The sequence below is a fragment of the Rhipicephalus microplus genome, unplaced genomic scaffold (assembly GCF_043290135.1).
Source record: "Rhipicephalus microplus isolate Deutch F79 unplaced genomic scaffold, USDA_Rmic scaffold_28, whole genome shotgun sequence".
In the NCBI taxonomy this organism is placed as follows: Eukaryota; Metazoa; Arthropoda; class Arachnida; order Ixodida; family Ixodidae; genus Rhipicephalus; species Rhipicephalus microplus.
In genome coordinates this window covers 6,717,414-6,789,502 of record NW_027464601.1, presented here as the reverse complement: position 1 = coordinate 6,789,502, position 72,089 = coordinate 6,717,414, and positions in this window count along the sequence as shown.

Below are 72,089 nucleotides of genomic sequence, written 5' to 3'. Positions count from 1 at the left end.
GAGCACTTCTTTTTGTCATACCGAAAGTTTAAAAGTCAAAGGAAATATCTACTAGAAGAACGCCTACGAAAGTTGAACTTAAACTTGACACTTCCGGTGATTCTTTCATTTGGCGCAGTCGCATTTGGATTCAGCCGCAGGAGCGTTTTTACCGCTGTTAGAAATTTCTTACGAGAATCTAAAAGAACGGAATGCTAAAAATAAATGGCTTCAGTTGCTTAATCTATATTTTTTGTTTTTTGGGTGTTTATTATGTTTTTCTTTTCAAGAATTTCTGTTTGCTCAGTAATGAACATATTTCTAATATTACCTATATTACCTAATTAATCCAACCCTCCCTTTCAAGAAGTGAATTATTTTAAAAAGCCAGGCGCCGTCCCATTCATGGCCTATCCACCTAGGTGGGTTGCGCCAAGGTGTTGAGGAACCAACCAACCGACCAACCAGTTAATAGGTGATCAAGGACAAGTTTTCTAATGGGTTGGAGCATTGGATGACCCACTCGTTACGCAATTCGCATTGCGTGCTGCCTGGTTCTTCCTCTAATGTTGTAAAACGCTTTATTACTCATAATACCAGGATTAAATTCCCGACCCGGCATCAAGCCTGCCAAAGGCCAAATTAAAAACGAGCTCCAAGCATTGTATTGCATAACCAGCGATTGCTTCAAGTATGCGTAGCATGCGTTCGGCTTTTTAGCTATAAAGGACATTAATGAAGAACTCGGCTTAAAACCAGACTGGCACCCAACCTCGAAGAAGTGATCATCTTTAGCAACCTTTTCAATAAATTTACCTCTTTTTGTGGACTTATTGAGACTATATGTTTGAAAGCATTCTAATCTTCGTGCAGCGGTTGTGCGATTGTTGTCGCTGAGTGAGTGTATCACTACGGGATTGTTATAGTTCCAAATGCACATCATAACAAATACTATGAATGAAAAGAAACGCAATGACGAGGCTCAGTGGTAGAACGCTGGGCTAGCCAGCAGTGGACCCGGTTCTAATTTGTTTGTGTACTTGGTGTTTTCTGTATTCAGTGATTTTTTTTACTTGTGATACTAGTTATGTACACTAGTAGAGCAGCAGTGTTCCGCTTTTATCAATTTGTGGCAGCATGGTCAGGTTTACTGACCGTTACACGCTGGATAACGAAACCGAAAAAAATCCAAGCATATCCGCAAATTGATTGCTTGCCACGGGGCAAAGTACCACGTAAGGATAACGTGACTCATCCGCGATTTGACTATGCTTGATGAATGTTTCCGCACTTTCAGCTCCTTGTGTGCTTGACGACGTTTTTGTAGTGCTGCAGATTCCAGAGCTCAGTGGCACACTGTGCGCACTGGCGGCGCCACGAGAAAGGTGAGACAAGAATGGACATGTCGAGGCGCCCTCACCGATCTGCTTGCTGCCGGCTCGTGGCTTGTCTTCTCTGCTACAAACACTGGGGCTCTTCGATTTTCGGATTCCTGGGTTGGTTCTGGTACAGTGGCTAGAATAGGAAAATGTCATGAGCGGCAAGCGGCGCCTACGGAGCGCACTGAAGCCTCCAAGGAGGAGCCACGTGGGGGCACGCGCAATAGTTTATACCTTCTTTGCACGTTTCCGACAGTTTCGTCGGGTGCGTTCGTCCTCGTTTTCTTCATTGCGGTGGCACTCTGACACCAATGCTTCTGTATGCACTCTCATGGCGCGAAAGCAAAGTCATTGCTTCGTCCCGGCGTTCACTACAGGCCACAAGTCAGCTGAAAAGAAGCATGCGTTGTTCGGCGTTCCAAAGGACGAAGCTCTGTTAGCGCAGAGGCGGAGAGTGATCCCGCGCACTGACAAGCTGCTTCAAGAAAACTCGGCTGTGTGCGAGCTGCCCTTCGGCGAGAGGTACATCTCCCGGCACTTCGAGCACGCTGTGATTGGCGCAATTGTCCGCATTAAAAGGGGTAGGCCCATAGGCGTGCTTGCCGTTAGGGGGAGGGGGGGCAAGGTTTATTGCAGGGTGCCTCCTACGTATTAAATCAGTTTAAGAGGCAGATTTTATGCCAAACTTTAGATGAATAGAAGAGTGCCCCGCTGCCTACTAAATGTATTGAACATAATAAGCACCACCCTCTCGGGTGGCCAGCCCTCTTTGCCCCCCTCGTGCGGGCGCCTATGAGTAGCCCTTCCGGAGAAGCCCTTCGCATTTGTAGACGCCTTTGAAATCACTTTTTCAAAGTGGTTTAGCTTCAACGAGCCTCACAAAAACAGCTTGGAAGAGCTTGTTTTCTGCTTGAAAAAAATATGTCACACTGGGCTGCACACAACATGCTCCGAGCCTCACCAATCAAGCAAACAAGTTTTTTTTTAGCTCACCCATTTGCGTTTTTGCAGCAAAGTACTCCACAAGGAGCGAGCATCTTCTCGTGAAAAGAGGAAGTACCTGAAACTCAGGTGGATCATCTGGGCTTGCAGCCCAATGTTCTGTTGGGCGCTTGTGAACTATAAATGTTTTTTTTCTTGGGGTTAAAAAAAGGACGTGCGACAAATTATTAAGAATGAATTGTTGCAAACAGAGAGTGAGTCACTACTTGGAAATGCGTTGTGTGATCTGTGTGCTGAAAATAAAAGGCTTTTATTCAGATATCGCTCGTGATTCTCGTCTCTGAGTATGATGATTTGAATGATGGGGCTTTATTTACAGATTAGTACTTGAGGAAATGATGGCTCGCCGTGGAAAGTGCTGCAAGCAATGGCTCACAGCTGAGTTCATTGTTGCACTCTGCTACCACTTAATACACATCGATAAAATGTTTCAGTGTCGTCACGCGCTCACTTCGGCATCCTGTCGACCTGAGAATATTTCCGTTCCAATGCGCACCCGCGTAGGCATCCTTTTTTCCAGAAGCTAATTAACCTATTTTCTCGGCCACCATTTGAGGCCGTGCACGAGCAAAAATATATATATATATATTTTAAATGTTTCACATTGCCCGCGCGCGTGGTTGTTTGCCGTCTCTGCGTAGTGCATCGCTGCCTTGGGTGACGTGCAAATGTGTGCCATCGCCATCTGGCGGTTTCCTCCCAAGGCGTTACGCACTAGCCGGCGCGTTTATCACACTTCCCTATTCTAGCCACTGTAGTTCTGGAGACCCGCGGGCCGCCCGCGGGCTCCTCGAAAGCTACCATGGTATTCTGTTCTGATAGGAAATGACGTTAGCTGGCTGCGCGCGCGCTCGGCGATAGCCGTAGGCTGCAAAATCGAACGCAGGAGTAGCGGCCGTCGTCTCCTCATATGTGCGTCGTGTGCTCGTGAAGCTGGTTTCTTTTCGTCACGCTCTCAACAAAAATTTTAGCCGTAGAGCGGCTCGCCCCGCCCACTGCAATTTTTTAAAAGACGATAGTCTTTCTTGGAGACCTTCGACGCAAAAACTTTGGTCTGTCTGTCTGTCTGTCTGTCTGTCTGTCTGTCTGTCTGTCTGTCTGTCTGTCTGTACATTTGTCTGCTTGTCCACTCTTAACGGCACCGGGTACTTTAAACGGCTGACTCTATCCGCGGCATCCACCAATGTAGCTCAAGATTTAACGTTGATACTTGTGCAATTGTCAATTAAAAAAGCAACTATTGCGCATGTCTGGGGCACTATAACAACACGTATATAATCTGCATGTGCGTATTTTATTAGAAAAGGCATACATAAGGAATTCTGACGACTGTAGCGCTTATCACGCTGCGCTGAACATGAAACGCTTGCACGGAAAGACGAGTATCTCCAGTGCTTTGCTAAGACAAGACGGTGGTGGCACCTACCGGTCTCCTTGCGTTCTACACCTTATTACCTCTGAGACGGGCGCACACACCTGTGTCAGAGCCACGCGTTTCGTTTTCCAAGAAAACTGCCAGATGACGTTTACGTCTCACGTGTTACGTGACTTGATGCGCTCGTTCGCTTCCACTGAACGCTCGAGGCGCTCTAACGCAGCGTCTCCAGAATACCATTCACCGATTTTCTGGCGCAGAACATCAAATGAATGTTTTGTTCCCTCTCTACACACTTAAGACTATCGTCTTTCGATGACACATTCAGATCAACATGCAGATACGGGGACAATTTTTTGCTCCTCTTCAGAACACGCGTTTACAACGACAATTATGAGGAGTGCAGGGGCGACGAGTTTGTCATGACTTTACTGATAGCAAAGTGTGAGAGGCATGATCGGCACAGGGTGCCTTTGTACGTCGAGCGTGTCGTGCCAGTGACTTCATGTTTCGGAAGCTCTTCCACCTCTCGAAAAGAACATGTAGAGATCTTGTGGAAGAATACGAGCGATCTTGCTTCTATCTGGAGGAATTTATGGGATGCCCGAAAATAACGACGGAGAATAACGACCCTTCTTGTGGCTTTTTCCTACCTAGGGTTGCAGCACACTATGTATCAGATAGCCGAAGTGTTTGATTGCAGCGAATCTACTGTGCACGCAGCTATCAGCAGAGTGCTCAAATATCTGGACTCCATCAGTGCTCGGGAGATCAGCTTGCCAGACCACTATACGAGAGAAAGAGCGGAACAAGAGTGATCTGTTCAAGTACATTCGCCGCAGTACGGGGCTCCTGGACGTTGTTGGTGCCATCGATGGATGTCACGTGCGCATTTCTCGACCCACTGAGTCGGAACAAAGCTATTACAACCGCAAGAAGTTCCACTGGATAATTTTTCAGCGGGTCAGTGATGCGGGCATAATGTTCACCGATGTCTTCATCGGAATGCCCGGGAGAGCTCACGACTCCTGAGTACTTCACGATAGCTTATTCTACAAAGAAGCAAGGGCAAAGTGTGAAGGCAAGACTTTAATTGCTATATTTCATGCGCATCACTATATATGAATGCGAAAAAAATTCGTGCAAAAATTAATGAGTTGCTCGCTGATGGAAAAGCAGAAAGGTGCGCGTTACATTGCTGACACATCAATACCGGATGTATCGGTGCGTGACAGCAACCTGCATAGAGCGGTTGCTGTCATAGAGAAAGGCTTTGAGGTGGTAGAAATAAACAGAGAGGTGCATAGGTGGGGTTGATTGATATGTGGGCTTTAACGTCTCAGAACCACCATCATATTATGAGAGACGGCGTAGTGTAGGGCTCCGGAAGTTTCGACCACCTGGGGTTCTGTAACGTGCACCCAAATCTGAGCACACAGGCATACAACATTTTCGCCTTCATCGGAAATGCAGCCGCCGCAGCCGGGATTCGATCCCGCGACTTGCGGGTCAGCAGCCGAGTACCTTAGCCACTAGACCACCGCGGCGGAGCTGCATAGGTGGGGTGGTTTCCAACGAGACAGAATTCACTTCGATGAAAGGCTAGGCCACGAGGTGGGTGGGTGACTTGCACGACGCGCAGCAGCTTTTTGGGGGCACGCGGGCTCTTCGGGTAAAGCAGAGTTAGTAACGAGGAAAACAACCAGGGGGGCTCTTCGACGGGTGGTGTAGACAGACACGATTCCAAAGTGGCACCAATATCTAAGACACGTAGAATCCGCGGCAGAAATCAGCGGAGCCTCGAGGGCTGAGCCAATTCCGACGTAGGGTATATTAACATGCAGGGTGGTAGGAACAGGCCCAAGCGAGAAGAGGTAGAAGAACCGCCAAGGGAGGAGAGGCCAATGGTGTACGGTTTTCTAGAAACACATCTTGGGGACATGGAACAGACCGGCAAAGGGTCAAGCAGGAGTGCAAGGAACGTTTATGGCAAAAAAGGAAAGTAGCAGGGCAAATGACACTCCTTGGTTTGGCAAAGCAAAGGCCAGAGAGGAAAATCAGGCAACGGTGGAGTGGATAGCAAAGGACATTGAGGAATTAGGGGGAGAGTGCGAGGTAATTATACTAGGTGATACGAATGCGCACATAGAAAATATAGATGGGTATACTGATCCAACAGACAGAATAATCATGGCTATGTGTGAAAGGCATGATTACATTATTTGCAACAGTACTGAGAAGTGTTAAGGGCTATTAAAATAGGAGGTGGGAAGGCTGCAGTCAACGATAGACTACGCACTGATGTCACATAGGATGTATGATAGGCTCAGGAAAATGGGCGCAGATGAATGTGGCTCCAAAAGTCTGGGTAGTGATCGCAAACGTATCAAGCCGAGTTTTGAAAGATCAGTGAAAGTGGCTAGGAGACAAGATGAGCAACTACTGGGAAATTTTTATTCAGAAAGGCAAATGGAAATAGCTACTAAACAAATTAGAAAGTAATCACTGAGGAGAACAAAACAATGTGGACAAACACGGATCTAGTTAGACTGTTTGAGCTATAGTTTGCTAAGGCACGTCACAAGGCACCCCGGAAAAGGAGACACAAACCCAAGAGTTGGTGGGATAAAGTTGTTAAGAGAGCCATAGCAAAACGCAAGGAAGTCTCTAGGGAACACAGACATGCTAAGCATCGTGGGGAACCGACAGATGTTGAAAGAAAATGAGGCATGTTTCTAAGCTGTACACTGGAAGCATCCCTGATCAATGGAAAGATTAGAAGAAAGGGAGCTCAGTGGCTGGCAGAAGTACATAAAAAAGATAGAAAGGCCGCTGCGAAATTTTAGAAACATATAAACTTCCTCAGAGACGAGACGAGCCTAGAGCAGAGGTTTATAACTGCAGCTCAAGGTGCTAGGCTATAAGGGGACGAAGGTATTAAATATAAAACAACAAGGCTTACAGAAATTTCCAGCAAAGAAGTGGTTTATGCACCACAATAGACAAGGATAAATCAAGTGGCGCAATGGCTCCATTTTCACAACGAGAGTGAGAAAGGGCTGAGAAGGGGGTTCCTAGTAGTACATCTACAGGCACAGATGGCATTCCAAATATGCTGATCAAGAAATTGGGCCCGAAGTCTAAGCAGACTTTGAGAGAGGTGTGAGGAAAATAATAATCGATGATGGAGTCCCCGATGGATGGAAACTTAGCAGGATGAGCATGATCTATATAGGAAAGGGGGACAAAGCTGACATAAACAACTACCATCTTATAACAGTGACATCAGTGGTCTACAGGCTGGTGATGCAGATTATAAAGGAAAGACTGAAGGCATGGATAGAGGATGAGGGGGTGCTGGGGGAACTGCTGAACGAGTTTCGGGAACACAGGAGGTTGGAAGACAATCTGTTCTAACTGACGCACTGCATAGAAATCACAGAAAAGAAACAGAGGCCTCTGTGGCTACCATTCTTGGATATCAAGGAAGCGTCCGATAGCAAGGTTCAAGAGCACTTGCGGGGAATACTGGACACACTGTGTGTGGAAGATGCAGTAACTAACCTTTTAAAAATATCTATAAAGGCATCAAGGTATTTATAAAGTGGAAAAACAGGTATCCAAGCCCACAGAGATAAAACGTGGGCTTAGGCAGGGCTCTCTTCTGTCACCCTTGTTATTTATGATGTAGCTACAAGAATTAGAGGCCAAATTAGCAGGAAGTGGACTTGGCTTCAACCTCTCTTTCCTGAAACAAGAAAAACTTGTTGAGCAGGCACTACCAGCATTGAAGCATGCAGATGATAGAGTGCTAATGGCCGACAACAAGGAACATTTGCAGAGATTGATGGATATCTGCGGTAATGAGGGAGATAGGTTAGATTTCAGATTCAGTAATGAAAAACCAGCCATTATGATTTTTAATGATAATGAAGGTAGTCAGCTTAGAATACATGAGGTCACACTTGAGATAACAGATCAATCATAATATCTGAGCGTATGGATAAGCAATGGGACTGGGTACCTAAAGGAAGACGAAATGCACCTGACGACTAAAGGTAACAGGAATGCAGCAGTTATAAAAAATAGGGCACTGTGGAAATACAGTACGTATGATGTGAGAGGAATGTGGAAAGGGGCCATAGTTCCTGGTCTGGCGCTCGGCAATGCGGTATTGTGCAGGAGATCAGAAGCTCAAGCAAGACAAGAAATTAGGCAACGTGGAATATGTAGGGTTTGCCTAAGAGCTTACAGGAATACACCAAATAAAGGAATACAAAGTGATATAAGATGGACATCATTTGAGGGCAGGAAAGCTAGCGCCAAGGTTACATTTGAGAAGTGATTTAGAGAAAAGGAGGAAGAGCGTTAGGCTAAGAATGTGTTCAGTTACTTGTAAATGAAAATTGTTGATACAAAATGGAGGAAGTGAACCAGAAAATCAATAGGTAAATATTTGAAAAACAGCAGAGGGCCAATGCTAAAGAGAAATATCGGTTAAGAAGAAGGTGAAGGGAGCTGACACCAATATGTGGAGAATGGGCATGATTAATAAGTCCGCACTTGAGATCTACCAATCTTTTAAGCAGTGAATTGCCAAGAAAAGGATCTATGACAATATTCCGGGTAGCTCTCTACTGTTTGAACCGAGGACGGGAGTGTTGCGAACCAAGACATATCGGGCCAAATACGAACAGTTAGACATGGCATGCAGTGCTTGTGGAGAGGAGGAGGAAACTGCCAAACACCTAATAATGCTCCTCGAAGGGCTTCAACCCATAGTTCAGGATGATGGCACAGATTTCTTCGAAGCACTGTGATTTCGGTACAGGAAGGGCAAAATTGGCTTTAAGCGGGTAGAAATAACTAGAAAGAGGTTAATTGATTGGTGGCTAAAGTCAAAGCATGAGTGAAAATGAGACCCTTCACTGCGAAGTGCCAGTCCTCAACTTTCTTATTGAAAAAACTCTAGTTTTTGGTCACTAAGTATTATGGCTTAGTGGCGTTAGCCAACGCCCGATCTAAAGGGTACAGTCATATCAATCCATCCGTCCATCCATCCATCCATCCACGTCACCCAAGCCGACGATGCGCTGCGCAGACGTGGGAATCAACCCCGCGCGCGGGCAATGTGAAAGCTTTAAAATATATTTCATTGCTTGTGCATGGCTTCAAATGGCAACCAAAATATGTTAGGTAGCTTCAGGAATTACAGGATGTCTACGCAGGTGCGCGACTGAACTGATATATCGAAAGGGTGCCGAATGTGAGCACGGGACGGTACTAAGTCATTTTGTTGGTGTGAAGCGGTAGAAGAGTAAAACTAAGAACTAAGTCGTGAGCCATTGCTCGCACCACCTTTCACAGGGAACTATAATTTTTTCAAGCACTTATCTGTAAATAAAGCCCCATCATTCGGAACGTCAAACTCGGAGACGATCGTGATTCACGAGCGGTATCGGGATGAAAACGTTTTATTTTCTGCACACTAATCATACAACGCATTTCCGAGAAGTGACTCACTATCTGTTTATAGCAATAAATTTTTAATAGTTGGTCGCACGTATTATTTTATAAAAAAAGTTTTATAGTTCACAAGCGCCCACAGAACATTGTTTCTCTTGGACTGAGAGCCTAGGTGACGTGCCTGAGCTTCAGTTGCTCCCTCTATTAACGGGAAGATGCTCGCTCCTTGTAGAGTGCCTTTGTTTAAAGACGCAAATTGGTGAGCAGAAAAAAGAACTTTTTCAGTTGATCGGTGAGGCTCGAACGATTTTGTGCGCAGTCAGGCGACATCTTTTTTTATATTTTTTTCCAGTCGGGAAGAAAGCTCTTTCAAGCTGTCACTGTGAACCTTGTTGTAGCTAAACCACTTTAAATAGTAATTTCAATAGCGTCTACAAATGCGAAGAGCTTCTCCGAAAGGCCTACTCATAGACGTCCGCATGAGGGGGGCAAAGGTGGGAGCGCTCTCTTAGTCATTTGGGAGGGGGGTGCTAATTCTGCTCTATAGAGTAACTAGGTGGCAGGGCACTCTTTTAGCTATATGAAAGGTGGGTACAAAATCTGCCTCATACACTGAATAAATAGATGGGAGATGCCCTGCAATGAACCTTCGCCGCCTCCCCCTCCCCTGAACGGCAAGCACGCTTATGAGCCTCTCCTTTCCAAGCTTACGATATCACCATTCAAAGTGAACTCGAAGTGCCGGGAGATGTACCTCACGTCGAAGTGCAGCTCACACACAGCCGAGTTTTCTTGAAGCAGCTTGTCAGCGCGCGGAATTGCTCTCCGCCACTGAGCAGAGCTTCGTCGTTTGGAACGCTGAACAACCTTACTTGTAGCTTGTCTTGCACCCCGGGATGAAACAATGACTTTGTTTTCGCGCCATGAGAGTGCATACAAAGGCATGTGTGAGAGTGCCACCGAAATAAAAAAGAACGAGGACGACCAAACTTGACGAAACTGTCGCAAACGTGCAAACAACTTATGAACGATTGCGTGCACCTTTACACAGCTCCTCCTCAGAGGCTTCAGTGCGCTCCGTAGGCGCCGCTTGCCACTCATCACACTTCCCTATTCTAGCCACTGTAGCAGGGTCGAGGAGGCTGCGATAAGGGCGCGTCTGTGCCTTGAACTTCGCCTTTTCAAGGCCAGCAGTGAGCTCCGAGCTCTTTTGCACATTCTCCTGCACAGTGGCCACCTGCCTTTTACTTTCTTTGTGGATCGGTTCGCCACTTAGCGAATTTTGCTTAGCGTCTGTCTCGGAACCAAACTTGTCTTACGTGTAGCAAACGCTGGCACTTTCAAGCCGTATGTAATTCGGCCTCCCTTCAAGATACAGTTACTTCGCCTACTTCGAGTAGCGACCAAATAAATACGGTCATCTTTTCAAATGTGGCTCGTTGCCACACAACCAAAATCTGAACCTTCCTTTCCTGCTCCGTCGTCCAATGAATTCCATCAGGTGTTCACCCGTGAACTGGGTTGTGTGCATTAAGTGGTGTGTCCACTTGATGGTTGTTCAGTTCGTACTGAGCTTAGACACGTTCCTCTTCTGATCCGTGAGCAAGCTTCTGGAGAACAGTCCCGTGCCTCTGATGCGCCTGCTTCTGCAGTGCTGTTTGCAGTTGAGCACAACCTGGCTCTGCCTCCTTCGAATGGGAGTGCCTCCGTTGCTAGAATGAATATTCCCATTGTGTCTGGTGCTTCTGACCATACTTATGTTGAGCCAGTTACTTCTGTTCGGCCTCTTTTTACGCAAGCTCCGGCTGTGCTTCCTACAACCGGTGATGATGTTCCAGAGACTGTGGCTGTTCTAGGTGCGCCGGAGATGCAGCCACCGAGCGTGCCAGCCGAGCCTCTGTGGCAGTTCCTGTTCCGCGTGCTGCTAAAATGCTTCCGTCAGTCGAGGTTGCGCCGACCATGCTCATTCCTCCTGCCCACACGATTCCTGCATCGGTGGCGCCAATTCATCCACCACCACAGCCTCATCACTACCTGCATGTCCCCGTCTATACTGTGCCGAAGATGCACTGTACCGAACGTTCCAGTGCCCATTTCTTTGTTCCACCGAACTGTTGTCTGCGGATGCACATGAGAAGCCTTTCTAGGAAATGGCACCGGTACAGGCGTCAACGCCGTAATCTAAAGCATGCCAGTGACTGCGTGGACATCCTCTTTCTGGGAAGGGAATGATTTGATGTGATGTAGTGAATTGGGCAATGTGCCTTGTTGTGTATTGGTATGCATGCTGTACAATATTCACCATTATCCGCGGTGTTACGTGTGAATCAGTTAGTGTTCTTTACTTCCTACTTCCTTCTCATTGTAGTGTGCTGTGTATACCATTCTATTGTATTTTTTACGCGTGCATTTTTTCAATGGGAGGATGTTGTGTCGTGCTGTATCATTCAGTTTTTGGTTTCTGTTTCAAATGTTATGTGGCGCCTCGTGTGACAGTGTTTTGTACCTATTGTATATATCTGTAAATAAATGAGTTGGTTACGGGGCCCGGTGACCCCATCGCAGTGGTCTACTGGCTAAGGTACTCAGCTGTTGACCCGCAGGTCACGGGATCGAATCCCGGTAGCAGCGGCTGCACTTCCGACGGAGGCGGAAATGTTGTAGGCCTGTGTGCTCAGATTTGGGTGCACGTCAAAGAACCACATGTGGTCGAAATTTCCGGAGCCTTCCACTACGGTGTCTCTCATAATCATACGGTAGATCTGGAGCGTTAAACTCCACATATCAATCATTACGGTACCCGGTGCGAGAGGGATGTGTTTCTTCTCTCGGCGCTACACGCAAAAGTCTTGGGTCGCTGCCGCTGGCGGTGTCAGTCTGCTGCAGTCTTCGTTCTTCTTCTTCGTCGGTGTCGCTGCCACGGCCAACCCTGACATAACAGTGTCACTCACTTTAGCTGCAACATCAGCCAGTTTTACAACTCCAAAGGTGCTTCTACAGCTGGCGAGGGGATTGGAAACGGTCGTCAAACGTCGAAACTTCATTCGTGGTCAGCTGCTTACTCGCTGAAAACTGGCGAGGCCTGAGTGGTTGGAGCTGCCTATAACTGATAGCATTCGAAAAGCTTCCGAATAACATTGTTGGACGATTTATAGGTACGTTTCGGTCATACCTTTGTCCACCATGGCTCCAGAGTTTACGTGACAGGCCGTCGTCTACTCTCAACAGAAGCGCCGTGGTGGAAGCAGGGGATGCCCAGTGTCTACAGGAACCAGAAGTTGCACCAGTTGCGGCCCGCAAAAGACACGTGAACCCATTTTCCGAACAAGCCCCGCCACACGCCGAGAACTCCGGAGATAGTGAGGTACCGACTGCGAAGATACGTGAAAAACGAAAGCTCAAGACGTCTACTGGAGCCTATGAAAAGCTTGAAAACAGGAACGAAGCTGAAGCTGACGGCAAAGAAATGCAGATAAACTCGCAACCTTGTGCTACGGAAAAATACAGCCAGGAGAAATTCGGAACGGCGAAAGAAACAGCAGGAATAGGTGGCAAAGAACGAAAAAAGAAAGATAACGAAGAAGTAGCCCCGGGCCGAAAAGCGACACCTAAGAATAAGCAGGAGGAAGGCGAGGTTGCAGAAGCTCAAAAGCCGAAAGGCCAGCCAAGTCAAGTTGACAAAACAAAAGACAAACTACGGAAACAATCGAAAAGAAGTGCCGGAGAGCAGACGCAAGGAAAGAAGAACGAACAGCCTCGGCCCAAACGAATTATTCTATTGAGATAAAGCATCTGAAGCCAACACAATCAGACGACATAAAGAACACTGGAAATGCCGGAGCAAATTTGAAGAAAGATTCACCGCCGACGGACCAACAAAAGTTGAATCCCGAGCCTGACCAAGCGTCGAATCCAGAGTTTAGACAAGAAGACATGGGTAACGTGCGCGTTTGGGCTTCTCTCAAGGTCAACACGGCCGAGAAGTACGACGTTGCCTTGAAAGTTTCGCGCAACGAACGGGCAAACTTCTGTGTGGCTTGAAGAGCTTTACACGCCATTGTAGTTTTGTGTTATTTTGCCTTAGTTCCCTCTTGACCTTGTTTCCATAATGTGTCATTTAGACAGCAGTTGAATAGGATGGCCGAACATTTTCATGTGGAGTCAGTGAATAACGTTCTCGGGACAGCCTTAACGAGGACGTTAGGCGTTGCAGGGTGGCCATATGGTAAAAATTCACGCGCCCTTTTGTAGACAGTGCGAAGGTAGAAGACAACTTGAAAGAGAGAATCTCGTGCAGTTGTGGCTTGTGTGCCGTTCAGTAGCCTGTGTGGCATGTGTTGTATTAGGTGGGAGTAAATTATTTCTTTTATTACGAGGTTGAAGTCAACATAGGGGAAGCTAGCGAAACAACCGTGAGCGCACCATAAGCGTGGCGTGTAGTGATGACTAGTGATAGCATGAAAACCATGACATGCATTTCATGATTTCTACGTTAGGGTCTGTCACCTATGTTCGTCATGCAGTCATATCATATTATACCAGTTCTGCAAAATGTCGTTTGAACAAAACCACTGCAAGAGCAGCAAGACCATGAAATGTAAACTATGACCTTCATGACGTATATGTCATGATTTTCATGTTTTCAGCCGACAAATATATTTCTCGTAAGGTCACGTTATGCCATACCAATTTTGGTATCGATACCATTATCGAGATGGCCGAGAAAGCTAAAAGTCCCAGACAGGTAGATAGATAAATAGATAGATAGATAGATAGATAGATAGATAGATAGATAGATAGATAGATAGATAGATAAACTCAAAGTCGCCAAAGTTCGCTAAGAAGAGATTCGCATTTCATATGTTTCTTATTTACTCATGTTATGCCATATGCGAATTTTTTTGCCGATACCATTATTGAGATGGCCAGGAGAGCTAAAAGGTGCACGTGGCTAGATAGATAGATAGATAGATAGATATGTAGATAGATAGATAGATATGCTCCATTTTGCCGAAGTTTGCTGAGAAGTGCTTCGAGTATAAAATACTCATCGGCCGGACACGTATTGTGTGGTCATAAATGACGATTGACTAGATTCTCAGTGAAGGCAAGTGGGTTATTGGGAGACAAAAAGTTAGGGGGGGGGCAGATGAGGTTACAAAGTTTGCGGGTATAAAGTGGCAACAGCAAGCACGGGAGCGGGTTGACTGGCGGAACACGGTAGAGGCCTTTGTCCGGCAGTGGGCGTAGGGAGGCTGAATAATGATGAATTTGAACACACCAATCAGGCATATATCATCTTTGTGGGAAAATATCCATCCATAAATGTTCTAAGCTTTTCTATGAGGTTGCCGGTCGAGTTGAGAGGCCTATAAAACACAGCGACGAAATGTAAATGGCTCGCAAGTTTAAGTTTATTCGATAGAACTTTGATTTCATTTGAGCGAGAGATAATGGTGAACGTAATATTGCGTTTTCCGAGAACAGCCAAAGCCCCTCCCCTGCTGCATAAATCCTTTCAGAAAAGAGTGTAGCCAAAGACCTATTGTCAGCGTCGGGTGTTTCCAGGCGGAGCAAAGTTTCCGTGGTGCGAACGATATCTGGTTCGTGCTTGAGGACAATACTTTCTAACAACTACAATTCGTTTAATATACTGCAAGCGTTATTGTTTATAATTTTAAAACGGGCATGGAGATTTACATGATGTCATGCGTCCTCGTTCGTAGAAGGTCCTGAGCTTGTGTTCATGAAAGGACATAAAATGTATTCCTTTAAGCTTCGACGAATTCTACAGTACCTTTATTTTTAGGGGTGAAGCTTTTGAAGGCGTGAGTCTGTCCATTTGTCGTAAGTGCGTGACCGCCTATAGTTGCACCTTTGCAAACTGCCCACTATTTCCTCTGTACAAACATCGCACTATGCCCCATTACCAATCCGCCACTTCACCGGCCATAAAGCCGTTATATTGAAGAGTGAATGGAAGCGATGTATAGCTACCACTCACAAAAATAAAAGTTCTTCAGTGTTTGTTATGTGTTTGTTACGTGTTTGTTACGTAAATACAGTGTTTGTTACGTGTTTGATGATGTAGTGGGCGATATTCGCCGATAGTTCATGGTTTAGTGATGAAATCCTCGAGCGCTTTGCACAATTCATCACCATTTACTCCGTTAATATGCTGTAATTTTTTTCACGAAGATAAGAAATGCGCAATATAACAGCTCAGTTTTCGCCGTTTACCTTCTTAACACTCATGTGAATATGTTTCATCAAAAATGTCATAATTTACTTTGTACACCCTATTTGATCAGTATTTTTATAGCCTTCAGTTAATATTGCGCCAACACGGATTTGCTATACCATCAACTCGTTTAGACGAAAAAGATAGCTCATTGTCAAGTTTACCCAGAGCACCATCTAGTAATGAACTACGAAAATAAACTTGGTCAAAAGACTCAAGTTTTTTTCAATAGCCCTCAGTCGACTGTCAACCTGCGCGAGTAAAGTCTCTGAAGGTGCCTGCTTATGTTTTAGTTCCTTCATCAGAACCAGTATATTTTTTAAGACCGTAAGCGTTGTTCCAGCATGGCTCTATTCTTAGGTCCCAGGTTTTCTTCGATATCTCTACAAAGGTTTGTCTTCCTATTCGCAAGTTCGCATAATGCAGTTAGATTTGTGTTTTGTTGGCGGCCCTATTTCTCACCAGTTAAAACACCTTCAAAAGACGAGGCACATAATAATTCTGGCTAGCCTAATTAAATGTTTCCTATGCAACAACGGTCACGATGACAAGCGGCAGATTCTGATAAAAAGCTCTTCTCACAACCTCTTTTTTTCTGAAGAAGTTGTGTTTGATCTTCCTGCTCACAAGTGATGTGGGTATGTTCAATATAGCTAAGTGAATCAACCGTAGGACAGTTTTTCTCCTTGGGAGAATGTGCGGCGCACATGTGCTATTGGCTGCATACATTTCAATTACTGTAGTTTTCACCTTTTTATTTATTGATTTATTTATTTATTTATTCATTTGAATACCCTAAAGGCCTCGAAAGGCATAACATAGGGGGGGATACTGTTAAAAACAAGGTATACGTCAATTCATATAAAAGGACCGCACACAGCGATCAGACATAACTAGGTAAAAGGTACATTTTACGACAAAGATGTAACACATGGCTCATTTCACATCTCCAGTACATTTCAATTCCAAGAATCCGCATGGCACTAGTTCATCATCGTTTCGCTGGTACACAAGATATAACAACAGGGTAAGATATAGTAGCAGTAGACATATAACACATCAAGAAATGTACGCAGCACTGATTGGAATGCAGACGGAACATTTATCATCACAATCTCGCTGGGAAGCTCGTTCCACTCAGTTACAGATAACACAAAAGGGGAATTTTGGTACTTTTTGGTCCTTGCAAATATGGACGACACTTTACGAGCATGGTCAGTGCAATTGGACACATAATGGGCCGGAAAAATATGAGCGTATGAAGAAGGTGTAATACCATGATACAGAGAGTGAAAAAAGGTCAAGCGGAAGAATTTACGACGAGTGCTAAGTTCTGGAGGATTAATAATCTGTTTTAATGCTGAGACACTTTGGTATGGCGAGTACGAGTGCAAAATGAAGCGGGCAGCCTTGTTTTGAATAGATTCAATACAGTCGGACAGTATAGCTGTGTGAGGGTTCCAAATAATTGAAGCATAATCGAGGGTTGCACGGATGAGGAAAGTATAAGCGCGAAGTCTAGTTTCATGGTTTGCGAGATATAAACGGCGCTTAAAAAAGCCAAGTTTTTTTAGTGCCTTGTTTGTTACGTGTTCAATATGCATGGCCCAGTTTAAATCAGGAGTAAATATCACGCCAAGATACTTGAAAGAAAAGGTTCGTTTAATAGCCAAACTGCATAACATGTATTGATTTATTGGAGTATTTGGATTCGAAGAAAATGACATGACCTTTGTTTTATCTGTATCAATTTCCATTTTCCACGCGTGGCACCATTTTGCCAGGGTATTTAGATCGCTTTGCAAAATAGCGACATCATCAGTGCATGTGATCTGTCTATAAATTATACAGTCATCCGCAAACAGTCGAATTGTTGAAGTTATATTGTTCGCAATGTCATTAATATATATATCAGGAGTAATGAAGGCCCTAAAACTGATCCCTGAGGTACTCCTGACCTAACGACACAGGAACTGGAGAGATTATTATTTATATTGACTTTTTGAGAGCGACCAGATAGAAATTCCTGAATCCAGCGGGTAGTTTTTATGTCTAACTTTAGGCAGTTTATTTTTTTGGATGAGCCGTATGTGGGGAACACGGTCGAAGGCTTTAGAAAAGTCGATAAATACAGCATCTGTGTAAACCGATTTGGGCAAAGAGTCATGTAAATCCATAGATAATTCAAATAACTGTGTCTGGCAAGACCGCTTGTACCTGTTTTGTTCAGGCAACTTTTAAGCTTCTTTGAAAACCAGGGAGCACTTGTTTGTGATGTGAAGGAAACCACAGGAATGCACGTATTTTCAATTTTTTTAAGGAAGTCCCGATATATTATCCAGTTTTCATTTGTTGTATGACTGCTAAATTCGTTCAGAAAAGAACACAAAAACTCGGTTAACATGCAATTAATTTTTTTCAATATCTGCTTTTTTGTAATTTAGTATGCGTTTAGGCTTTATTTTCTTGTTAAGGAGAGGCAGAGGGTGGGAACAGTGTACTACTCTGTGGTCACTAATTTCATCAAAGACTTCGACTACGACGTTTGTCGGATTGTTAGTAAAAATTAAGTCGAGGATGTGATGGCCGCGCGTCGGTGCAGTTACCGTTTGAGTTAGGTGAAATAGTTTTAAGGTACGAAAGAAGCGAGAGCAGACCCAGCATTTCAGCTGGGTCTGCTCTGTAAGTAACAGGCATTTATGAATGATTACTACAGTATTGAAAATTGAATTGGAACACGTACGCAAAGCCTTACAGTGCTGACATAATGATTACAGTGTTTGTTATATTTCAGGGATTCGCCAACGACAACTGGGGCTCAGCGACTGATCAGGGGAAAATAGAGTGTAAGTGAGTTGTTTTGCCTAACTAAGCTATTTCGCACAATAAGCCTTTTCCATGTCGGGTGTGCGCTTCTGCCGACGTTATAAGCCGTGCGTGACACGTGAAGACGCGCTGTTCTTTTCGCACTCCCTGAACGTTGTTTATGAGCAAACTATTTAAGTGAAGGAGGCTTTGCAGAAGTTTGAGGGTGAGTCACGAAAGCCATGGCGAGCCGCATATTAATGCCACAATGCCAACGCGTTCAGCGGAAATCCAACAGTACTAGTACACACCAGCCGAAGATGGGCATGTGAAACACCAGGATGGCCTGTTCATTGTGAATGACGTAAGCGTCATAGCGTTGCGTGGCGATCGTACTGATCGGGTCCCTGAGAATCAGCGGAGCCTGGTGTTTTAATAAACGACAAGAGTGGCAATCTGGGCTTGTTGGTGAAACATTTGCAAGAAATTTATGTAGCGCGAGGCGAAAAAACGAACACAGGAAAGAATAGACTGAGAAGACAGAGCGCTACTATCAACAACATGTTTATTTTCGACCTCCAAGCTGCTTTTAAGCCATAATCGTCATGTGACCAAGCAGATAAGCACGTGTAATTCAGATACATGCACGACAATGCCATCTACCTACAAGAAAAAAACAATAAATAGGACAACAAAAAAACCTCCCAGATAAAATCACATATCACTGCGTACGCAGGCACGCCAGTTCCTTGGGTGACAAGGCAATTGAAGGCTTGCTAATACGTACATCTCCAAGAGCATCAATAAGTTCGGCTTCAATGATCAACCGATTCATCTCATCCTTATGCCAACCAACAATGATTGTACTCTGGAACAAAGGCCGGCAGCCACACGCGTGAATGTGAAGAGCGAGAAAACCTTCTGGCGGCAGTTTATTCGCCTTGTAATTGTGTTCTCTCAATCGCTCATTCACACGCCTACTGGTTTGGCCGACATATTTTTCCCAACATGTGAACAGAATAAGATAAATGACGAACGAAATGCACTCCACAAATTTGTGTGTATGCCTTTTGGTGCGCAACACCCTTTCCTCACGTGACGGATTCGTCAGCACACACAATTTCCCAAGTTTACCACGTACTGAACATAGCACCCTATTATTGTCCCGAAGTGCCACTTTCTTAATATTATGTGACAGCTGGTGAACATATGGAAGTACGGCCGTGCGTCTTGATTTTGCCGGTGAATCGACATGAACATTAGATTGGCTTGACCTTGCACGAATCCTTTTCAACTTTTTTTCCGCAACTGAATCTAGAACATGATCCGGATAGCCCGATCCTTGCAAACGTGTGATTTGATTATGGAAACTCTGCTTCATAAGGTGCGCACATGACTTGTTCAATGCGTTTTTGAGGCAAGTCGTCCCGATGGCTCTCTTGGTTAGTTTGGAATGACCGGAATGAAATGGGAGTAAAGCTTTCTGAGCACGCGGATCATAGCACCAGCATAGCAGGTTGTCAGAACACTGAACACTTAAATCTAAAACCTTATTCGCTCGTCGCTAGGCCATTCTACTGTCACTTCAAGGGGCTTAAGACCATCGCGAAACACATTCAACACACTAGTACTCTCACTTTGGAAATTTTCCCCCGAGCTGTCAATGAAAATAATAAAATCATCTACATATCGGAACACTCTCTTGGCCGTCGTATCTGCGAGACGATATGCCACAATTCTATCAAGTTCTGCCAGAAACAGATTGCTCAAGGCGTTCCTGCGTACGCAGTGATACGTGATTTTATCTGTGAGGTTTTTTGTTGTCCTATTTATCGTTTTTTCTTGTAGGTATATGGCATTGTCGTGCATGTATCTGCATTACACGTGCTTATCTGCTTGGTCGCCTGATGATTATGGCTTAAAAGCAGCTTGGAGGTCGAAAATAAACATGTTGTTGATAGTAGCGCTCTGTCTTCTCAGTGTATTTTTTCCTGTGGTCGTTTTTTCACCTCGCGCTACATAAATTTTTTTAATAAACGACGCTGCTTTAATTTATAGCTTTTTATCAGGTTACTACTCACAGTGCCCACACTGACTCGAATCGAAGGAGGAGAAGGGGAGATCTAGAGCATATATACAGGGAAAAAATGAACGTACATATATTTCATGCACATAGAAATAAAGACAGTAATAATTTACCAATTTGCCTTACGGATGGCGAATTGCTTGTATTGGAAAACAACGTGCACTCAAAAGGGAAATACACATACAGTTATAGCTATAATAGAATGCGTTGCTGTACTTGTTGGTTCATATTCTTCAATAGGACTTCAATATGATGTACACACTGTCCATAACGCATCTCTAGTGATGCCGGCGAATACGTTTATCACTTAAGCAGCTCCAAAGAAAGATCACCTGAAAAGAAAATTCCTCACAAGGCACCTTAAACAACGCTTACAAAAAGCATGTCAACTAGATGGGAAGATACAATAGCTAAAAGGACCCTGCAACACAACTCCACTAGCAACTAGCATTTATAACGAAATACTGAAATTTATTCCTGAATATAAATAATATCCTTCGTAAGCATATTGCAATACTGATATGCAACGTGCGCCTAATGATGAAGACACTTTTTATGGAAATTCGAAGAAAAGAAAGAGGGTCCCTATTCCAAGGCTTCTATGGTAAACTCGGTGACAGCGCAGGCCCTGGCAATGACGGCCCGCAGACCTCGGGTCACCGTCGCGTACAGTGCCTTGCCACTAGTCTGGGGTACGGGTGGACCGAAGGATTGCAGGGAGGGGAGGGAAGAAGCGGCGGAGCACTCTACGGTAACGTGAAAAGCTGCGGTGATAGCGCCGCAGCCTGGGCAGACATCAGTATAACGAGTCAGTTATATTTTATTCACGAAGGCGAGGTTCGTAAAAGTTCGGGTCTGCAGTTGGCGAAGTGTGACAGCCTCCTCGCGTGTGAAGGAGCCAAGTGGGAGTTTGTATTGCTGTAGTTTACGTATGTAATGTTGTGTGACTTCGTGGTATGTGAGAAGTGGGGAATCCGGCTCTGTGTTGGCCGCCTGACTGCGCAGGGCCGCTCGAAGGGTGAGTTCTCGAGCAGACACGTTAGCACGTTCATAATCCGAAAGTGATGCATGACCAGGAGTCCAGAGCAGGCGCATGATGTGGCTCTTGTGTGAAGCAGCTGTGGATGTGGGTAAGAGAATAGAATGGGAGCTTTTGGGAATTCCGCGACCTGTTGAAAAAGCCCGATATGCCGCTTGCGAATCGACTAGTATTTAGTATGTTTCCGCGGCGAGGCACAAGGTGTATTGGATCGCCAATGTAACCGCCTGGATTTCGCCCGAATTGGTGGCTGATGATGAAGGAGAAATTCAGGCAGCCCTTACGATCTCATGAAAGCCGCTAACTACCACAGCTGTCTTTCTGTAGTGCGAGCCGTGCCCGTGTAGTAGACCCTATTCTCAACGTCACTGAGAGTGCGATTCAGGTATCTCATCCGTGCACGCTGACGACCGATGTTACGCTCAAGGTGCTTTTTGCGTGGCAGAGGTTGTACGCAAAGCGCTCGAGCTATTTCGAATGGCAAGAAAGTATCCTGCGTTTCCGGAGGTTCAGGGGGTACTAGGTGACCCAGGTGGTGGAGTACGTTTCTACCCGTTGGTGTGGGAAGAGGGCGTTGGCACTGACTAATCCACTGGACCTCGAGTACTTCATTGAGGGTTTTGTGCACTCTGACAAAAGACGCTGCGTAGAAGTATAGTGCGGAACGCCCAAAGCGACTTTGATGGCCTTACGGTTCAGTGTGTCTACCCGTTCACGTTGTCCTTGCGTTAGCCGGTGGAATGGAAGGTGATAACTGAAACGGCTTACAATGCACGCATCCACTAGTCGAAACATGTCGCGCTGCCCAAGTCCCGAGCGTCTATTCCTTACGCGTCGGAACATGGCGATAATTAGCTCCATCTGGCGGAAGAGTATGGAGATGTTGTGTCGTACCCTGCCATCTGCTTCAACGTAAAGTACAAGAATGCGTGCTCGCTCTACCTTTGGGATAGGTCTTCCTTCTTCGAGTACATTGATGTGGGGTGGGGGATTTTTATGGCGGCCGCGAAAGGCAAAAATAGAGGCTTGTTTGTAGCACAAGTGAGGCCACGCCATTGAGCATCGTCTGACACGACATCTTCCACTTGTTGAAGCTGGTCTCGAATTTCGCCGTCGAAATCCCAAAACGCCCACACTGTGATGTCGGTATATATGGCATAGTGCAGGTCCTCAATTTGGTCACGTTGTTCAGGGAGCATTAAAAAGTGATAATAAATAATGCTGGTAAAATCACAGCTCCTTGAGGGGTGCCTCTGCCTAAGAGACTCGAGCGATGCAGGCCTATACCAATTGTTGCGGTTCGATCACGAAGAAAGGCTCTGATTTAGATATAGACGCGAACGCCACATTGTGATATCGCGAGGTTGCTGAAAACAAGGTCGCGCTTCGTATTGTGAAAGGCCGACTTAATGTCCAGCAAAAGCAAAGCCGGGGTTTGGACACCCCACAATGGACCCGAGACCTGCTCTTTCAAGTGGAGCAGCACATCTTGCGTGTATAAGTGCAAGCGAAGGCCGAACTGCGTATGCGAGAAGAACGACTGGCTCTCTAGAAATGGCTGCAAGCGCCGCAGAATGTGTTCCTGAGCTTGCCCATACATGACGTAAGGAAAATCAGTCACAAATTTTCGAGGGAGATGGGTTTCCCCAGTTTTGGGGTGGGGAAAGTTTCCGCATGTTGCCATGCTTGTCGTAACGTGCTGTTCCGCCAATGCTCGTTAAACGTGTCCACTAGGTGCATAAAGTCTGCGTCGTTGAGATTTCGAAGTCTCGAGTACCAGATGTGGTCAGTACCTGGTGCTTAATTCTTGCGGATATCCTCTAACGCGGAGCCGACGTCCTTTATTGTGATCAAGTCATCTAGGGCACCGGGCGAATCTGTGCCATATGCGTACGGGTGATATTGGGGACTCGCTCCAGAAGGGATATACGTGCTTTTATTTCCTGCAGGAGATGGTCAGGAGAGTCGGTAAACGAATAAGTGAGCTCATGCAACCGCGCTTGAGTCTGCGTCTTTGTGCCCGATGGGTCTATAAGTGCTCGGAGAATGTTCTATTACTTAGCAGTACTCAGGTTGCCGACAAGACGATTACAAAATTTCCTCCAGCTGTTTCTCGCAAGAATCTGGGCGTATTACTCGGCTTGTAGCGTGATACGCGAAATCCAAAGTTTCAGTTTACGATTTAGGCACTGACGCTTCCAACTCTTTGCCAGTCTTCTAATTGTAGCGTGCCACAAGGGGGGAAGGTGCGGGTTGACGTTGGGATTGACAGGCGTTGGGGTAATCGACTGCGTGGTGGCATCGAAGTCAGCTGTAAGGGCCGCGAGCCAGTCCTCCAAGGCATCCACTTTTGGACTGGCAGTCCGTAGCTTTCGAAATTTAGCTGTTTGTTATATGAACTTTACGTTCAGGTCGGCGTGAACTGGCAAGAGTAAAGGCGGTTGCGATAACATGGTAGTCACTCGCAAGAGTTTCGTCTAAGAGCCCATTTGAGATGACTGCGCCAGTACCACGAATCATCGTGAGTTCGGGACAAGTATCTCCTGAGACGTTATTCCCGACGCGGCTTGGTTTTATGCGGGTGATGAGCAACGTGAAGCGCATATTACATATGGTGTTCCACAACTTCCTTCCTTTAACAGTGCCCTTAGGATATTTCCAAACCATGTACACTGCGTTGAAATCACCGCAGATCAACAAAGTATTACCAAACTTTCTAAATTCTGTAAATAGATAATGAAGATTGTGCGTGTGCGAATAAGGGGAACTGTAGAGATTTAGAATGAAGAGACTTTCGCTGCGTTTGGTGTGTGTGATTACTACTATAACTTGATGAGGAATGTCAGTGGTGACCGAATGTAGGCGTACTGTGAGACGGTTAGACACAAGTGTCTTTTGAGACCCGAATCAGTGCCGCACGCTTCAATCCTGCAAGGAATGGAGTTCAGTTGGCCTCCTGAAGGAGTATGAAGTCGAGAGCCATTGAGGTCATAGCAATGTGCTGCTGCAGGGGGCCCAGCTTGCGGCGGAACACCCTGAAGTTTCATTGCCGTATCACATGATGATCCGGGTTTCACGTCGCCATCTTCACTCCTAAGAGACGCAAGGCGTGTGTATGGGTGGGAGCACTTGGTGTTCCGTGCGAGTGTTAGTGAAGGGGTAAACTTCTGGCGCATTGGGTGCATGTTTCACTCAGTTTGTTGCTGTACTTCGGTAGAAAAAGAGAAGATACTGTTACTTAAGAAGGTTTAGTGCGTTGCTAATGTGTTGTAGAGCGTGTCCTAGAGAGCAGACACCGCCTGATTGAGCATATTGCAAAAACTCTTGCCTACACTCTAAGCCAAAACGGAGCAACAGGGGTATAGGGGTTGCTCCTTTCAGGGAGCAATTGCATTGCCACTCCCATTACTCTCCTAAAAGGAGTAACTGCAGAGGGAGGAACCGTTGCTCTCCTTTCAGTTCCTCCTCCGGGGGATGAACAGTTACTCCCTCCAGTTCCTCCCTGCAGACCAACAGTTACTCCCTCCAGACCAACAGTTACTCCCACCAGTTGCTCCCTGCCGACCAACCATTACTCCCACCAGTTGCTCTTCTAAGAGCAACAGTTACTCTTTACCGTTCCTCCCACGTGTTCGCAGTTACTCTCTGAAAACCAACTGCACATGCTTCCAGTTACTCCTTGGGGAAATGAGTATTTATCTCGAGTATGCTTGTCACACGCTTAACACATGGCGAGAGCTCCTTGGAAGAGCACTGCTTGGGTGCTTCTAACACAAAAAGTGGACAACATTGAAAGGAAAATAAATGCTTTATTGTTCTTTTTATGAGGCGACGTTTGACCACACGTAAAAGTAGACTTCGCCACACCACAGCCAGCACTAAACAAACACCATAATACATCAAAGGTTTTCTGCGTCATCCGTGGAAAAACAATCTTGAATTTCTAGCATAGGGGAGTCTGTGTCATCATTGGTGAGAGAGGGGCAACTTCTCCAATTCTGAAGAACTCAAGTTTCGCAGCTGGTGTTTCCATCAGGCTAGCGCAGCAGAACATCACCGCAGGCATATGTGAAGCATCTCATTGCTGCAAGAAAAAAAATAGAAGTGTGAGGTTAAACATGCCAGAATCAATTCATAACAATGAGTCACACACACTGCAGCAGCGCTTACATTCTAGGATGTCTACTGCAAAACGAAATGTGAAAAAAAGGAAGGTTCGGCCAAACGTTACTTGGCAAGCCATATAAATGCTGATGTGGTAGACGCTCTTCACATGATGTCTCAGACAGCAATATTCTGGAAGAAAATGTGTAGCACCTCAACAAGGCATATTTGTAGTAGCTAAAGATACCCTTAGGTTCAGTTAACTTGTTTCCTATACACAGCTGAGTGACATTTCTATGAGCCCATTCACCAATGGGCATTCTAAATGAGGTCATGTGTGTGGCAAATAACACGTACTGTCCGCTCATGTTAAAATACTTATTTAGCTCGTGCACATAGTTGCTCTCGATTCTACTGTTCTATCATACGCTGCTGCGTCTTGAATTGTGCAATACCTGTAGGCACAAGCCAAGCATGCAAAGCCTGCTTGAAAGCAACCATTTGCAGAGGCTACATGATAATCTTCAGTATATTTCTTTGTACCTGACGCAAACGGCTGGACAAAACTATAGACAAATAAATGTAGACCGTGCTACCTTCAAAAAATGCTTTAAATTTAGAAAACTAGGGTGCATTTGTTCACTTGGTTGACGAGTCACAGCCACGAGATATGTAAACGAAGCAATATATCTTAAGGCACGCACAGATATTCTGATTCTTTGTTTGACAGTGTCACAGATAGCTTGCCAATACATATATATTTGAGAGCAACAAGATGTGAAGCTTTTATTAGTTCGTCTTGTTGGTTCACAGCCAAACAGGTTACTGCTTGTTAGACAAATTGGAATAAGCACACCATGGTTTCCAAAAAAAAAAGCATTATTAGAAGTTAGCTCCCGGTGTGAATGTCTGCCTATTTATTTTGTACTGCCTTCTACATGTGCCACAAAGACATTTGTTGAGGATGTGCTACCAGTCAAGCCAAGATCGCATACTTGGTCAATGTGATGGAAATACAAACATTAGAAACACTGCCACCTCTAGTAAGAGCATAACACTTCAGTATCTTGGACTAGCAAAGAGGTGCACAAGAAAGTTAAGCCCACTCTTGCGGAACTTTGAACGCGAATATTTCAGAGTGGGGGAGGTCAACATGCTGTGGCACTTTTAAACCCACGAAACATCTGCAGAAAACAGGGTAAAGGCAAGTCAAGAAACACTGTTATGAAGGCTTGCGCATGGACAGCTTTGTGAATCTTGGCCCAAGTGTTATGCTTTGTGCAAGCCAAAATCCATGTCAATAGGGAAAGCATACTTTTAGGAGTACCAGCGTAAAGAAATCTTGGCAGTTGGCTTTTTAGTACAAACAGCAATCCCTGCAATGAAAACATAAACATTTTATCTTAACGGTAACAGTGTGAGCACACACACGGGCCAGCGGAGCCATGTCGAATTGTCAGTGCCAGTGTAACCATGTGGCATAATGAACTATTCTCTGGCCAACACATGCACAGTTTGCCCCTAAAAAGCGATGTTTTCATATACGTAGTACAAAAAGTCTGCACTTACCAAAATTCACTTGCTTTCTGTACTTTAGCATCGTTGGGAGCATCTTTATCTGCAGTATAACCAAATTTGTGTCATATCCCTGAAAAAAAAGTAAAAGACATGCATCAAATATTGTTTAATTTGGTAGCAGTGAAGTGAGGTTAAGAACAGCCAAGTGGGAATCAGCCTAATTATGTGCATGCGGCAAATCCCAAACGGCGTTATTGAGGTTGTCGAAATTTTCGTCGATTGGTATTAACGTCGATATGTGACTTCAACGGCATGCCAAGTTTTCACAGCACATAAAGATTTCATGATGCAGAATAATGAGAGCGCTAACGAGAACATACAGCATTTATGATTGTCTTTTACAATATTCAGTTTTGCTAAGGTTTTGCATCACTAAAGCAATCTGAAAGATTTGGGTCATTCCTCCTCCAATTGTTCTGTCAATATGTAAACTGCTCGCTTGATGGTGCGCTTATAAAATAGTACGTTCAGCGCAGAGGTGAAGCAAGTGACGCAGTGATGTGGGCAGATTTTTTTTTTTTAGGCGTGCGGGGAGGGGGGGGGGGGGTCCGCTTATCTGAATAGGCCGGGCAAGCGAATATGGTCGTCAATTTGGGCTCCCTACGCCCGGCCTAAAAAAATTATGTGCGCAACCGCCTGGCTATGCCAGTGAAGTGATGCGACAATGATTTGTTCACTTACTGATTTACATACACTTTACATCTCTAAAAAATGCGGCCCAAGGCCCCAACACTCAGCCGTTAGCAGTACATAAAGCCAATGGTAGAAAAGTGCCAGTATGAATGCAGCTACAACCCCGCCCCAATGTTTTTTCAAGCGAGGTAGTGTTGCGGAAATGAACTGCAAAAGTACACTGGCACTGCAGTGGTGACAGGGGAGGCAAGAGGGTATGCAGGCGGTAATAGAGGTAATTTAGTCCGATACGGCTAGCAATGGATACGGTGAATAAGAGCAAATCATTTCTCTTTCAATAGCGCAACCACTCAACAATGTATTGTAAGAGCATTAAATGTTGCTGGAAATGCCACTCACCTGCACGCTGATGCATGCACAGTCCTTTGTCCGACGAGCGAACAGGCTTGCAGATAGCTGAAGACGTGTTTACGATGTGTTTGTTCCACCCAGCAGCAAAATCCACAACTACTTCGCGCTCCATAAAGATAAATATACACTAACCTTCATCACGAATAAGTAGAAACGCAAATCTGCGACACACACACACGATCAAAACATAGCTCACAAGCCCGCACGTCCATGTGCTCGCCAACCACAGACCATATGAAAATGAGTAAGTAGTGCGAACGCGAACCTAGTTGCGCCGAAAAAAAACGTCGAGCAGTGGCAGCCCAGGCGTCAGCGCAATAATTTCAGTGTGTTCTCCTAATACAATAATAAAAAAAAAACTGAGGTACACTAAAACTCATAAATAGATATAAAAAGTTGAGTGTAATTTTTATTTAGAGCTAGTCAACATAAACACTGAATAAAAATTACTTTGTAACTTACATCGTTTGCTACACTAGCGCCACACTTGTCGTGCGGGCGCAGATGGCGCAGATTTGTCATTCTGCCCTCAAACTACACGGTGAAGCGTGCTACTAAGTGTATGGCTGATGAGAAGCGCGTCTGGGTCCGCTTTTTTTTTTTTTTTTTTTTCTCCGATATATCTGGGCGGGGGGGGGGGGGGGCTTCTTATGCACGTGTTTCGGTGCTTGATCGACTTTGACGCCCTTACTTCGCGGACGAACGGCGTGTCTAGGCTTTTTTTATCGTTGTTTTGCACGTGTTTCGGCGTTCGGTCCGCTTTGACGTGCCAACTCTCCATTCTGCTGCTGCGTGTGTTAGGTATTTGCCGTACTGTATTCTCAGGCCTTCTGTGTTCAGCCAGCGCTGCTATCTTATTATCTACGGATGCTAAAATAAATCACTGTTTTGGTTTGGTGAAGTTTGGCACACAGAACAAACAATAATCTGGCCCATGAATATCAATGTGGGCGGCATGCATATTTGTGTGCGGTGTCCTGCCGGGGAGTAACCGTTGCGTGACGAGAGCATTTACAGCGGTTCCTCCTTCCGTTGCTCCCTTACAAACTTAAGATGAATACAGTTGCTCCCCCATTCTCGAACAAGTCGGCCATCTTGTTCCGCTTGGTCTTTTCGGAGAGTAACAGTCGGTCTGAAGGAGTAAAAACAGCCGTTGCTCCCATTTTGGCCATTTTTGGCTTAGAGTGTAATAGTAGCACACGCGTTCTCTATTTCGCGCCAATGTCGAGCATCCAGATCAAGCAGTTCGACCTCCATTTCTGCACGAAGCTGATGAAACGCATTTGGGTCTGAATTCCGTGTTATGTGCAAAGGGAGAGATGAGGTTGGGGACTGGGGAGCGGAGTAATGTGAGAGCAGGGGAGGTCCCTTCGCCCAGCTTGCCTCTCGAGGTTTTGCCCAGCGTTCCTTGGTTCTGGTTTCTTGATCCTTGTATGGCTGGTTGCCGTTTGTTAACTGATCTCTGAGGCAAAAGTTTGTTAAAAGGGTGTGCGGCTCGTCCTTTTGGGGACCAATGGGGCTGCCACAATCATTAACCCCTATAACGACTAACGGCACCGGGTCTAACAGTTAGTCCCCTCTAGGAACTAATATTAAGTCCTCACACTTACAACTTAGTAAGTAATCGTTAGTCCCACAGTTCACCCCAAAGGAATAATATTTAGACCTCACATTTGCACACTATAGAGCAACTGTTAATCCCCACATTTACACCTTACCGGGCAACCGTAAGTCCTCACAGTTGCACCTTGCCGGACGAACGGTTGATCTACTCAAATAATTCAATCGGATGAACTTTTTGTCCCCAGTTCAAACGTTGTTTTTTGTTTATTTTTCGCCAGGCCTAATACTTTTTTCGCCTGTTTTTCTGCGCAGTGAGCAACAAATTCCGTAGAAAAGAACACGCGAAAAAGAAGTTAGCCACCTATGAGCAACTGTTTTCACAGTCACGGCAAGAACGAAAGACAAAAACGAGACATCGAAATCTATTATTTTTCTACATACACCGTGTGCTCCACTACAACCTGAAGTTTCCACATTACTTTAAGTGAATTCATTGTGAAGTGTACAAGTCAAGTCTCGTTGTCAAATCTTGTCCACTCCTTGGGGAGCTCCTATGACGGAAGTGATAGATGACAGGCATTGCAGACGCCAGTGCACGCAGCCTTCTGTCTGTTGTGTTCCCACGGCTGCACGTACAATAATATAATAAAAACAGTTAGGCACACGTCACAGAAGATGAAGATGCACGCATATTACAAGTACGTGCACGTTAATATAAAAACAAGAGTTAAAATATGACACACAAACAACTTTAACTTCACATCTCGCACAGTCCTTTTGAAGCTGCTCTGACGAAAGAGATGGATGACGGGCATCGCAGACGCCAGCGCACAGTCTTCAGCAAGGTGTGTGCTCATGGCTGCACAATAAGTATGTAAAATAGTGAGTCACACGTGACAGAGGATGAATACAAATGCATATGAAAAATACGCGCAAGGTGAAATGAAAACATATGTGAGATATGACATGCCAAAAATTTCACCGTGATGTCACACATCGTCAAAGACACGTTTAGATCCCCGTAGTGCAACAGCTTAGAAGCGGCGGCCGCAGTCACAACTCCGCAAACCACCGTACCGCTAACAAGTCGGCGAGTCCTAAGCGAGCGACGTCGTTCAGCTCGAGCAAGCGAACGCGAGATCAAACTCGGCACTGCATGCGGAGTGTCTGCCGCCAGCGAACTTCGAACGGGAGAGCAAGCGTACGCTTGCCCGCCGCCGCGAACAGCGCCGAGCTAGTTTGGAGCTAGCGCCGAAAAAATCGACGGTAATGCGACCCTTTTCCACAAACTCGAGTGAGTGCAGCGCGCAAACGTGTGTCCGCCACCACGGCCAGCGGACGGTGCCGAGCCTTTTGCGATCGACTGGCGGGAAAGCCAACTGTAATGGCAACAAATTTTCACTGAGTTCCGACGCTAGCGAAAGCCCCGCCAGCCCGTGCTGGTGCACTTACAGCGCGCGACTTACAACAACCAAGCTCTTCACGAAAACCCGTAACATGTTTTCGAGGTCCCAACAAAGCGACGAGGTCTGAGCCCGATATCGCCAGCCCGAAGCTCACCGCGGAGGCCAAAACATGCGAGCATTCCATGAACGAGCGTACGGGAGGCCGACGGAAATGACGGCCAATATTTAGGTGGTCGAAAAACACAGGCGAACTGCAGACGCCGAAGCTGACCTTCGCGATGCATTTCATGTGTGCGATATACAACACGACCGAGCCCGTTGCCGACAAGCGCGATCGATATCGCACACGCGACAAGTGGGATAGAATAAAGAATGATAACCTGCTTGCCTTAGAATCCAGCGCTGTTTTCTGCCCTGAGTCGGACTCAGGTATATATCTGATAGGCCTGTTCTTCTCGGCCACCATATTGGCCTTCCCAACTATTGCTGTCGTGTGTTGGTCGTGACTATCTTGAAGCCAGAGATATACAGCGCAGCGTGGTGACGTGTCGAGAATTGCTCCAGACTTCATGGGTGCAGCGAAACGCAAAAGCAGCAGCCCACGCTCATCCAAGCGTACACACAAGCACCACGTCGTAATTCTTAGATCGTCGAATTCAGGCGCCCGTGGTTGAGCACTCCGAGCGTGACGCAGCGCGGACAGTCACCGGCAAAATACGGGGAAAGACAGAGGCAGCAGAGGAGAAGAGGGAGGCCTGGTCACCTTGGCAACGCTTTTCGCGCTGCCTGCAACGCCCGGGCGGTTCATCCCTTGGTTTTGTGCTCCGCACTTTCCTCCGTGGTTGCTCTTCAACGGTCTATCCGTTAGTGGCACGCGCCTATTGGGCTCCGTTACTCTTTTTTCAGGTAATTTTGCCTTGGAGCGTGGAAAGACTGGTCCGTTGGCAGCGGTGCAGCGTCTTCCGATGTGGCCACCCGCTTTGCAGGTGAAGGTTGTCAACCCGTCCTGGAGTGGGAACGCGAGGAGGTCTTGCCCTGTGACCCCTGCCTGGACCGAGACTATGACCTGGATATCGTACCTGGAGTTCAATCTCCTGCTGACAAGTAGCCCTGTGACGACGATGATAGTGCGGGGTGATGTTTTACATGTCGCTGTTGCTGTTCCTGCTGAAGTGCCTTACGGATTCGTTGCTGTGTTGAAGGGAGGCTAAAGGTGCGCGGGACAGCGCGCGTCAGTGATCACCTCCGCACGAACACCACGTCGGCGAGCATGAGTGCTCCGGTGTGGGGTTCTCAAGGCCACACGTCTTGCATGTGACGCAAGTTGGTGTAGAGAAGTTGTCAGAATTATGTGCCAACCGGAGACAAACCGTGCTAAGTTTCTTGTGGGGGCGACGAACGTAGCCCCGGTATTCAGCACCGTAATAACGTATGTATCGTGACACCTGCAGTCCTTCGAAGGTAATGAGGGCCGTGCTTGTTTTACCTTCATTCTGGTGTGAGCAGTGGTAATGAGATGATCCATAAGTTCGGAGGGGCTCGTTTACAGGTCGACGCCATAGATAATGCCTTTACACAAATTGTCGGGAGTGGCAATGTAAAAGCACTTAAGGTAGGTATGCTCGCCTAGGCAGCGGTGCTGGACACTGTAGAGGTTTAGGGTGATGTGCTCATGTGGCGTGGTTACAAAAGCGAGGTTTTGTTCAGAGCGCAAGCAAAGAACTAGCCGATGAACTTCGGCAGGAGGTAGGCTTGCGGCAACTCCAGTAGCCTGTGCCAGTGTGAGGCGAGTTTATTAAACCAAGCATAAGCCTCCCAGTGGGTGTAGGATGGCTTTAGAGTCGCGGGGAGGCAAGGGTGGTGGCCGTGATCTTGTCGGCTTACGTTGAGTGGTGTTGCCTTCAAATTCCGTCGTCTGAGTTCTTTGCTTCGGTTCAGAAACCAACAGATCCGCATGTTTACATTATCTCTTTTGCAGCAGCACTCAAGCAGAGCCATTGTCATTGGAGGGGGATTTCGTGTCTTAATTAGTGGCGCAGGCAGAGTCGTACCCATAGCTGCTGCAGCAGCCATGTTCACAGCGTTCTCCATAACATTCCCTGGCGGGTCACTGTACGCGGCATCGACGCGTACGACGGCAGGAAGGCTAAATAATTACAGAGACTTTAATAACGGGCAGGAAAGCCAAGAAGAGTACATCGGATCGGTGGTAATTGAAGCTGAAGCGCTACTGTTCTCCGTTCAAGGGCCACTCACCAGGCCCCATACCGAATTTTAGTTAGATAGTGGAAGTTGTTGGGTGTCCGATGAGGAACGTTTTGCCACAAAAATTTTTGAATCGTTTTCAAAAACTTTTGAAGCGGAGAAAACGGGCTTTTTGAAGCGGCGCGAAACGAGGGTGAGAGGAGGCGAACTCGAAACCCTTGCTGCTCCTCCGCGTAGCCTTCGCAAGCCAAATCTCTTCCCCAACCCCTCCCGGCATCCGACGGAGAGGTGACGTGTGCATGACGTGCCGAACAAGCCGAGCCCCCGAGCACGCGAGCAGCGTTGCTTTGTCGACCAGCCTTATTTTGTGGCCTTCTGCCTGTTTCTGCGGGATGGTTTGGAAACGCTGGCTTAGACGCGGTATAGTAGATGAACACAATGAGTGCGTGAACGCATAGAAGCGTTCCATAACGGTCGTCTGCTCAATGCGCTGACCGCGGGGACACGAACGCATGCTATACGCCGGCACATTAGCCCCGCATCTCATAGCAATTCACGGGAAAAAAGGAAAGAAAAATGCGCAAAATTTTATTGCGTCTCATTATTTATTTCATGTTTTATTAATCAAATAAAGCAACAAATATATAAACTACGCATGTTGTGTTAAATAATTTTTGCCATGTCACGTGGTATACTGTTGACAACGTCAGAACAGACTCGTCTACGTAGAGTACCAACGTCACTGCATTACCATTTACGTAGGGTCATTCCTACGCCTACGTCGTGCCCTCATTCTGTACGCGTGCGCTGGCAGAGGGGAGGGGGAGCAGCTTTCATCTTGAAATTTGACCTATTTCCGCGGCGCGTAGCGTTGCAAAGTTTGGCAGACGTGATCATGAACGCCTCGTCTACGCAGTGCGCTTGTCAGCTCAAAATTGTCAAACCTGGTGAGTTGCCCTTTCAGCCACAGTCAAACGCCAACGCCTCATTGGTGGTAGAGATGTGTCGCAGCTAAGGAACGCAATGTGCGTCACTGAGAGCCGCTCGTCCGAAGATTGAAACTGGCTAAAAAAAATGATCGATGTCGAACTTAGAGGTGTCGAGGTGAGCTCAAGTTTTCTGGACGACTTGGTGAGTGAAGGGAAATTGATGACTGTATATATGAGTTGCCCGGACTTACGAATGGCGAGTGGAAAACGGAGCAGATGCGGAGCACGTCCTTCAGCGTCGGTGGTCACGTGACGAATTCCAACATGCGCCCACAAACGCGGTTCCAGAAGTACCGAAGATTGTCTATCACCGCATTTCAAAAATAAACTTTCATTCTACTGCCCACATACTACTTTGCTTTTATCCAAGAGACTGTAATGAAGTGCGCGGAATTGAAAACGGGTGGAGTGTGTGGAACTTGAAACGGGGCGAGCGGAATTTGAAGTGCGCGCTATGAACCAAGTTCTTAGTCGACAAGAAAGAAGAAAAGTCGAAGTGGTGGCGACAAGAAGACGAGCCACGTATCAGGGCCGTCGGGTTTAGGACCCGAGCCAAGGCTCCTACCTCTATCGTCCGGTGACCTGAGGGGCTCCAGGAGTACCTGGCTGCGCTGACATTCCCGTGTCCGTTGACAGGTCTGAGCTGTCAATCTTCGGATTCGAGCTCAGGCGAAGCTGTCCGGCTGAGGCTTTACCTCGAGGCCAGTGCGTGAAATGCAGCGTCAGCTTGTGCAGCGTCCACCGGCAGCTTAGGAAGGCTGCTTCTCTTGCGGTTCGTGTGGCTGTTCGACGCCGACGCCAAATGGGGCGATAATATTGGCAGCATGCTTCATGCCCAGGCTCCTGCGGAATGACGTCGGTGAGATGCCGCTTCTTTAACGCTTGGCGATTCACTCTGTGTATAGGAACTGCGTGCTCGTGACCTTTTGTTTAGGGACTTGTGTGCAGCTTCTGTATTTCTTGGTGACTGTACGCGAGAGGTGAGACTCATTATTTTTGGGGTCAAGTGGTTGGAAGCTGTTGCCAATACATGTTTGCGTCAAACAGACTCGTCCTTTTGGAAGTGTCCTGATGTGGCTCCTCGGACCTCCCAAATCGAATCTGCACGTTGTGCGAAAGAAAAGAACCACAATGTTACAGAGACAAGACTTGAGAAAATCTTCAGGATGATTGATTGATATGTTAGGTTCAGCGTCCTAAAAACTACCTTATGAATATGAGAGACGCCATTGTGGAGGGCTTCGGAAATGTTGACCACCTGGGGTTTTTAACGTTTTAACGTTAAATCTGAGCACACGGGCCTAGAAAATTTCACCCTCCGCCAGAAATGGAGCCACCACAACTGGAATTCAATCCCGCGACTTGCGGGTCAGCAGCCGAGTACCTTAACCACTAGACCACCGCGGCGCGGCAAACCTTCTGTATGACAGGATAATTAAAACACCGGAAGTGAATACGCGCATAATGTGAAATGTAGTCTTGCCTGCAAGTGAAACGTTTCTTATTTTATTGAATGCCCACATTGGCACGGGTGGTAAATCGGCCAAAAAGGGCAACCCTAATAATGTTACGTACAATAGTACAATAGTCGTAACACACACACACACACACGCGCGCGCGCGCACACACACAAACACACACACACGCACACACACACATGAATATATATATATATATATATATATATATATAGGCAGGCAAGGTGGTTGAGTTACCGTAGCGTTGCATATAGTTAAGTAGATCCTCCGTGAGCCGTCACAACGTGGTTTATTTCGACGTTTCGGCCTAGAGTCTGGCCTTCATCAGGATCCTGGTGAAGGCCAGACTCTAGGCCGTAACGTCGAAATAAAGCACGTTGTGACGGCTCACAGAGGATCTGCTGGACTATATATATATATATATATATATATATATATATATATATATATATATATATATATATATATATATATATTTATATACATATTACTTAAAGTAGTTGCACAACGTTTCATTACAGGAGAACACTCGATCAAACTTTCTCGCTCTCAAACTTTACATACTTCAGTAAGCCTTGCTGTATTCAGGATACAGAAAATACAGCCGTATAGTCCTTGCCCATTAAATGAAGCTATTAAACAGGAATAAACATTTCTAAAGAGGCTCTTAAATGCATCCCACAAGTCGCATACAGAAAAAAATGAAATGAGAGTTAAGGTATTTTTTGAGAAACTTCAAACTTAATTTTGTTGAGTGGTGCCTTCTCTGACTACCGTTGTTCACCGAGACACCTACACCACCGCCACCTCCCCAGTGACCTTTTAATTTCGTTGTGTTCACAGAATACCTCTGGTTTTTTTATTAAACAATTGGAAACCGTGCTCCTACTGCTGCACTCCTTATATAAAGTTGCCCTTTCTCTCTCCTGCGTAATGATGAAAAAGTAGGAACGAAAAATATACGCGGTAGCGCTAAGAAAACCAGTTCTAGCTTCCATGAAGGCATATCCACTTGTGGAAACGCCGGCTCGAGTACATTATGGTTCTTCAAAATTTGTTTCGTTCGTTACATCAAATTACATAGAAAATTTTATCTCCATGACACACTGCTTCCTAAGCAATGCCATCAGATGTCTCTTTATGCCATAGAGCTCACTTGCCGGGTTCATGTAACATCAACAAAAAGCACAGTGATGGAAGCCTATTATCTACGTTTATTTTTTGGAGACGTGATTCGGTATGGGTGGCTACACGTGCTATTGGTGGTGGCGCATGGGGGCCGAATTCCTACTAGCAATGAGATATTTCACGTCCCGCTGAACCAACATTTACGCGGAATACCACATTTTCATACACATAATAAGAAATGCCGCATGAGTACCAATATGCTACATAAAATCCCGCTGTAATCCTTCTGAAGCTCACAAGACAAGCTTTTGTGGATTGTAATGGATTCGCCGATGGGAAATTTCGGCATCTTGACACCGAGGATAATGACGGGTAATGGGTTTGCTATTAACGTCTTACGCCAAATCGCTGCCAGTCATTTAGCCTCCATTTGTTGATAAGACTCGCGTTTCTCTTGCCTGATTCCCAAAGATGGCTTGTTTCGCGATGGTAATTGCTGTGCAGCGAGATCAGGCCATCTTCCACCATGCGTCGTGTGTTTGACTGCAGCGAACCTAGGCAGAACAATCCGCGAGCGGGTTCGCGCATCGTATGAGCGATCTCATGACCATTTCGGGCGCATGGTGTATTTTTCAGCTCGTAGCAATAGAAAGTTTTTGTGTAAGACGAACGCACACTTTGAAAATTTGGTTTAGATTCGTGATAACAAGATATAAAACCTGAAGCTTGAATATAAGAGCATTAACTCTGACGGCAGCACTCTTTCTTTGCAGCGCATCAGTATACATTCAAAATCTGGCAAGGAAATCACGTGATGCTATCATTACATACAACTACGGAAGATGATGCGATAATATTCTATCCGGTATGTGCGAATTTTTCAACAGCGGTGTAATTAGCGTTGTTTTCAAAAGGCGTATAATATCTAACAAAAATCATCGAATGTTACCTTTTGCATATGCATACGCGATGGAGGCGGAAATGTCGTAGGCCCGTGTACTCAGATTTGGGTGCACGTTAAAGAACCCCAGGTGGTCGAAATTTCCGGAGCCCTCCACTACGGCGTCTCTCATAATCATATGGTGGTTTTGGGACGTTAAACCCCACAAATCAATCAATGCATATGCATACGGTATAGGAACTTATACTTAAAGGGACGGTGTGGTCTCGGAACGTTTGACACGTGCTTCTATGGTTCCATCTTGATCATTCACCATCAAGTTTAAGACCTCACACGTCATGACATCTGCGTGTTTTAAACTCGCCACCGTGCCAGTACCAATAAATATTGCTATAGGAATCCCTTGCTAAGTGGGCCATATTGTTCGACTCCAAGTGTGAAGGTGCGTGGGCCCAGGAGCTCAAGCAACAGCAGAGGAGACGTAGACGAAGACATCGATTTTATGTATAGCCCAAAGGGACGTCAGACAACCCATAAGTGAAAGAGCGTCCATAGACTCACTGGCACACGTTGTATTTCTTAAGGTGCACCGAAGAGTCATGCTCATTGCGAATAGTACACCTATGGTACTAGTGGTTTTTTTCCACTCATGAACCGTTGGCGTCTCTACCGTGGCATTGTCAGAATGGTGTCCTCGGGGTTGCTGTAAGGATCTGGTTTCTGAGATGTCACCGAGCTTACCGGCAAGCCACCCATGAATTTCAGAGGTGGAAGACTCTGAGGATGATTGGCCTGGTGCACCAAGAGCAGTGGTGGCCTCTCCTGGAAGCTTCGTGCCTCCCTTGGTCGAGTTTCTCTGATCAAACGCTACCTCTTTTTTTTCTTCTCCAGAGGGCTTTATGCGCGGCGCACCGCGGAAGGCACGTCGTCTTAGTTTTTTGCGGCCGCCATGCCTTTAAAAAATTTTCTAGACTCATCACTGAGGCGGCCTATCAATGTGTGCGAAGTTTACGACACACCTTCAGTTGATGTCTCAAATCATTGAAATAAGCCATAGCGCCACTCACCAAGGACATAGCACAGTCTTTAGGTGGCTGCCAGTTCACTGTGCGGTCACTGGTAACCACTTCGCTGACAACGCTGCCCGATGTGCCCAGACGGAGCGCCCACACTGCTAAAACTCGTGTGAAGTGTGTATGCAAGAAGGGAAATTCGACAGAAGGCGTAAAATGCGACACTTACGCATTGGAATTCTCCACTGAACCACAATCCTCGTCCACAGAAGCTCGATTCATTATTCCTACAACACTTGGTAAAGGAAACTTTGCGACGTGATGCCACAACAGAGCATCAGATGTGCGTCAGCGTAGAATTTAACATCGCATTGATATGGCTGACTCACTCAAGTGTGACAACTGACACTGCATAGAAACCCTTCATCACGTCTTGTGCCACTGTGCCGACTGAAAAAGGTTGCCGGGCTCTCCAGTGTACTTTGAGCAGACTGGATGAACGTGCCGTTACTAATGATTGATATGTGGGCTTTCACGTCACAGAACTACCATATTATTATGAGAGACGCCGTAGTGAAGGGCTACGAAAATTTCGACCACCTGGGGTACTTTAACGTGCATCCAAATCTGAGCACGCAGGCCTGCGGCATTTTCACTTCCATCTTAAATGCAGCCGCCACAGCTGGTATTCGATCCCGCGACCTGCAGGCCAGCAGCCGAGCACCTTAGCCATTAGAACACCATGGCGGGGCGCCCTGTTACTAAGGTGATGATGTTGGGTGCGTTGCGTTCAAATACATCAGCCAAGGAAGGCACAGAAGCTCTTCTATAATTCAAATGAAGGCAGCATCACTGAGTCACCACATATCGAACCCTGCACTGTGTTTGTAGTGTGTGCACTGTGCATATCTCCTCTCGTTCTTTTTCGTTTACTCTCTTCTCACCTTTTTTGCTGGGGTAGGGTAGCAAACTCAACATGGTCCAGTTAGCCTTCCTGCCTTTTCATATTCTCTGTCTCTCACTCTAGCTCGACTATCGTTGCTGACAAGAGAGATCACACACACACACACACACACACACACACACACACACACACACACACACACACACACACACACACACACACACACACACACACACACACACACACACACACACACACACACACACACACACACACACACACACACACACACACACACACACACACACACACACACACACACACACACACACACACACACACACGCACACATTACCCCGCCGCGGTGGTCTAGTGGCTAAGGTACTCGGCTGCTGACCCACAGGTCGCAGGTTCGATTCCCGGCTGCGGCGGCTGCATTTCCGATGGAGGCGGAAATGTTGTAGACCCGTGTACTCAGATTTGGGTGCACGTTAAAGAACCCCAGGTGGTCAAAATTTCCGGAGCTCTCCACTACGGCGTCTCTCATAATCAAATGGTGGTTTTGGGACGTTGAACCCCACAAATCAATCAACACACACACACACACACACACACACACATATATATATATATATATATATATATATATATATATATATATATATATATATATATATATATATATATAAATGTTGTGGTGGCTTTTGACATTGAATTATCATCTCACCGCCTTGCTCGCGGGCCTTGAAGATTCTTAAAACCGACCGAAAACTTTGCGTGTGAGCGGTGAGCGGAAAAGCACGTCATTGTCAAAATGTCTTCTTCTGAACAATAAACTATGTGCATGTCGTACTCTAGACACTCCAGAATGTTCAAGACCCCACGGGCACGGCGGTGAGATGATCATTAAATGTCAAAAGCCACCACAATATGTATATTCCGGAGTTTGAGGAGTACAACATGCACACAGTCATTCATGACGAAGACATTCTGACATGACGTGCTTTTTCGGTCACCGCTCACCCTGAAACCAAACGATTACAGTGCATGTGAGCGCAAGTTGCCCTCTCTTGAGTTCGACAACAATGTCGCGGAAGATGGCAATTGTCCCTGAACGGCATCTTTCCCCAACGTTCTCTCAGATGCGTCTAAAATCACGCCATTGTGAGTGCTCCGGTGCCAAGTTACCCATTTAGCGATTCGTGACAAGCAGCTGAATCGTCGCAACCGTGCTCCAGAGGCACGCGCATGATTACTTGTCATACCACCAGCCGTGAGGTTGGTGATCTGCCCTTCTTTTTTTGCCGACTCACAGTTTCATCACGCATCATTCTTGAAGACGTATGAACGAATTCCACACCGATACTGTTGTCGTGGCAACTTTCCTTCCCGATTGCTTCCGTTCTTCTCATGGATGCCAGCATCGCAAGTGTCCCGCAAATATCTTCGCTGGGGAGCTACCGTTGCCACGCCCAACACAGCCCTTCGATAGTGTACATATATACTAATGGGCCTCGTCTGTCAAATCCTGTTGGAAACCAGTGAATAATAAGGGCCGTAGACAATTCAACTCGCCATGCCGGGACTGGTGTTCTGCACACGGTTATATCGTACATAAAGTCGTCGCTTTCGTACTGCACCGTTTTGTGCTACGTCATGGAGGTCTTCAACAACTGCTCAGCGACTCAGACCGCACTCTGTTATTTCAGGTCGTCGAAACATTGCTTGCTGAATGCGCTATTGTTCATCGCACATGTACCACTTACTATCCGCAGACCAATAGCATTAAAAGCGCTTTAATCGAACTCTTGGTGACATGCTTGCTAGGAATGTCACATCAGATTGCTCTAATTGCGACGCATTCCTCTCTTTATAGCCAACGCCTCTAATACCGCAACGCAAGCCACAACGGCGTTTTCTCCTTTTACTTTTTTTACGGCGTCACACTTCGCACACGATTGACACCATTGTTCCCTATGGACCGGTAGCCTACGGGCTTTCGCTTATGTTGGACACCAACACACACGCCGGACAGTGTCGCCAGCCAGCCCGCCCCTTTACATTGGACAACCAGAACTACCAGAAAGCAATTCACGATGCCAACAACTTGATTTCCGCTATTATTCTGTCCGGTATTCTCGTGTGGCTGTCAGTGCTGCATCGCACACAGGGACTCTCTTCCGAAATTCTCCCGAAGTGTAATGGGTCTTATCGCGTTCTCGAAAAAACTTCTTCCGTCAACTACCTTATTGAGCCTCTCACACCACCTTGTGATATATCACTTTTATTGTTTGTGAAGACATCTCTTGCGTTGGTTCTGTGCATTGGATGTGACTAGTTTCACCTCGTCTTTTGACCTAATAAAGCATTTAAAAGACTGCGTGGCAAGTGGTGGAGGTTGCTCCTCGATTCCCCGCCCTTGTTCGGGCACTTCACCTTCTGAAGCTTCGCTCAGGTGGCTGTGTCGGCACGTGCCTACAAAGTGTCGCAGGACCAACCCTCATGCACTTCATCTACCCTTCCAGCTGCCAGTGCTGCTGCTCCTCTCTATGCGATATTCAGTAAGCCTCATCGCGTGCCCACTCTTTTTGCTGCACTTCTTAGTGAGAACGAGGGCAATTAGCTACACTAATACTACATTGTGAGTATGGCAAACCACTGCGACGTTCTATCTGACAAGTGTGGTAAAATTTGGGTTCTTAACCAACAGATCGACATTACTGACTGGAGGGCTTTTCCGTCTCCAACGAACATTCGGTACCCTGCCACTTTGATCCAGCCTGGCGAAAAGGGCACTTGATGCTCGTAAAAATCTGTGCGATTAATTTACCTTGTATATCAAGCAATCCCTGTCGCTCTGTCGATGTGTCAACGTTTCCACGATAGATTCAGACAAAGTGCGTCATCTGCTCAAATGCATCAGCCTGTTGCATTGAATGGTTTGGTCGTAAGTGACTCCACTACCTTCATTCAAATTGTAGCTACGCCCCAGCGCCTGGACAAGTTCGAACTCCAAAGGTTGCGGCCACACAACCCTAGTTCAGGCACTCCTGACAACCGTTCTGCTGAACCCTCGTTGCCGGCCATGATTTGCGCAATCATGTGAGGAGTGCAGTTACTCAGCTTTTCAGCACGTCCGTTTTCTACTATTACCTTTGGGACCAGTTTGCATGACGTCGAGAAAGGCCACTTTGAAGCGATTTCGAAAACAGTTTTTACTAAGCAATAAACTGCTTATTGCGTATGCGTATGACGTACTACTTTGACAGAACTACTTCGCTGGTTTGCCAATATAACTGAGTGTAAAACTGTATAATAGATGCATAGTACCGATACTTACCAATGGAACTGAAACCCGGAGGCTTACCAAGAGACTTCAGATTAAAGTGACTAGAGGGCAGCAAATATGGAAAGGAATAAAATAGGCTGTGAGAAAGAATCGAGACAGAGACAGCACCTTTGCTTCGGGCCGGCTGTTCTTCATCTGAGCTTCTTCTTTCTCTACCGGGCTCGCCCAGTATACGCGCACGTGCAAGAGCCCCAGCGTCTTTTTTGATCACGACACTCGGCCATGACTGCGAAGCGTGTCGAAAGGCCGTCAAGGCTTCTGGTGGGTGGGGCTGGTGGCTTCATTGTTGCCGATCGTGACCACACTGCAACGTGGATCGGGTATCTCCAAGAAGCGTGTCTGGTGGGCGAGTTTGACTGTATCAAAGCGGGCGGTCCTGAAGACCTGCCCGAAGTACAACCAGTGGGCAATGTTGGCTGCCTCTCAATGACTAGTCTATCCGGCAGATCCGGGTCACCAAAGGAAAATTAGCTCAGGCTACGCCGAACAAGCGTCTCTGGAGGGAATGTGTTCTTGGCTCCTTGTGGGGGAGGGGTACTGTGTCGGACGATAGTGCAGTATAAGAGTGCTGCGTGACTCCAGTGTTGGTATGAGGGCAGGGTGAGAAGGTTGTTGTCAACACGTTACACTGCGCATTACGAGCCTCGTGGTGATGCCACTCCAGAGCTGAATCATCGTTCGTGGCGAGGTTTTAATGGACGGTGCAGGTAAGGTTGTAGCCAGTGCGTCCGAAGCCTGCAACAAGCTTGGTTCTCCAGTCCGCCCAGGAGTGCCAGGAGTGCCTCAAGTCTTCATATCTGTGCCACGCTGCAGCACCGTGATGAAAGCAGTCAATGGCAATGCATCATTTCTGTTCATCCACCGAATTCTTGAGAGCTCCGAGGGCGTTGATGGTCGCCACCCAACAGGCTGTGTTTTTCTGGAACACGTGGAATTCCGGCATTGCGCAGGCGGCTTGCGATGATAGGACCGCTGGCGAAAGGGCTGAAAGCGCCAGCGCGAAGCTGGCAAGCTGGTCATCGAGCTGCATGAGGGAACCACGGAGCTGTCTGCGATGCACGGATATGATCACCTCCAGGCCGTGTGAGGCGGGTACGTCCAGCATAGCGTTGGCGGCGGTAAATGCCGGAAGAATGTTAGGGAAGACGGTGGTGCTCGTCGCTGTCACGGCGCTGACAGTGACATGGAGTTGAGTGAGCGTAGTCCGCATGAGCGCGGCACTATCTGGTGATTCTCACGCGGAGCTCTTGATGACGGCTGAAGAGTGCGAGGTGGTCACTATGTTCAATGTGGCAGGATTTTCAGATGGAGCATGAAAAGCACTCTGCGGCAGCTCCTGTGCCAGTGAAGCCTTAATTGAGATGGTATCACCATGGAAAGTTTGAACGCCGTTCCCGGGCAACAGGACGCCGTGCGCTGGCGTGGCGGCACCGGAACCTACCCGCGAGTGAGGCACCGAGGAGGCCTGGACGCCGTCCACGGAGGGTGCTTGAAATGCCAAAAGGTGAACAGGTGACAATGAAGCATTCAGGCCACATTTAGGCAAGTTGAGCTCGTTCGCCTTGTTGGCTCGAAGTAATGCGTCACCAGACAAATTCCCCAAAACCACAGTGGAGGCATCGACGGCCTCCGCTGCTGGTGGGATCTTTACTTGCTGCGACGGTCGCCTGGCGGAGAACATGCTGGAGGAAGTGGCAGGGCGTTCCTCAGGAAGTAGTGATAGAGCCACGGGCGCGTGCCGGCGTCCCTCTTCGTGAATGGGTACGGCAGCAGTGGTCTGACGCCGTACCCGAACAGTGGTGGCCGCGGCAGCAGGTGAGCAGGAGTGCAGGAGGCCTTGATGCTATCCGCAAGCTTGGCCTACCGTGGATGCATGCTGGCGGGTGCCATAGACGAGGAATTGAAGACGTAGTACTTCCTTTTTGTTGACTGCGCCTTTGTGAGAAATAAACGAGACAGACACAACTCTTGCTGCGGGCCGGATGTTCTATTTATATGAGCTTCTTCCGCTACCTTGCTCGCCTAGCATGTGCATCCGTGCCAGAGCCCGGCGTCTTTCTTTGCCGAAACATGGCTTAGTTTGAGGCACCGGAAGACTGCCCAGCGGTTAAGGAAGTTGCTGATGCTAAAAGCATCCTTTTCAAAATTATAAATATATCCGCATCGTTGCTCATTAAATTGTATAACCACTGCAAAATAACAGTAACAGACTGTATTCGAGGAGAAGGCAAACGCCTTAAGGGTAAGCGGCAAGTAAAGTAGGATGCTGAGATAATGAACCTTGAGGGCATAACCTGGCAGCAGCAAGAACATAACTGTGTTGATTGGCGAACACGGCAGAAGCCTTTGTCCCTGCAGCGGGAGTTTGAGAGCTGATGTTGAATATAGTGCTACGTGGCCAACATATGAAGGGTCAAATATTCTGCCTTCAAAGACAAAAAAGATTGTCTGGTAGATATACCGTTCTCTATCCTGATCGATGCTGAGTGTATGAGTGTAAGTAAACCCGAACACAGTGGCGTACCATGTTATTTTACGTAACAACTTAAAGAAACCTTATCTGAGAAGTTGTATGCTGATTGTTAAACGGTGAAACTTCGTGTAGGAGGGAGATCCCTAGCTTTGCTTTTATGGCGATGCTTTGCTCTGGCCCTTTTGATGCGCCGACCACAAGTTGTCTCCAACCATTGACGGGAATAGAGATCTAGGTGAATCATTTTCAAGGTGCCCTGTCATCTCCACAACTCGCGGCTGGTCAGAAGCAACGTTACGTTGTGAAGGTTTGCGGCAGACTGCATGAACCTGCCAGGTAAACGTAGAACATGATGAACACGGCTACTCGGAGTGATACCAGAAGTCGTTTTTAGTACGCAAATTGTGTCCAGAGGGAAAATAGCAAGCTGAAAATGATCACCGGTGAGTACATGCTTCAATCGCGAACAGTTACAAAATGAGAGTGCAGTTTCGAAATCTCCAAATTTGTAACCTCATATCAAGTCTGCGGATGATACCAAAATAAATAAAGCTGGTAAAATATTTCAGACAGGAAACTGTGGCCAAAAACTTCGCACTTTTAAAGTTTGTGAGCAACTGCTTCCGTAGGTAGTAGCTAATGAACGAAAACAGACTTATTATAAAATTCAAATGTCAAGACATCCAACTTCCTGTTCGCGACCATGCAAACTCACCAAGGCTATCGCGGTAGACCAATTAAGGCTTTTGGAGTATGAGCCTTCGGCAAAGCTGCGAACGGAATACAGACCAATCTCACCTAACACAAAAATGTCCCCTTCAGCCAGCCGGATTTTTCGCTGCATTCGAGTGGCTCACAGAGAGTTTGTACTGTCTTGTCGGACCGTGGATACTGGATTTATTGTGAAATCATTTGACAGACAGAAAGAGTCACCAGCGTACACTCAGCAATAAATCCAACAAATCCATCGTTTTAGCTCATCCATATTTTTTTTGTCCTCACGCTGCACTAGAAGTGTAACCGTAGGCCATTTTAACCTCGCAGAATGTAGCAATGTATGTAGAGAACGTATGCTACAGTTCACAGGAATAAAAATCTAACACACTACCAACTGCGAACTTCTCTAAAGCCCTGAAACGATATTTTTTTGTTACAGACAGAGTAAATTATAGAAGCTTGGTCAGTATTGTACAAGGCTGTGAGGTATATACACAAATGGTTACTGCTCTTTAGGTGCAATTACTGACAGGCAATAGTGTTGTGTAATTAGGTAACATATGATCAAAGTTCTGTCGTTGTTTTCATAGGGTACGTATTTTGCTGGGCACCGGTAGTCTTGTCTGTTCGCTTACTAATTCAAATGTAATATACTTTTGTATTGCATAGTTTTTATGATCAATCGCACTGTATCTTTTCATTGTAGTTGTTTGTATCCCGTATACTTTGTTCTTAGGTACTCTTATATATATTGCTTGTTGGTTGATTCGACTACTACTATTGATTTGATCAAAAAATCTTGAATTTTCGGTATATTAGATATATTAACACATTTGTTTCACTGCTGTGCTAGGTATCTCTATTGGTATTATTTTTTAGACCTTTGACTAGCCTTTGGATAGAAGTCCGACAAGTGTTTGTTATCAGCACATAGGTGATAACAAAAACATTCAAATATTCAAAAAAATACTGCATCTTGTACGGTACGTTATACCAAAACGCGCTGAGCATTCGCTGTCATTGATTGATAAATACTGGTATGAAACAGCTTATGTAGCCGTCCCACAGCCTCGAGGTCACTCTTTCGAGCATCTCAGACTGAAGAAAAGTGATAAAAAGACGGCACCAAGTCTCAATTGAGGCAATTTAAGGTGCTGTAACTAGCAGTCTAGTTTCCGCTTTTGAAGGGAACTTCAGTGAGTGGCCGAGTCACTACAAACGCTGTACAGATGCAGAAGGTTCATATTTCGAAGCTTGTTGAGTCAATAAATAAAAGTTGTGGGGGAACTACTTCTTCTTAAATTCACACACACCACAGTTTAGGCCAACCCGTATACCGTCACAAACGACACCCACTGAACAGCCGCACTTCAAGCTAGCTCATCCTTGTTTGTTTCAGTTTTAGATCAGTATGACATTTAACCACTTTTGTGTAGTCGACAGTAATATATTGTTACGTAAAAATGACACGAGGTGTGTCTATTTAAAATCTATATTCAAAATGATGCGTATGGCGTCGACTAAGATGGAAGCAGCACGCGCAACCGACAGACCACTTCCTCGTTGTCGTCTTTTCACCGCTGATACATCAGCTACGTAGCATTACTCCCCCCCCCCCCCGGCGGTAAAAGCGCTGTCTCGGTGCACATTAACTATGGTCGTCAGTACACAGGTGGTAAGGTTTTAGCCTGCTGACGTGCACAACATCACTGGGTGTGGTTGCAGGCAGGCTTGTGGTCTCAGATGCAGGAATGATCTTATAGGTGACGTCGTTTACCTGGCGGATGATACTGTCACGAGGTTGTGATACACGCAGGAGTCAGGGCGGTGTCAGGCGAACTGTTTATTGGGCGAACGTGTGCCCAGCAAAACAAGATCAAACACAACTCACAGCAACAACTGCGTGAACAGTCGTCGGCCGACGGAAAAAAAAGAGACCCCCAGTGGCGCACTGCGCCGGCTTTTATACACGCGTCGTAACGCGTTCCAGAGTGGCATACAAGATAAACGCGGCCTGCGTTGCGCTTAACAGAAAGTGATAGCGGCTTCCTTCGTAAACCAAAAGAACCGCACGTGTCACTACCCCCCTCTAAAAAAAAAAAACATCGTCCCGTTGCTAAAGACAGAACATAAGAGAGAGTACATGCAATAAATTACTTTAACAATGCGTCACAGCTAATCAGCGCGCGTAATAAGTTTTAAGTCGCACCACGTGTACGACTTCGGGTCGTGCACGGCGTCGTTGGGGTGACGTTAAGCCATCGAGCACGACCTCATAGTCCAGTTCACCACGACGTCGGACTACCTTGTAGGGTCTAAAGTAGCGTCGCAGGAGCTTCTCAGACAATCCCCGTCGTCGTATCGGCGTCCAGACCCAGACAAGGTCGCCGGGTTGGTATTCGGTGTGGTGTCGTCGAAGGTTGTAGTGGCGCCTGTCGACCATCTGTTGGCTCTTGATACGCAAACGGGCTAGCTGTCGAGCTTCTTCAGCGCGATCCAGGTAGCTGGCGACGTCGGGTCTTCTTCGTCGGTGCCGACCGGTAGCATGGCGTCAAGCGTCGTTGTTGGGCTCCGTCCGTAGACGAGCTTGTATGGAGCAAACTGCGTCGTTTCCTGCACGGCCGTGTTGTACGCGAAGGTTACATACGGGAGTATGGCGTCCCACGTCTTGTGCTCGACGTCCATGTACATGGCCAGCATGTCGGCGATGGTCTTATTTAGACGCTCGGTGAGGCCATTCGTCTGTGGGTGGTACGCGGTGGTTCGGCGGTGGCTTGTCTGACTGTACCTCAAGATCGCTTGCGTTAGGTCAGCCGTAAAGGCCGTACCTCTGTTGGTGATGAGGACCTCGGGGGCTCCGTGGCGGAGGACGATGTTCTCAATGAAGAACTTGGTGACCTCGGTGGCAGTGCCCTTGGGCAAGGCCCTTGTGTCGGCATAGCGGGTGAGGTAGTCAGTCGCTACGACAATCCATTTGTTGCCAGAAGTTGACGTCGGGAACGGCCCCAGTAAGTCCATGCCGATTTGTTGGAATGGCCGTTGAGGTGGTTCGACAGGTTGCAGTAGTCCGGCTGGCCTAGTTGTCGGCGTCTTGCGTCGCTGACAGTCTCTGCATGTTTTTACGTAGTGGGCGACGTCGGCAGTGAGGCGAGGCCAATAGTACTTCTCTTGTATTCGTGACAGTGTGCGGGAAACACCAAGATGTCCGGCTGTCGGGTCGTCGTGTAATGCTTCCAGAACCTCTGGACGTAACGCTGAAGGCACCACGAGGAGGTGGTCGGCGCGGAGCGGCGAGAAGTTCTTCTTCAGGAGGACGTTGTTTCGCAGGAAAAACGAAGCCAGTCCTCGGCGGAATACTTTCGGCACGTCGGCGGTCTTGCCTTGCAGGTAGTCCATGAGCATCTTGAGCTCTGGGTCAGCTCGTTGGCGTTCCGCGAAGTCGTCGGTACTTATGGGTCGCAGGAAAGAGTCGTCGTCCTGGTCATCCTGGGGCGGCGGGTCGACAGGGGCGCGAGACAAGCAGTCGGTGTCGGAGTGCTTTCGTCCGCTCTTGTAGACGACGGTGATGTCAAATTCTTGTAGTCTGAGACTCCACCGTGCGAGGCACCCTGATGGATCCTTCAAGTTAGCTAGCCAGCACAAGGCGTGGTGGTCACTCACGACTTTGAAAGGCCTGCCGTACAGGTAGGGGCGGAACTTTGATGTAGCCCAGATGATGGCAAGGCATTCCTTTTCTGTCGTGGAATAATTGGCTTCTGCCTTCGAAAGTGACCGGCTAGCGTAACTGATGACCCCTTCAAGTCCGTCGGTCCTCTGCACGATCACGGCGCCGAGCCCTGTGCTGCTTGCGTCCGTGTGAATTTCGGTGTCAGCTTCTTCGTCAAAGTGCGCCAGTATTGGCGGCGTTTGCAGGCGTCGCTTTAATTCTTGAAATGCCTCGACTTGCGGCGTTTCCCATTTGAAGTCGACGTCGGCCTTCGTGAGGTACGTCAGTGGCTCAGCGATCCGCGAAAAGTTCTTCACGAAGCGCCTGTAATAAGCGCAGAGGCCAAGAAATCGGCGTAATGCTTTCTTGTCGGTGGGTGCAGGAAAGTCGGCGATCGCAGCTGTTTTCTGTGGATCAGGGAGCACTCCCGACTTGCTGATAACGTGGCCAAGAAACAATAGTTCCTCGTAGGCGAAGCGGCACTTTTCTGGCTTCAGGGTAAGTCCCGAGGCTTTGATTACCCGAAGAACAGCTTCAAGGCGCCGGAGGTGCTCGTCGAAGTTGGAAGAAAATACGACTACGTCGTCCAAGTAGACGAGGCAAGTCTGCCACTTCAAGCCTGCGAGTACTGTGTCCATAACCCGTTGGAACATCGCAGGCGCCGAGCGAAGACCAAAGGGCATGACCTTAAACTCGAATAGGCCGTCTGGTGTTATGAAGGCAGTCTTCTCTCGGTCTCTCTCGTCTACTTCGATTTGCCAGTAGCCGGTTTTGAGATCCATCGACGAAAAATACTTGGCGTTGTAGAGTCTGTCCAGAGCATCGTCTATCCGTGGGAGGGGATACACGTCTTTCTTCGTGATCTTGTTCAGGCGACGATAATCGACGCAAAAACGTAGGGTTCCGTCCTTCTTCTTCACCAACACCACGGGTGATGCCCACGGACTCGTAGACGGCTGAATGATGTCGTCACGCAGGATTTCGTCGACTTGTTGCTTGATGGCCGCGCGTTCCCGTGCAGAAACTCGGTAGGGGCTCTGACGGAGCGGACGGGCATATTCGTCGGTTATAATGCGATGTTTCGCGAGAGGGGTCTGACGAAGCCTCGATGACGACGAGAAGCAGTCCTTGTATTGGTGGAGTAAGGCTTTGAGCTCCTTTTGTTGCTGCCTGGAAAGGCTTTGTTTGACGTCGAAGGCGGGCGCGGACACTGCTGTCGACGTTGCGGCTCCCTGAGAATCGGTGAGGGCGAAGGCATTGCTCGCTTCCACAAATTCGCTTAGATGTGCTACCGTCGTGCCCCTATTCAAGTGCCTATATTCGTTGCTGAAGTTCGTCACGATTACCTTGGCTTCGCCGTTATGAAGCTTGGCTATGCCTCTTGCGACGCACATCTGATGGTTTAGGAGCAGGTGCTGGTCGCCTTCGATGACACCTTGTAAGTTGGTAGACGCTTTGGTGCCGACGGAAATGATGACGCTCGACAGTGGCGGGATGGTTACCTGCTCTTCTGTCACATTCAAGGCATTGTGAGCGACGTTGCAGTCTGACGCCGTTGCATTATCCGTGGACAGCGTGATTGACCTGGATCTTAGGTCGATGACTGCGCCTTGCTGGTCCAGGAAATCCATGCCTAAAATGACGTCTCGCGAGCATTGCTGCAGGACCACAAAATTCACAGAATACGTCTGGCTGTGAATCGTGACTCTTGCCGTGCAGGTTCCAGTCGGTGTTATAAGGTGGCCCCCTGCTGTTCGGATATACGGTCCTTCCCATGCAGTCTTTACCTTCTTGAGCTTAGCGGCGAAGAGACCACTGATGATAGAGTAGTCGGCGCCGGTATCGATTAGGGCGGTGACGCTGTGGCCGTCGATGATCACGTCGAGGTCGGTGGTTCGTCGTCTGGCGTTCCGGTTAGGTCGGGGCGTCGGATCACGGCTGCGTCGGCTTAGTCCGGTGCTGCTATGTCGCGTCGGCGGCGAGGCTTTGTCGTAAAGACTCTGCTCAGGCGGCGTACTGCGACTACGTCGGGAAAGTTCGTGCGTCGTGGTCATCGTCATCGGCAGCGGCGGCGGTGGCGGAGGAGGATCTTCGGCATTGCATCGTGCAGCAACCGCACCTCCATCGGTTGCTGCCTTTAGTTTCCCGGGTAGGGGCTTGGGGATCGGCCCCGGTTAGGGCCGGTGTACTGGCGGCAATCCGGGGAGACGTAGCGGCCAGGCGAAGGGGAACGGGATGGTCGTCGTTGTTGCCACTGCGATCCGGCGATGTAGTCGGCGATGTCGCGAGGTCGCTCACCTGGGCGCGGACGCGGCGCGTTCACGTCGAAGCCACGCAGTCCCATCTCACGGTACTGGTAGTAGCGGTAAGTGTGCCCGGCTTCACCGCAGTGGTAGCATAGTGGGCGGTTGTTCGGGGTGCGCCAAACGTCAGTTTTCCTCGGCGAGCGCTGGATTACTGGCGAGCGGGAAGGCGTCGGGGGTGGCGGCGGTGGCTGGCGACGAAACTGCGGAGACGTTGGGTCTTGGTGTTGGCGAGGAGCGGCGACAGGTCGTCGTGCAGTAGCGGCGTAGGTCATTGCCTCCGGTTTGGGCTGTGGCCGTTCAGGAACGCTCAGTGAGCGCTGTAGTTCTTCGCGGACTACGTCTTCGAGAGAGGCGACTTGTGGCTGAGACGATGGCAACATGCGGCGCAGTTCTTCACGAACAATAGCGCGTATGGTCTCGCGCAGGTCGTCGGGGCAGAGTCCTCGGACTTCTGCGACGTCTGGCGACATGCGCCGATCGTATTGGCGGGTCCGCATTTCAAGAGTCTTCTCGATGGTGGTAGCCTCGGAGAGGAACTCTTGTACCGTCTTTGGCGGGTTTCTGATCAGTCCGGCGAAGAGCTCCTGCTTCACTCCTCGCATAAGCTGGCGAACCTTCTTGTCCTCAGACATGTCGGCGTCGGCGTGGCGGAAAAGTCGCGTCATCTCCTCCGTGAAGATCGTTACGTTTTCGTTGGGGAGCTGCACCCGAGTTTAAAGCAGTGATGCGGCTCTTTCCTTCCGCACGACGCTTGCAAAGGTGCGCAGGAAAGCAACGCGGAAGTCGTCCCAGGTTCGAAGCGTTGACTCGCGGTTCTCGAACCAAGTCCTTGCGTCGTCTTCCAGGTAAAAATACACATGACGCAGCTTGTCGTCCAGGTCCCACTTATTGAGGGCTGCGACGCGGTCGTAAATGTCAAGCCAGCTTTCCGGGTCTTCGTAGGTCGATCCGCGGAAGGTAGGCGGCTCTTTGGGCTGGTTGACGACCACGGTTGCCGAAGACCTTGCTTCCATCATCGTGGATGCCGGCTTCGTAGCAGCCTTTGTTTTCTTGTCCTTGTCGGGGAGCGGCAGGTATTCGGGCGGTAGTCCTTGTTGTCTTCGGCTCACTCGAACGACCGGGTCGGCGTCGTCCTCTTGGCGGCTTGGGCTTGGCTCACGGCTGGAGGGGGGCGTACGGTACATGGACCGAGAAGCACCTCCACCAGATGTCACGAGGTTGTGATACACACAGCACTTGAGAGGAAGCACGCAGGAGTCAGGGCGGTGTCAGGCGAACTGTTTATTGGGCGAACTCGTGCCCAGCAAAACAAGGTCAAACACAACTCACAGCAACAGCGGCATGAACAGTCGTCGGCCGACGGAAAAAAAAAGAGACCCCCAGTGGCGCACTGCGCCGGCTTTTATACACGCGTCGTAACGCGTTCCAGAGTGGCATACAAGATGAACGTGGCCTGCGTTGCGCTTAACAGAAACTGATAGCGGCTTCCTTCGTAAACCAAAAGAACCGCACGTGTCAGTCTTTTATACACGCGTCATAACGCGTTCCAGAGTGGCATACAAGATAAACGCGGCCTGCGTTGCACTTAACAGAAAGTGATAGCGGCTTTCTTCGTAAACCAAAAGAACCGCACGTGTCAATACGGTAAGGACCCATGTAGCGAGACAATAACTTCTCTGATAAGCCAACTCGACGAACTGGGCACCACAGGAGAACAAGAGAACCGGGTGAAAAGTGAACGTCAGCATGCCGGCTGTCGTAGATGGCTTTCTGGGTGGCTTGCGAAGCCGAAAGTCTAGAGCGGGCGATCTGACGTGCGTGGTCGGCACGAGCAATAGCGTCGCGTGCATATTCGGTTGACGGCGTTGTAGTGGTTGGAAGTAAGGTGTCGAGTGGTAACGTCGGATCACGGCCATAAAGCAAATAAAAGGGTGAATAACCAGTGCTGTCGTGGCGCGAAGAATTGTACGCGAAGGTCACATGAGGTAGCGCCAGGTCCCAGTCATGGTGGTCGGAGGACACATACATTGCGAGCATGTCCGTTAGGGTCCGATTTAGCCGTTCGGTAAGGCCATTTGTTTGGGGATGGTAGGAAGTGGTCAGCTTGTGGTGCGTCGAGGAAGAGCGCAGAAGATTGTCGATCACACGGGACAAAAATGCACGGCCACGATCTGTGAGTAATTGGCGAGGAGCGCCATGCTGTAGGATGACGTCGTGGAGCAAAAAGTCCGCAACGTCAGTAGCGGTGCTGGTGGGGAGCGCTCGAGTGATGGCATACCTAGTCGCGTAGTCTATAGCAACAGCGACCCACTTGTTGCCCGATTTTGACTCGGGAAAAGGACCGAGAAGATCTATACCAACACGGAAGAAAGGTTTGGTTGGGATGAAGATTGGTTGAAGAAGTCCAGCCGGGGGCGCAGTAGGTCGCTTCCTACGTTGGCATTTATCGCAGGAGGACACGTAACGGCGAACGGACCGGGCGAGACCACGCCAAAAGATGCGGCGACGCACGCGGTCGTACGTCCGAGATACACCCAGATGACCAGCAGTTGGTTCATCGTGAAGCTTGTGCAGCACAGTTGAACGCCTAATTTTCGGCACGACAAGAAGGAGCTCAGGGTCATCTGGCTGGAGGCTACGACCGTACAGCGTGCCATTCAGGAGGACGTACATGCGAAGTGACGTGTCGTTCGGAGCAGATTCAAGACTGTCAATAAGTTGTCGCAGAGAAGCATCACGACGTTGTTCATCACCAATCTGAAGAAACTGGGACATTGACATGACGCTGAGGCTAGGCTCGATGTCTGGTTCGTCGGGCTGATCAACAGGTTAGCGGGATAAGCAATCGGCGTCCAGATGGAGACGTCCAGACTTATAAGCAACCAAGTAGGAATACTCCTGTAGGCGTAATGCCCAACGACCAAGTCGTCCAGTGGGGTCCTTCAGAGAAGAATCCAACACAGCGCGTGGTGATCTGTGATGACACGGAAAGGGTGGCCATACAAGTAAGGACGGAATCTCGAAACCACCCAAACAAGAGCGAGACATTCCCGTTCTGTTATAGAATAATTGCTTTCAGACTTAGAAAGCAGACGGCTCGCGTACGCGATTACACGGTCGTTGCCCCGCTGAATTTGCGCCAAAACTGCACCAATTCCGTGACCACTCACGTCTGTTCGCACTTCTGTGGAAGCATCGGGGTCGAAATGTGCAAGAATAGGAGGTGTCGTTAGAGCGGTGATTAGCTGAGAGAAGGCGTCAGCTTGAGGAGGGCCCCAAGAAAATGGGACGTCTTGTTTGAGAAGGTCGGTGAGTGGCCGTGCGAGTGCCGCAAAGTTTTTCACGAACCGGCGAAAGTAGGAGCAGAGGCCCACAAAACTGCGAACATCATGGACAGAGCGTGGGACTGTGAAGTTTGTTTTAGTGCGTACTTTCGCCGGGTCTGGCCGTACGCCGGCAGCGTCAACAAGGTGACCCGATACGGTAATCTGACGAAGACCGAAGTGGCACTTGGAGGAATTGAGCTGCAGGCTGGCCCGTCGAAATATGGATAGAATGGTCGAAAGGCGTTCAAGGTGGGTTGCAAATGTAGGTGAGGAAATTATCACGTCGTCCAGGTAACACAAACATGTCGACCATTTAAATCCTTGTAGGAGCGTGTCCGTCATTCTCTCGAAGGTCACTGGAGCGTTGCAGAGCCCGATTGGCATGACCTTAAATTGGTAAAGGCCGTCAGGGGTAACGAAGGCGGTCTTTTCTCGGTCCATGTCATCTACAGCAATTTGCCAGTAGCCAGATCGGAGGTCGAGAGATGAAAAGAAGGTGGCTGCATAGTGGCAATCAAGGACATCGTCAATACGTGGTAGAGGGTACACGTCTTTTTTTGGTAATGTTGTTGAGGTGGCGATAATCAACGCAGAAACGCCATGAGCCGTCTTTCTTTTTATACCACGGGAGATGCTCAAGAGCTCGTTGATGGTTCGATTACGTTTTTCGTAAGCATTTTGGCCACTTCTTTCTGAATCACTTCTCGCTCAGATGCTGACACGCGGTACGGCCGACGGTGAATGGGCGCAGAGTCACCAGTGTTGATTCGGTGAGTGACGCTTTTAGTCTGGCCCAAGGGACGATCGTCGGTGTTGAAAATGTCACTTTATGAGGCCAAAACTTGGCAGAGAGCGTCGGCCTGGTGAGGCGACAGCTCCAATCCAATCATGTTTCGAAACATACCATCGTCTCAGCTGAGTGACCATGAGACTGCGCTTCAATCAAGAGCAGATACAGTGACAACACTGACATCGTCCTCTGTTATGGCAGTTAGCTGGGCTAGAGACATCTGGCAGGGCAACACTTGAGGGGTGAAACCAAAGGTAAGGAGCGGAAGTAACACACAGTTATCCGCTATGGTCGCGATGGTATAGGGCACAGTAACACTGCCCGTCAGCCGAACGTCAGTAATTGGCGTAACGATATAATCACCGTCAGGAACGGGAGGGGTCGATGACAAAGACACCTACGTGACGGCTCGAGGTGGCAGGCGAACGAAAGTGGTTGGGCTCAAGCGGCTGGTGGGCTTTGCAGAGCAGTCGGCAAAGATTGGTAGATCAAGGCTGAGGGTACCAGACGAACAATCAATTAAGGCCGAGTGTGCCGAAAGAAAATCAAGGCCAAGTATGAGGTCATGAGGGCAGCAGGCTAGCACGGCAAAAAGGACCACGGCGTGACGACCGGCAATGCTGACACGAGCAGTGCACATTCCGATTACTGGTACAGTACCGCCATCGGCAACACGTATTGCCTGCGTCGTAGATGGCGTCATAATCTTTTGTAAGCGGCAGCGTAGAGAAGCGCTCATAATACACAGGTGCGCACCTGTGTCAATGAGAAGGTCACAGGAACATGGTCGACTTGTACTTTAAGCAGGCTATGGTGCGTGGGAAGCGTCAGTAAAGGATTTTCGGTCGTCATTGGTATTGCAGTTTCACCTTTATAAGCTGCAATATCTAGTTTTCCTGCTGCGGTCGTCCAGAGAAGCTCGGCGAGGAAAAGCGCCGAGGTGGCGGAGAGCGGGATTGCCGACGTAGTGGCGATGGGGAGCGAGAGCTGCGGCGACTGGACGAAGCGGCGTCAGGGTAGCGGCGACCGGGCAAAGGGGCGTCAGTGAAAGGCTCGTAAGATGACGACGAATAGAAATTGAAGGGTGTGGCGTCTGAACGTCGAGGGCTCGTCGGATGCATGAGCGCCGAGGTAGAGAAAGTCTGACGTAGTTGGTTTGACCAACGGCGGCGGCAATAGCAAGAAACGTGCCCAGGCTGGTGGCAGGAAAAACAAATAGGTTGGTCGTCGGGTGTTCGCCATTCCGAAGGGTTACGGAAGGGCATTGTTGGAGGTGAACGGTGAGGGTGTCCTTGGGAGTAGGACGGGACTTCAGGGCGAGTCAGGGGACATGCTGAGGGAAGTCCGAGGTTCGCAAACTCCTGCCTCACCACAGCTTGTATTAACGCCACTGACGGCTGTTGTTGGTCAGAGGCGAGCGTTGCGAAAACGGGTGGCTGAAGAGGAGCCGGACAGGCGGCTTCGATTTCCCGACGAACAATACGTGTGACGTTGTCATACGTGGGGTCTGGCGGGCGGCTTCACATAATGAGGTCGTGGCCGTGTTGGGCAGCCGGGTGAATCGCTGAGTAATACGGCGGCTCTTGGCTTCTTCGAACCGCCGGCACTCTTTAATGATGGCGCCGACGGTGGCAACGTTGTTGCAAACTAGTAGATTAAATGCGTCGTCTGCTATGCCTTTCAGCACATGGGCCACTTTCTCCGACTCACTCATGTGCTCGTCAATCTGGCGGCATAGGGCGATGACGTCGTGAATGTACGCGACGTACGACTTCGTCGACGTCTGTGCACGGGCCGCCAGTTGATTCCGCGCTGCGATCTGCCGCCCAATGGTGTCGCCAAAAAGGTCGCGGATCTTTTCTTTGAAGGAGTCCCAGCTCGTAATCTCCGCTTCGTGCGTCTCGAACCACACGCGCGGTGGGACATCGAGGTAAAAAAGCACATTGGCAAGCATAAGAGTCGGGTCCCACCTATAGCTTGCGCTGACCCGTTCGTACCGGTTGATCCATTTGTCGACGTCAACGCCATCCTGACCAGAAAATACACTGGGATCACGAGCAGGAGGTAGAACGACGTATGTAGAAGTCACGGTAGGGGCAGGTGGTGAAGACGATGGTTGTTCAACCTGTAATATGGTTGGACCTATGATGATGCGGCCGTTGCGGAGCTTCGTGATGAAGACGGCGAAGTACCCAGCACGTCCACCACAAAGATGTTACGTAAAAATGGCACGAGGTGTGTCTATTTAAATATATATTCAAAATGATGCGTATGGCGTCGACTAAGATTGAAGCAGCACCCGCAACCGACAGACCACATCCTAGTTGTCGTCTTTTCACCGATGATACGTCAGCTAAGTAGCAATACTGTTAGAAACTTTGAAAAACTGATCTATCCTACTTCGTCGTCCCTGTTTCACACATTCATTCGAATTATGACGAAATTAAAAACAACAGCGTGAAACGTCTTTCGTGTATAGGTGCTGGTTAATGTAGTTTAGAAGACGAGGAAGGGCACCAGCAAAAAGAAAAGTGAAGTAAAAAAATGGTGGCGTAAAAAATTTATGAGAATATTCCTAGAATAATGGCGCTGATTCCGCACATGAGTGTACTACTGAGATGTGAAAATGTTACATGAAAAGGACATTTTGTGCAAAAAAGTAAGCTTTATTGCAGAGTATTGTAAATCAAACTGGACAGGCATACAATAGCATGCATTTTTGTGTTAATGTGTGCGTGTATGGGTTTGTTTTTACACGCTTTCCTTGTCACCGTTCTGACACTTACCTTCATGTTTCGAAGTCGGCATCAGTCTCCTAAAGGCATAATTTCTTCACATCTCTTCTCGCAGCCAGATTACTTCGTGAAAGACTATTCGATACAACCTCCCGGATCCTTCATGATTGCGGAACTTATAATCGAGAAGCCGGATGAGGAGTAAGTACCCACAATATGTACAGCTATGAACTTCGGTAACCACACAAAAGCCATATGCCCAGGAAAGTTCTCAAAACATAGCTTTCGACGGCATTTGTAATCCAAAGGAACGTAAGGGGGGCTAATATGAATGGACCTTTAAAAGTGAGAAGTCCATGTAGGTATGTTAGTTATTATTGCTAGAAAGCAGGTAGGCCACAACTGGGTTCACTATAAAAGTCTGTCAACACAAACGCCTCCTTTCAGCAAAAAGCTGTGTGTTAGTTGTGAATGTGCCAATATGGCTGCCGATAAGTCTGGCCCCCAAGGCGGTATGCATGAGATATTACTTTTACGGGCATGACGTTTGTTATTTTAGAAATACAATGACAGGCTTTGACGTGCAGTTCAGGGAATACATAAAATAAAATTTAACCGAACTGTTAATTTGCACGACCGTTTCGAAAAACCGCGCCCAGGCCCCTTTGGATCCGATGCCAAAGTGTTTCAGTTTGCATCATCTGTTGATTCTAATGACATATTACTAAGAGATTGTGTGAAACAGTGCCCACAGACAGCACTGCGTGTTCTAAAGGAGAAATATTTTGTGACTCTCGCATTGAGACATTCGCCACGCCGTATACAGGAGGGACTATGGTGACTGTTCTACCTCAGGAGAAATACAAAGAGAACGAAACAACCGTAGTAGATGTATCAAAAAGAATTCTAGGTGTGGAGCCTCGTTGGTGCACTTCACGAAAAGTGAAGTCCTTCACTGTATTCGTTTTCTGGCTAAACCCGCAGAGTGGGTGTGAGCCATACATATAAACTATCATCATCCTGATAATCATTATCATCAAAGTAGAATTTGTGCCAAGGATGGTTTATGAGAGCACGAAAACAAAGATTGATTCATGACTACTGTCATAGTAAGTATGCAGGTGTAACAAAAACGTACTGCATTTTTCAAAATGAGCAAAGTGAGCAAAAATTCAATATAGGTGAACCCCATTGTAAATAGGAGTACAAATTATATGTCAACAACTCATGTTTCCTTCCGCTCTCAATAAGGTGTACCACAAGTATTTCGCTTCAGTGCACTTTAATAAACTTGCTACTAAGATTCTTCGAAGTTTCTTGAAGTGACACTGTATGTAGTCCATGTTTCCAGCAAACCTTCCGAAGTGTTCTTGATTATTGCTCGTGTGTTAGTGAGAGGCTTCAATTCACCACATCTTTTGTGCCATTGGAGTCCTTTAAATTCCACAAAAGGCTACACGTGAGTCATATGGGTTAGAATTTCTCGATTTCTCTTAATATATTATACTACCATTGCAATGGTTCATCTGTCTCACAAAAAAAAACTACAAAACTACGTAATCTGCATGGATATGCTATTCTGCGTTTTCAAAGATCAACTCGCAAGCCAATAATCAGTGAACACCAATACCTTTGCTGTCTGTCTTCTCTTATGGATCCTCCTGCTCACCTTGATGGCTTGGAATTACTACTTCAGTAGAATACGTTCACTGTTGTTTGCAAGTCTGGGCACTAGCATGCCGACGGCCTGTCCTGTTATGGTGTTGACCTCCAGAGCCTTCGGCAACCGGTGTCTTATTATCTGTGCTCCCAATAACTCACTCTTCGACATTTCTGCTGAGCAGCAGCCAGGCCCACTCTGCAAGATCACTGACTGCCTGAACTCACCAGCGTCCGAATCTTTCCTTTGCCTTTTGGCGCTTCGCGATGAAACTATGCGCTTCGTTGCCGTTTCGTATGTGACAATGCTGGGAACTACCTCGTGGTTCTGGCGCACATTTTTTCGACCGTTCTGTTTCTGGCGCGTCTTCATTCGACAGTTCCGAAGCAGCTTCGTGGTGTACTGACAGCGGGGAATCTCTACCGCACCTACGATCGTGGCCGCCCTCAGTTTTACTGACCGGTAATGTATAGATTGGTTCGTCATTGCATGACTTCGTGCGAATGTTGTCAACACCGGAAACAGTCGACACTCGCGTGAGCTGACCTTCTTCAGTCACTCGACGCCCCATATGAGCCGTTCCAACGTGTTGGCCTCAAGTTGCAAGGTCTGGTCTCTACATATATGTCGGGAAATCGATGGATCGCCATTTCTACCGACTGTCCCGCACAGTTTGCAATTATTCGTGCACTTCGAACCAGCTTCTCTATGATTTGATATGTAAAGTTTAACGTCCTAAAATCACCGTAAGAGTGAGAGAGAGGCCATAGTGGAAAGCTACAGAAATTTCGACCACCTGGACGTCTTTAACGTGCACTCAAATCTGAACAAACCTGCCTACAGAATTTTCCCCTCCATAAAAAATTCAGCCGCCGCAGCCGGGATTCGATTTCACTACCTGCGCAGCTTCCCGACCGACGAAGCAGACTCCTTCCTCCAGAAGGTTATAATCCTTCAGCACGGATCACCGCAGGAGCTCTTAACCGACCGCGAGAGACAGTTTTTTGCAGGGTCACCAACAACATCCTCACTTCTCGACAAAAAAGAAGCTAAATACGACCTACCATCCACAGCTGAATGACTTGAAGCAGTGGAATAAATATACCATTACTGACATGCCAGCAGTATATGTGTGGCTGAGCAAGACGAAATTCCGCAATGTGTTTCGTCACGTATGCGTATGACAGATTCAAGCAGAAGACAGCTGCTTATAAATTGTTTTCTCATAATCAGTCGAAATCAAACTTTGCCGATGGACACGATCGGTTTCTTTCATGCACCCACCGACGGAAAACCATCCAAAGGCTGTTGCTCGCACCGACCATGCCTGTAAACTTGCACGCGTTCGGTACACGGACTTGCAAGCGAGCGAACAACCTTATTACTGTATCAGTCATAAAAACGGCCACTTCCTTACTGAATATATTGTGCGTATTATGTCTGGAACACGCTTTTTGGGGTTTTTCGAAATACCACTCTTCTTGTGCACCGTAACACACCATGTATGCCGTGATGTGAACCTGTGAAATCGAACCACTGTCTTTATCTCCATCTACTCAACCGTAAACCGACATTGTTCATGTTTTCTGTCGAAAGCCCTATTTTACACGGGACACCGCCCACACAAGAGTACAGCAACCATTCTCACTGCAGTAGTTATCCGGCTGCACCGAGTCTGTGCTTTCGCTGTCGAAAAAATGTTACGTGCTACTTAGCTTAACGACTACATCTCGCCGTTAGACTACAGATTTCTATGCCCTCTTAACTAAATCCACAATGCTCGCGCGAAACTCTCCGCTTGGTATAGCAGGCGAATTCAATGACTTCCCTCCCCAACCGTCATGGGGTTATCTTCAGGCAACGGCGAAAGGCACTAACCTCACACAAGCAATAGAGGACCTGTCCCCCACACTCACAACAGATAATCGATTGCCTACAAGACTTGGCCCATCGGTATAACGCGACACTATGAGGGGATTGGTATTTACTCGTAAGGGCACAGGTCAATATTCAATATGCAATAATCGTTGCAATATGCAGCGATCAATATGCAAGAGAACCTGGGCAGCGATCACTTTTTCATACGTACCGAACTACCCAGCGCTGCAGCCCCACCCCTTACATTCACGCTAGTGGACTGGGATGCCTTCCCCACCCTCCACAAAAACAACACAAAGGAATACGACACGTTCACTGAACTACTCACCTCACTTCAGTAAGACATAGCCGAAACAACAAAAACCATAGAAATAGAACTCGAGGTCCCGATAATGGACCAACACCTCGCACATTTGCTCGAGGCAAACGTGTCAATCATCGCGCACTGGAAAACACAGCGACTAAACAGGCGCTTACGAAAACGCGCATCAGCACTAAACTAAGACATCGCTGAATATTGCACGGAGCTCACACGACTTTTATGGTATGAACTCTGTTCGATGGTCGACGGCCGCATGCGAACTAGAGGTAAATGGAACTTCTTGAACTACATGCTCGACGACCACCAAACAAAAGATGACCAGAGTCATGCCATAGACCGTCTCCTACACTCGCACAAAAAGACGGAATGGACGGAATGATTATTTCTTGAAAAAATTGTCTAACGACACCTCCACCTAAAGACTACACAACCCACCGACTACCCACAAATACAATACGAAAAAATACCCGAACTCGATGACTCCTTCATGGAGTCTGAAATTCAGGAAACATTGCACAACTTCAACAGTCGATCAGCCCCCAGTCCTGGCAAGGTAACCAACCACCTGTTGTGAAATTTGGACGACCAAGCTATCACGTTAATCACAAAAGACATTAAACACATGTGGGAAGCCAACCAGGTACCAAAACAATGGTGCATGGCCATAATAATCCTCTTATTATACCTAGGTAAACCACTTGACTTTAACGATCTACGCCCCATCTTCTTAACTTCTTGTATAGAAAAAGCAGCTGTACGTGCTATTTTAAGTTCTTTATTGCATTACACAGAGGATCACGAACTCTTTCCCCTCAATATGGTGAGGTTTTGTTCACACCTATCAACACAAGACGTCATGCTATTACTAAAGAAACAGATCTTTGACTCAAAAACGGCAGATTTCTGTGGCATACTCGCACTACGTCTCACTAAAGCATTCGACAGTGTCTCCCGCCACTTTATTCTAGAATTCATTGCCAGCCTCTGTCTCGGTAAAAGATTCCAGGCATACATTCGTTCTTTCTAACAAAACCGATAAGCCCAGCTACGAATATTGCAACTTACATCTGACACTTACACATTAGCTTCAAACGGCACATCAAAAGGGGTAGTCTATTCTCCACTCCTTTTTAACATAGTAATAAGTGGACTGTCTCACAAACTCTGCGGCAGCCCCACCACGGTGGTCTAGTGGCTAAGGTACTCGGCTGCTGACCCGCAGGTTGTGGGATCGAATCCCGGCTGTGGCGGCTGCATTTCCGATCGAGGCGGAAATGTTGTAGGCCCATGTACTCAGATTTGAGTGCCCGTTAAAGAACCCTAGGTGGTCGAAATTTACAAAGACCTCCACTACAGCGTCTCTCATAATCATATGGTGGTTTTGGGACGTTAAACCCCACAAATCGATCAATCATTCAATCAATCAATCAACCAACTCTGCGGCATCTCTAACATAAACCATGCTGTATACGCAAATCACATCACCACCTGGTGCCCGGGAGGCTCCTTGGCGGAGTTAGAGCAGGCCTTTCCAACCGCTCGCAATACCACAGAAGCCCGCCTGAAAGCCCTGGACTGCGACTGTCGCCGAAGAAATCAGAGTTGCACTCTACCGGCAATCTCGCTAAGGCGGTCGTGTTCAACGCCCTTATACGAGCGACATATAGCGCTACACGCCAAAGACGGTTAACGAATACGCATTGTGTATTGAATACGCATTCTCAGCCCCCTTGTCAAGGCCACTGGCTGCCATGCACGAACAAATGACACACATCACAGCTAAAATGAAAAACATACTCTGACTCATCCAGTGAGTCTCGGCTCGCAGAAGTGGCCTTGGAGAGGCCAACCTTTTGCGCATATATAACGCGTTCCTGATGAGCCACATAAATTACGTCACCTCTGCCCACAACTGGACGAAGGCCGAAAAGACGAAACTCTACGCACTCATGCGCAAAACAATAAAGAAATCTTTGGTTTATCTCAAAACGCGAGTACTTTCAGTCTCGACTAACTAGGCATGCACAATGACATTGATGAAGTGATCGAGGCTCAGACCATGGCCCAAGTGTTCCGCCTCTTCGCCTCTAAGGCACGATGCCGAATTCACGGCGAGGCCGGCGTGTCCCCACATTCCTAACTTGAACGCGCAATAACCCTCCACAGAGCTGTCCACGCTACCTACATGGTAACCCCATTTCCCCAAAATGTTCACCGACAACAACTAATGCAGACGCGTGGCCCGCGCTCGCACGATTCTCGACCGTACCAACACGAGTCGCAACTCTACTTTATTCGTCGATGCGACGCAATACGGTAACTCCTCTACTTTCGCACTCGCGGGGGCAGATAGCGACGGAGCCCTACGCTCGGCGGCCTTGGTTAGGCTAGCAATGAGCGCCATAGCTGAGCACGTTGCTGTAGCTTTAGCGATGATCGGCCATTCACACACCAATGTCTTCACAGGCTCTCGTACTGCCATACGGGCTTAAGAAGCCGGAAACACTGCTCGAGAAGCAGCCCACATTTTACAAACACGCAAATACATGGGCTTTCAATACATCTCTTGGTTTCCTGCATACATGGGCAAATACGTCCACCCACAGCAACCCAACCTCAACTAAATGGCTCATGATCGACCATGAGAACTGACTTACTGCAATGATCAATCAGCCCCCGAAGAGCTGAGCCCAGACGTATACAGTCTACGGACCCTTTACGCACTATTTCCGAAATTGCCTCCCACTACCGAAACGATAGAAGTCAATACCCTTTACCACATGCAAAGCTCGAATGCGTGCAAGAGGTAGCCTTTCGTGTGCTACACACGAGATCCTAGCCATCCCTGGGCCGACTCAGCCATTACAACTCGAACATAAATTCACAATTCCCAGACTACACAGAAGTGTAAGGTTTCCTCGAACACACGCACTTACAATGTTCCACATTACCTCAGGGAGCTCTCGTCAGTGTCTTCGACTGGGAAGAAGCACTCAGGAGCCGAATCTCTTAAACCAACTGAAGGCACTAAAACCAACCAAATGAAGTGAAACCAACTAAAGGCAGCCCAGAGGGTCCAAGAACTGGCGGAACGCCACCATATTCCCACCCCGACTCGGGCGTCACCTACAGTAGCAACTGCTAGGATGTTCCTCGTGGGCACCCTGGTGGCTTAAACAACTTAGGACCGTTTAATAAAGTTCTTGCATGACTGGCTACTTACTTAGAAGAGGAAAAACAGAATAATAGGTTTGCGCCCGTTTGCGCTATCTTTGTTGTTGTTAGACCGATTTTCGCTGTAAATATTGCACATATAGCATACTTCTGTCGTCTCGTCGTAAATGTGTATCGCTATAGGCCACGTACTTTGAGGCATTTCAGATTTCGGATCACCTATGGTCGAAACTCCTAGTTTGGGTACCTCAATATGTGCGCCTCTTCCGCTAGTGTGTAAGATACACTTCTTATGAACGGCATTTTTTTGGCTTTTTACGGGCAGCATCAATTGTTTATTGTAAATAATGCTCGAAAGTATTTCTTTGCAAGTCTTTGAAAATTTAATGACACTTTTGAAAAAAGCTTGCCCTACCACAATTTCATATTTTTAGATTGGATTTTGGACTCGCTGTTGGTAACGGCATTGAATATGTACACTATGGGAAGCGGAAGGATTTGAAGAACTCTACAATTTATGTGTATGTGCGAAACTTGTCAGAGAACCTGGCTGTATCGACCAGTTTTGACCCTGCACCGAGAAAACTACCACACAAAGAAGGGAAGTTTGAACAAATACGGTTTCATCATGATGATACAACCAAAACAATTAATGTCGTTCAGGTAAGTCAGATGGTTCCACAGAAAAACTCAACTTATTTCTAAAACTGGGACTATAGAGAGAAATTACCGTAGTGAGCAATTTCGCAACTCTTCTCGAAGGTAGCTCACCTGGTTGCTTGAGCGAGTTGGTATCACACGACTCATATGAAAAACAGCGCCGATAACGAGGGACAAGAAAAGAAGGAGACAAACAGCAGTTTAGTTCCGTAAGCGCTTTTCAAAAATAAGAGATCAAATATTTTAGCAACGTGTCTCAAGTAGGCGAATGCAGGGATATGACCTTTTGTGGGAGAACTAGACAATTATATGCGACTATTTCAGGTCACGCAGGAAAAGGATCTGGTTTTCGAGCTATATTGGGACATTATGTATACTATGGCGCGTTCAGATACTCACCATAGACGGCTAAACAGACAGCTAAATGGGAAGCGGCCATCTTAAAGTCAGTTACAAATTTTTCTGTATCCGGCAAATAAACAGCGCCAAGGGCTTGATGATTTTGATTACGGCACGCTCCAGTGCTTTTTGTGCTGTGGCACAAAAACACTCCATGAAGTATTTAAAGACGCCGCGCTAGGCCTGCCACGCATGAACAGTCTGAGAAAGGTGTGCTCGCAACATTTTACTGCATGCAAACCATACAATAAGCGTTAGGTTTACGCCGGGACTACGTAAACCTAATCATCGCTGAGAGCGCGCTGCGGAGCGTCTGCTGTTTTGTTTGCCTCATTTTGACGTCGCTTCCGCCACACTTCGCACAATGCATTGGGATACGATACGGCCTCTCCTCAGTTTTTCTTCCTCCATGCTCACCGCAGACAGTGCAGCTGTAAGCGAGTACAGGGGTGCGTATAGCGGCAGCATTAAAAACTAGTGTGTACACCGCTGATGGCAGACATGGCGCAAGCTTGAGAATATTGATGTTCGTGGTGCTTTATGGGGCAAAGCATTTCATGGCTAAAGTGCGCAATTGAACTAAACGAGAAATACAGACAATGATACGGTACATGGCTGTATAGGGGCTTTAAAATTTCTTACGCTGATGTGGTTAAACACAAAGAAGTATTAAAACCAGTATATTGACATGAAATGTGTGGTCAGAATGAAGGGCAAAACGTCGTCATAATAGGAGCAAGGTGTAAACTTTTCGCATTTGCAGATGTGCCTCGTCAACGCCCATGCGTCGAAAGACCGATAGTCTGGTGCTTTGTTCGATGAAGCCTGCACAGCAGTGACCTCTCTCTTGAAAGGCCATGCGCGTAATGCCTCTAAATATAACATTAACAAATATGGACGCGTCATAAAAACGTGACAGCTTTGCCTCAAACGCGAAAGAATGAACGCGATACCAATGAATAGGAAGGTCCCGCGCAGAATGGCAAGCCTATCGAAACGTTCCCCGCGTTTCTCACGCACAAATGACGGACGAATTGTACTCACAAGTAGAGAAGAACGCGAATAAGCCTTTCTGTTGTTACTTCGCTGTGTCTGAAAAGCACGCTCTTTTCGCAAACGGAGACTTTGCAACAAATGCAATGACCTATGTGCGCCCGGAAACTACAACAGAATTGTTCAGGTGACCACCCAAGGCCTGCCAAGATGTACGATCCTCCCCGCCTCGAGATAACAGCGCGCGAGGGAGCGTCTGGATTTTTTTCTTGCTTCCATTTTCATGTATATAGATACGTATGCATATACAGTGAGTGACGGCCATGCCAACGTTGACACCGACTGCAAAACCCAGTGGGAATTGTCGATTTTGATTGCTACCACAATGAAATTTAATAATGTATAATCTGTGATAAGTGCTTTTCTACCGAGGATAGTTTCAGGGTGAAGGGGTATCTGTAGTCGGTATGGTAATAAAAATGTTGTCGGCTTAGCGTAATCAGTTCTTTGCACTGGATTGATATGAGAAGCACTGTTAGTGCTTCATCATATCTCCCAAACATTGGTGAAACACCACGTGTCAAAAGTTGCGGATATGTTTATATATGTGTCCCATTCTTAGATTTTCTACTAAAACTCATATGGGGCGTTATTTTGATATTGGCTGCCACTGATCAAGTCAAGGTTTAATAAGGTGCAGTTTATTGTGTGTTTGCATATCCCATGTCTTGTTCCTACAAGCTTTGAGTTTTCTTCTGAGGTTGCAAATCAAGCGCAAGGATATCTATTGATGTAGTAAAGCGGTTTCATTGGCGGATGCAGCTGGCTGACCCGCCAACACGTTTCAATGTAAGTCACGGGGCACGGACACTCAGCACTATACGAATTGTTTTAAATTATACTGTGCATTAGAGCTATTAAAGCAAGACAATGGTGGATTTTTGTGCATTTTATTGGTTAGGAGAGGTATTACGACGTGTGAGGCATCCATGTAAATTACTAATTTTGGAGTGCTTTGATTGTTAAATGTGTTTAGCAGCCGAAAGTATATGTACACTTCCGCTGTGAATATGCTTGAATCAGGATGCCAAACAACGGCATTCATAAAGGACGAACAGACCATTGCGTACTATGCAGAGGTGTGAGTCAGAGGTGTGAGGTGTGAGGCATATGAGAAACGTTCTCGACAATTGTATTTGTGTTGCACTTCCAGGAATTATGTGTGGATATGTGCAATAGGCGCGTGTTTCCTAACTTCTTTCTACACAAGATATATCACATTCTTTGAGCCACCATTGCCACGGTAGTAGATGTGCAGCGGGAGTCATTAGATAGTGTTGAAGGAGTGAGATATCCCAATTTCTCAGCTAGGCCCCGCATGTGAAGCACGGAGGGCTTTTTCAAGGAAGGAAGTTCTTAAAATTGGGCAGAACCAGACAAATAAATGATTGTGGAGTATGAGGTATGAGGGGGGTTCTTTGTCTGCAGTCATTTTAAGGTGGTGTAGACATACATGTGAGATCCTTGCAGATGAAGCGACAACTCATTTGATTCGACGTAGAGGCTTTCTAAGGAGCTAGTGCGAAGAGAACCCGTAGAGACGAATGTCCAAATGGTGAAAAGAGTCGAGCATTGGAAAGATGCTTGGGACTGAAGACTGATGGACGATTGTCCCATATTCTAAACACGTGCATATGAGGTTTTAACACAGGTTCATCAGTCATTTTCAATCACTTTCTTGTGTAGTGCGTGACAGCACTTTCGGAGTGTTCACGGTTTTGAATCATTTGTTTTTGAGATTTATGATGTGGGGTACAATTGTGAATTTCATATTTAAACATATCTAAAAATTGTATTGGGTTTTCACAGATAACCGCTCATCATACCACGAATGTCCGAATCTTGTTTAAGCCCTGTCTTTTTTGTGACTAAAGCTCCTAAGATTTTTCTGAATTAAGGGGGAACAATTATCTTCTGCCGAAATCGGTTATTTTATGTAAGTCAATTTTAATCTGCCACTCGTGCATTGCAAGGTTGCAAGATTTAGAGCTTATCTGCACATTTTCGGGGTATGTGTACGAAAGCATATTGCGCTGAATAAAGAAATGCAAGGTATTCTTTTTTGTTATGGAATGTGCAACTCAGGACACCACCTTGCGGCACTCCAGCCTCCTTGACAACTGTTCGAAGCAAGACGATCTGCATCCGAACAAGGAAAGTGCGATTCGACGAATAATTTTCTATTATCGTCAACGTGTTACCCGGACACCTAAGTGTGAGAGGTCTAGCAGGATGCCAAAGCGTGATGTGTTGTCATAGGCCTTTTGTATATAGATGATTGTTGAAATAAAAAAAAATGTAGATAGACGAAGGCGTCGTGGACTTGTGCCTCGATGCTTTACCGGTAATGAGTAGTTGAACTACTATCGCAAAATTGCCATTTTTATCGGTCTAGTAGTCTATTAGTTTCCAGAAAATATATTGGTTGGTGATTAATCACCTTTTTGGAAAGATTATAGAAGCAACTTCTTAATGCGATCGGCCTGTAACTCGCTACATATGACTGATCATTACCGTCTTTTATTATAGTAAGAACAATAGCCTTCCTACAAGAAATACGGTTCCCACCAGAGAACCATATGGTATTATACTGGAAAAATAAGGTGTTCAGCGTTTCAAGATGTTTTTCAACATTCCATACACCGCGCGTATAGAACCTGTTGCGGAATTACTGAAGCTGTTTAAACGATGTGTGCAGCTCTACCAGTCTAAAAGGTTGGTTGTATGCCTGATATTTTGTAGACTTGCTTACTAACTTCTGCTTTTATATTCTGAATTAATACCGTTGAACAGCATCTGAGTAGTGCAATGAGCTGGAGACCTGATCGCATTAGGCCTCTCCGAAAATGCCTGCTCTCTCAAACCGTTTCTTTTCATGTTTACAAGAGAGAGAAAATGCACTTGCCATCTCGTCACATTACTGGCCCTGTTCGAGACTTAAACCTCTTGTGTATACATAGTAATCCCCGTATAAATGTGTGCCAAATTTCCCTTGTACATACACAGAGGTAGTTTCAGATGCGAAGAAACTGTTTGACTAGCTTGTGTAACACTTGCTCTGGCGGACGCACCGCGCACAGCAGCTGTTAGCGCCGTGCCAAGTAGGTCATGCCGTTGCTGCGGGTCGACGTCATGCTCCCCTCGAAGAGTGAGCAGACGTCACCCTCTCTCACACCTGCCCCGTGCTCGCCGCGGCGCCCGCATCTGGCGCCTTAACTGTTCGACGCTGAGCCCTGCCCCCACGCCGGCAGACAGAAAAAAACGTTTTTTTAAGAGCGAAGCTTTTTAAGGCGTGGGCTGGGTGTCCCGTCGTAATCGTATGTAGCCACCTCTCGTTAGTTCTTGAACCAGCCATAGAGTGTGGTACTTGTACATATAACGAAATGCGTACACGCTGGAAAATGCAAATAGTACGATACTAGAGGCCGCTACTTGTATGATAAATAATCAAAATCACAGCATATCCATGGAGTGAATGATGATGAGTGGGGCGAAGCGTTCATCAGTCCATCTGCGCTTCCGTCCGTCCGTTCTTTTTTGCTTCTATTCATCTGTGCGTCCATCCGTCCATTCGTGCATTCATCTGGGCGTCCGTCCGTCTGTGCGTCAATCCGTTCATACGTACGACCACCCATTCGTGCATCTACCCTTGCGTTCGTCCGTCCGTGGATCTATCCGTCCATCCGCGTCACTGTCCCTGCGTTCGTCCATGCGTCAGTTAGTGCGTCCGTCCATTCATCTATCCGTCCATTCTTGCGTCCGTCCAATCGTGCATCCATCCATGCGTCTACCCGTCCGTCCTCTCGTGCGTCCGTATATCCATACGTTAGTCCATGCGTCCTTCCGTCCGTCCATC